Source organism: Malus sylvestris, chromosome 9 (assembly GCF_916048215.2).
Source record: "Malus sylvestris chromosome 9, drMalSylv7.2, whole genome shotgun sequence".
Taxonomy (NCBI): Eukaryota; Viridiplantae; Streptophyta; class Magnoliopsida; order Rosales; family Rosaceae; genus Malus; species Malus sylvestris.
In genome coordinates, this window is record NC_062268.1 from 23354323 (window position 1) to 23426411 (window position 72089).

The 72089-nt window shown below is 37.7% G+C and overlaps 2 protein-coding genes and 1 long non-coding RNA gene across 6 annotated transcripts in view; 2 read left to right on the plus strand and 1 right to left on the minus strand.

The window, feature by feature from the left end:
* The window catches only part of LOC126583117 (uncharacterized), a 10245-nt gene extending 9626 nt beyond the window's left edge, over positions 1 to 619 (plus strand). For both annotated transcript variants that reach the window (XM_050247415.1, XM_050247414.1), the window contains 3 exons: positions 1 to 22; positions 232 to 289; positions 387 to 619. The exon at positions 1 to 22 is cut by the window's left edge and continues 66 nt beyond it. In XM_050247415.1, the coding sequence (XP_050103372.1) occupies positions 1 to 22; positions 232 to 289; positions 387 to 437 (131 nt within the window). In that variant the 3' untranslated portion in view covers positions 438 to 619. The remainder of the gene's footprint in view (positions 23 to 231; positions 290 to 386) is intronic.
* A 17940-nt stretch (positions 620 to 18559) lies between these two features.
* On the plus strand, positions 18560 to 22821 carry LOC126582697 (pentatricopeptide repeat-containing protein At1g80150, mitochondrial-like). 3 transcript variants are annotated; one of them, XM_050246870.1, is made up of 4 exons: positions 18560 to 19367; positions 19491 to 20443; positions 21976 to 22027; positions 22238 to 22821. In XM_050246870.1, exons 1-2 carry the CDS (start codon positions 19022 to 19024, stop codon positions 20237 to 20239), a joined length of 1095 nt encoding a protein of 364 aa, XP_050102827.1. In that variant the 5' UTR covers positions 18560 to 19021; the 3' UTR covers positions 20240 to 20443; positions 21976 to 22027; positions 22238 to 22821. The 3 variants fall into 3 exon arrangements, with proteins under 3 accessions (XP_050102827.1, XP_050102825.1, XP_050102824.1); XM_050246868.1 differs by adding an exon at positions 21748 to 21862 and having other exon boundaries at positions 18561 to 20443; XM_050246867.1 differs by having other exon boundaries at positions 18561 to 18840; positions 18970 to 20443.
* Positions 22822 to 32462: 9641 nt separating this feature from the next.
* LOC126582698 (uncharacterized) lies at positions 32463 to 43703 on the minus strand. The gene is made up of 3 exons (XR_007609565.1): positions 43633 to 43703; positions 43210 to 43268; positions 32463 to 32658 (listed from the first exon to the last, which is right to left on the minus strand). It is a non-coding gene; the product is annotated as an uncharacterized LOC126582698 (long non-coding RNA).
* Between the last annotated feature and the right edge of the window lie 28386 nt (positions 43704 to 72089).

Below are 72089 nucleotides of genomic sequence, written 5' to 3' on the forward strand. Positions count from 1 at the left end.
ATATCATGGGCAGAGCTGTAGGGTAAGAACTTTTTGCATCCGTGTTATGGAACATGGATAAACTATCATATTTTGCTGCTGGAAGTCAATCTTGAAGCTTAATTGCTTCGTTCACTGTTATCACAATAAACCATACCTATTCTTTTTTCCTCTCTTAAAAGGAAAATAGAAGTCAAGTGATTATCATTTTCATGCTAATCCCAATTTTATTCAAATTGTTATCATTTTCAGGTTTTTACCTTATGTTGGCTGGGTGACAATTATCATGACTGAAAAACCTATTATTAAGGTTTGTTTTCTCCTTCGAAAATGGTCTTATTAAACATGCAGAGACATGAATGATGTTATTTAATTTACGAACTAATCCTATCTGTTTCTTTGTTCAGTATATTCTAATTGGCGCGTTGGGGTTGCTTGTTATAACATCAAAGGACTAAATGAAGTAAACTCCGGGGGTGGTCGATCTTCGGAATTGTTCGCTGCCAGAAGCTCTGATCCTCCCCCATGAATCTGCTAAATTTCTTAATTGTATGAGACAATTTGACTTGATGGATTACAGCAGAATAGTTGGTTAATGTTCTTAACATCTATTTTAAGTTTCTCCTTTCCTGAACTAAAATTTGACTTCGCGTAATTTTTCGGTAAAATTGTAGCGTCATCAAGTGATGTTACTAATCCACAATGGTTAAAGACATGCAATTTTAGTACTATCACGTGACAGTGTTCTAATTTTCCAATCTATTTTATAACATATACATTGCTATCAAGTATTCACTTGTCCTCCAACCTAAATTGGAAGGGTAAATTGCCAAAATGGTTCCTAAGATTTGCATAACTCATCACTTTGGTCCATGAGATTCCAAATCGATAAAAGTGGTACTTGAGATTGTTTACCATCCATTATTTTGGTCCTTCCGTTAAAAACTCCTTTTAAGTGTCCCGGAGCTCTTGGCCAAAAGTTTGGGCAATTTTCAAAGCTTCGTAACTCAATCGTTTGTTAACCAAATTCGACCCATAATATATCAAAATGAAGATAGGAAAGTATAGAATAATATTATACCTATTTCAAAGCCCAATAGTTGCCGGAGATTGCCGGAAAATAACCTCAAAGTTGATTGGTCTGAGTGAAAACTTGAAAACTTGCCGGAAACTGGGTAAACTTTAAACATTGATAACTTCTTTAATACTCAACGAAATCAAGTGATTCAAAAACGAAAATCATACTTCTCGACGAGACGAATAGAATGGTAACATTTTCAAAGGCTAACTCATCGTGGTTTGGCCAAAAAATAGCTCGAACGTGGCTGTCTCTACTTCAGTCTTTGTTTACAATTTGTAGATTTGTATTGATTTGAATTTGTAAATTACAATCTTTGTTTACAATTTTCCTCTACTTCAGTCTTTAAATTTGATGTAGATGCATAGGTTGTCGATCCAAGGGTCGCAATAACTTGATCTCGGACGAAAAATTGAACGATTGCTTCAAGTTTTGAGCTTGAAACAATTTGTGGATGGCCTTCACCTTAGGTTTAGGGTTGCAGCAAAGGTGATGCTGATGTAGTATTTCATTGATTCATGGGTCTTGGCGACTTGATCTTGAAACAAACGTCGTTGCAAGTTTTGAGCTTGCAATAAAGTCTTGAAGGAATCGGCACAAGTGCTTGTTAATTGTTCAAGGGAATGCTTGGGATTTTGTGGAAAGAAAGCTTCGGCTTTGGTTGTGCGTTTTTTGAAGAGAGCTTTGGCAATGTATTAGTGTTCAAAGATTTAGCAGAGGTTCTCCTTTTGTGAGAATTTCGGCCTTGAATGTAGAAATTGTTGACCTTATGCTTGTCTTGGGACCTTATATTTATAGACTTCTCAAAGCTTGCCTTTGGATGGATTTGGCTTTAATTTGTGTCTTGATTTGTCCATGGGAGAATTTAAGCATGTTTTGTGTCTTAATTTCAACCACTTTCCCTTGCTCAACCGAATTATAAGGCTTTCTTGTTTATTTTGTGAGCAATCTTCAATTCTTGCTTGTTTTGTGAAGATGCTTTAGCTTTCTTTCTGATTTTGGGAGCAATTTGGGCCCCTTGCCGATTTTAAAGGATTTCTTCCCCCTTTTGCCAAATTATGGGGAAATTTTGAGCTTCCTTTACTTGATTTGTGCCACATGTCATTGATGACTTGTCAATTTGTGATGAGTCATATGCCACATGGAGCTTTGTCATGCATTATTTGTATGCAATGAAATTTACATGTCTACAAATGCCCTCACTTCAAGGTGTGTTGTAGGCATGTGCTTGTCACATGTAGGAAACGTGTTTTGAAGTTCTGCAATGTGAATGTTCTAACTCAAGGGTCGTTGAGACTTGATCTTGAATTAGTTTGCTTCTTCAAGGGCTATAGAGGCGTATTTCTTGAACGAAACATTTCTTCAAGGGCCGTTGAGGCGTATTTCTTGAATTGAAATAATGAATTTCGTCAAGTGCCATTGAGGCGTATTTCTTAGACAAAACATTTCTTCAAGGGTAGTTGAGGCTTGGTCTTGAATGAAATGAAAATTGGAAATTTTCTTCAAGGGCCGTAGAGGCTTGATCTTGAATGAAATGAAAATTTAGTTTAAGGGCCGTAGAGGCTTGATCTTGAATGAAATGAAACTTTTTCTTCAAGGCCCATAGATCTTGAAAGAAATTAAATTTTTCCTTGAAGGGTCGTAGAGGTTTGATCTTGAAAGACATGAAATTTTTCTTCAAGGGCTATAGAGTTTTGATCTTGAATAAAAATGAAATTTATTCAAGGGCTAAAAAGGCTTGATCTTGACTGAAAATTTTGAAAATGGATAAATCGGCACATACTTATTGTGCGTACTGATTTTCCATAATTTTGACAAAATACATTTGGTGTATTTGAATTTTTCCTTGTGGTTGTAGGAAAAAATGCTTTTCCTTAGGTAGGAATCTCCTTCAATTTTGCTAATGAGGCTAACTTCCTTCAAAGTGTTGGAAAGCTTTGGTGATTTCCTTCAAGGTTTTGGAAAGCTTTGATGTTTGTCCTTGGGTAAGTAGGATTTCCATTTTTTTTCCTTTTCCCTTTCTATTTTTTCGGCCAAAGAGGGTGTTTCCCTTTTGGTTTAGGAAACTTGAAGGCTTGTCCTTGCTTTGGGAAACATGTCATCTGAATTGCATGCCAAGTGAGGTTGATTTCTCTTCTGGAAAATTCTGTAAAAATATGGGAAACAAATCTCTATCTCTTATATTTTCAGGTATATATCGCACACCACTAGGAAAAATCAGAAAAGCCTTCAACTCGTTATTTTCCCACAGCTGTGCAGTTCTGACTGGAAAACAACTTTTGTGGGATTAACTTTGAAAACTGGAACGTTTGGCTTAAGGAAAAATTATGAAATTTGGATACAACGATCATCGGCCTCTTAGCTTCCTTCTCCAATTGGCCTTGCATCAAAACTCCTTCGGAAAGTTGAATTATCACCAAAAACGTCCTGCTTATGCAGATTGGCTGAAACTTGCCCTTTTTTGCTGGGAATTTGCTTCCTTCTTTTGGTTGGAATGTGCTTCCTTGTTTTGATTTTCCTTTTTCTATTTGGTATGTACTCTCCCTTATAACATTAGGAAGCAATTGACCCCTATTTATAGGACAATTGGGTGTGTTGTTTTTTCACAATTCCTTGCCATGCATTGTCTTTGCTGTTGTGCCATGTGTGTTGCTGCTGTTGCTGCCGTGGGCTGGTTGCTTGGAGCTTGTTGTAGTGCACCATTTTTTATGACATGGTGCTGTGCAAAAGACTGTAGTGGTGTTACACTATGTAGTGTCTTTTGGTCACAGTTTTCCCTCGATGGTGACGTTGCTGTGCAGTGCAAGAAACAGCTTGCGTAATCGATGTGGGGCTGCGTAGTGTGATTGTGTATTTGGTTTTCTTTGCTACTATAGCATGCTTTGAAGGACAGTCTTGTAGCTGCCCTCTTTACAGTGCTTCTCAAGCTTTTGTGGCTGATTTTATTTTGTCGTTGTGACTTTGTCATCATCACCCTTCAATGCGCATGAGGTTTGTCTCGCAAGTCTTTTGCTTTAGTGAAGTAATCTGTTTTTTTTTCTTACCATCCCACCTTATGCTTATGTTGCCTTTTCTTTTCTTTTTTTCGTTGCAGCCATGATATTTTTTAAGTGCTTTAAGAGCAACACCATCACTATTCTTGTGAAGGAATGCAATTTGCAAGATAGAGGAATGACGTTGAAACTTTATGCACCATTGACTGGCCCTAAGGCACTTGTTCTTCCTGCAAAAGATAACTCGATGCATATCAAGTCGTAGTTTTCTGACGTATCTTGGAAGGTGATGGATTTTGGTCTTCCGAATACGAAGAAAAAGGCGTGCACGTCGAGGATTCTTATTTTGAATCCTTCGCACCATGTTCGTGACAATCCGCCGGCTTTGTTTGAACTTCTTGGCGATGGCATCCATAGCGGAGCTATAACTTGGAATAACACCTTGTCGACTACTAGAGAAGTCGTCTATGTTTTTTGCTCATTTTGTAGTACGACATTGTAGCCGAATTCTTCCTTCAAAGAAATAAAGTATTCACATTCTTGAATTTGCTCTTTATTCTTCGAAGTGTTTGTGTCTTTGTTGATGATGTGACTGTCCTTGAAGTTTTGAAGTTTCAAGTTGCCTACGTACCCTCAGTTGAGGAGGGATCAAGTCATGATGTAGTTCAAAGGAATGAAAGATTGCTGATGGTGATTTTGGTTTTTGTTTTGTCGTACACAATTTATGCTCTTGCGGGCCAGGAGCGTTCGATGTCGCCTTTTAAGCTCATGCGAACAAGGAGCATTGTGCTATATACAGTTTAGGCTTATGCAGGCGAGGAGCATTGTGCCGTATGCAGCATGCGAGTAGCATTGGGTGTTGCCTTTTAAGCTTGTGCGAACAATGAGCATTGGGTGTCGCCTTTTAAGCTCATGTGAACAAAGAGCATTGTGCCGTGTGTAGTTTAGGCTCGTGCAGGCGAGGAACATTGTGCCGTGTGCAGTTTAGGCTTCTGCAGGAAAAAAGCATTGTGCCGTGTGCAGTTTAGTCTCATGCAGGCGATGAACATTGTGCCATGTGCTATTTAGGCTCCTACAAGCGAAGACCTTTGTGCCATGTGCAGTTTAGGCTTATGCAAGCGAGAAGCATTATGCCGTGTGCAGTTTAGGCTCGTACAGGCGAGGAGTTTTGTGTTGGAGATATGCCCTAAAAGTCAATCTTTGGAAGAAACCTTTCAGGACAATATATGTATGTATAGATAACTCTAATACAACAAAAGGAAAAGTCACTTATTAGGACTATCTCAATAAATGATATACGTCCAAAATAGTGAATCCATGGACAATGGATCGGTGGAAGAAGTAGTCTAATGTTGTTAGACTACAAAGACCTTCTTCACATAACCATAGATGTCCAAAAAGGTTCCTAGTCATAGGATTGTTAAAGGGACACTGACAATACATAGACCAGTACCTACTATGTCCCCTTCAAATGGGAAGGATGGAAAGTCTCATGCCATTCGTGTAGTGATAGTAAAACAAGTATGCAAGTGCTCATTAAAGGAATGAGTTCACTGAACACAATCAAACAAGAGTACTTACATGGAGGTTTACTCACATGTCAAGCAAGTAAATCAGCTGGTTGGAATAATGTAAGTAATCCTTTGACCTGAGACATCATAGTTGTCTTGGGGATACGTTGTTGATCATTTGATAATGAGACGTGACCACATCTCATCTTGGATGTATTTGATGCATTGTTAGGGTCAGTGATTTGTTTTCAGAGGCATGTGAATGATCAACAAGGGATCTCTAATCCTCGTTATGAGAGGAAGAATACTCTTAGATATGATTTGGGAATCTTCGGCCGAAGTATCGAGCGTAATGATGGAAGGCGTTCCTATATGACTCCATTGAATCATATAACTTGGTATAATCACGTTAAGGGTTTGACATTAAGTATCCATACCCTAGTAATATGATTGTGAGTATTGTATTAGAGAATGATGGAATTACATTGTAATTCCAACTGAATAGGTTCTTCGACCAAATTCTACATTAGCTTGGGTAGCCATGATATATGGTTAGATGTCACTCATGGCTTGTGGGTTCCTCTAGATGATTAAATAAGTAGTCATCAAAGAAGAATGAGAATTAAAAGTAAGTTTTAATTCACTGAGTGATTGGATAAATACTAATCAATTGGATTGGTACCACCAATCACCTCACTGCCTCGCTAATTAGAACGTAAAATGATTGTACATCGATACACTCTTGTGGTGAGACAACTAAAAGATGATGGAATTAATTAATCGGATTAATGAAGTGTTATGATTAATTAGAAAGTCTAAAGAAATCATAGAAGCGATGAAAGATCATTTTCGGCTTAAAGAAAAGTTTGGGTTCATTCGGGCCCATTGGGCTTTTTATTCAAGCATAGGATGACTTGAAATGATAAAAACCCAAAGTCCAAACCTACACTAAGGGGCCGGCCAAAGATGAGGAAAGAAGAGAGAGAAAGAGTCAATTAGTTGACTTACTTCTTTTACCTCTATAAAGAGAGTTTAATGAAAAAGTTTCATTAGGGCTTTTTGTGTGAACTTTTCAACAAGAGAAAAACAAGTCTCTCTCTCTCTCTCTCTCTCTCTCTCTCTCTCTCTCTACACACATACATAGTTGGCCACCAAAGGGGGATATAGCTAATCATCTCTTCTCCTTTTGGTTATTCCAACATCCATCTCACTACACTAGTGGGTGTGGATCTTTAGAGGTCTTCTACTTTGGAGACTAGAGGAGAATCAAAGGAGTTCCAAATCTATCAAGGTGGAGGAAGCAAGGAAGAAGGCTAGACTCAAGGAGTTCCAAGAACAAAGTGCTTGGAGGTGGTCCATCCTTGGTCTAAAGTCTAGATTAAGAGGTATAAAACTCAACCTTCACTTTGTTCTTCAATATTTTGTTTGATGCATCATATATGAACCTATGCTTCTTGAAGGGGATTTGCATGACTATAGCTTTGATAATATCTGATAATATACTTCCATTGCTTATGTATATAAATTTAGAATTGTATATGAATGCTAGTCACTAGAAATCCCACTATAAATCTCATTATTTCCTTTCACTTTGTGCCGTGTGCAGTTTAGGCTCATGCAAGTGAGGAGTTTTGTGCGTTGTCTTTTAAGCTCGTGTGAACAAGGAGCATTATTTGTTTGGTTTATGGGTAGTAACGCTTCAAGAATCTGCCATTGATTGGGCCAATCTTTAAGCTGTCTTCAGCCATGATTAAGTAAGCGTCATTGGTGTAGATCTCTTGTATTGCGTAAGGTCCATCCCACTTTGATGTGAACTTGCTTTTTGTCTTGTGAGTTGTGATGATAGGCCTCCATAATGCCAAGACAAGATCTCCAATTTGGAAAAAACCTTGGGTGGATCTTCTTGTTGAATGCCTTGGATAGACGTGCTTGGTATCATTCCAAGTGTTGTTGAGCTTCGAGCCTCATTTCGTCAAGTGCTTCCAACTCTTGAAGTCGTTGCTTTGTATTTTCCTCTTCAGTTAAGCCTTCTTGTATAGCAATCCTTAGTAAAGGGATTTGACTTTCAAGTGGCAGAACAGCTTCCACACTGTTGGAAATGTGCCCTAAAACCAATCATGTGATGATACTTTATGGACATTTCACATGTTAAACTAATCTAGTTTAATATCAAGGGCAAAGATTATTGTTTTAAGCCGTCTCATATAAATGTTATATGCTTAAACGATAAGTCCAAGGAATATGTAATTAGGAGAATGTAATTTAAACAAGTTAGATTTATGAGACCATTCTCTTTCGTATACATATCCTAAACGATCCTGATCATAGGATTGCCAATTGGGCATTGACAGTCCGTTAAGATCAGTACGTGTTGTGTCTTCTCTCATGGAGAGTGACTGGTCTCAAGTCATTGGTGTGATTGACACCAAGACAAGCATGTAGGTGCTCAATAGCGAATGAGTCCACTGAACACGATCAACGAGGAGTTCTCATACTCATGTCACATGAGAACTCATGGTTGGGATAATGCAAAGTAGTCCTTTGACCTGAGGCATCATAGTTGTCTTGTGGTTAAGTCCTTGATCTTTGACTATGTCAAAGTCACTCCATCAGAGGGTGTCCACGGCATAGTTGGGGTTAAGCCACTTAGCCATGGAGGCAAGTGAATGCGCAACAAGGGATCTCTAACCTTCAAACCGTTTAAAGGAGAATACTCTATGATATGATTAAGAATCTCTGGCCAGAGTATGCATGAGATTTAGGAAGTCATTCCAAATCACATTCAAGGTAATCATATAAGTAAATGAATCACATTGGATAGTAGACATGAATAAACTATCAATCCAAACAATGTGGTCAAAAGTATTGTATTAGCGAAAGACCGTATTGCATTGTAATCCTAAACTGAATAGGTTCTCCACCTCTTCTGATTAGCTTGGGTAACCATGACACACTGCTAGGTGTCACTCATGGTTTGTGGAAGCCCTAAACGTGTATAATCACTAGAGGGAGAATTGAAAGTAAGTTTCAATTCACAATCGATTTGAAAGAGTTCTAATCGCCCACTGCCTCGCTAAAAGGAACTTAATGGATCGTACACCGTGTAAGGTAAAGATTGAAGAAACAACGGAGATGAGTAAGAATAATTAAATGGTTTAATTATTTATGGCAAGGATTAATTAATATGTTAATTAATCAAACGAATAAAGTTCTTTAAAAGACCTAGGGTTAGTTTTGGGCCTTAAGGCCCAATGGGCTTCGAACGTCAAGCCCATTGACTTAAGTTGTATGACAACTTAATGACTAAATATTCACAAAGGCCCAAACAACCCAATAACACCCTATGGCCGGCCATATTGATAATGGAGTGGGTTTTGGACTTATTACAAATTTGCCACTCCAATGAAGGTAGGTATAAATATGACTTTATAGCTTTTTCTTCATTAGGGTTTCTTTTTGGAGAAAAGATGAGAACACAAGCTCTCTTTTCTCTCTAAGAGGCCGGCCACCCTAGAGGAACATAGCTAGCAATCTTACTTCCTCTAGGTCACTCATTTCTTCATCAATCTTTCCTTGGTGTGGAGACTTAGAGGTTCTCAACTTTGAGAACTTGGAGAAACCAATTCTTCCATCCAAATCCATGGAGCTAAGAAGCAAGGAATGAAGGCCCTATCTCTTGGGTGATTATCCTTTGCTTATGCAAAGAGGAATTAACAAAGGTATAAATTTCTCAACTCACTTTGTTTTGAGTTGAGTCTTGGTTCACCTAACTACTAGGCTTTGAATTTCATGGGTAATGTTTTGTTTTTGAGTGCATGCAAGCATGATTCCGCCTTTAATTTGTTAATTGCATGCTATAGATGTTGCTCAAATGAACATGTTTTTCACAAAATTTCCTTCAAGTGGTATCAGAGCCTAGGTCTAGTAGTTGGTGAATCCTTTTGGATTTTGTAGTTCATAGTCTTTGATTTGAATGTTGTAATTGTTACAAGCTTTATTCTTGCTTCTTTGAATGTAAATTTTGTTAGAAAATTTGCCATCTCAAATGTTGTAGATGTAGTTCATATGAGCATGAATTTTGGAGCTAAAATTTGGTGCCATGTTTTTGGGGAAATTCGGCCAAATCGAAAGGGTGGATTTTTGGGTTCTTGTTTGTCTTCTTAAAAGTGTTTTAAGGTGACTTTTGGAACCCCTAAGTACCCTAGGATGTTAACCCCATTTTGAGTAGTGAAAATTTGAGTTTTATTGAGTGAAAATGTTCATGGAACTCTTATGGGTTTTCATGAATGTTCTTCATTGTTCTTGAGGTTCTTACCAAGAACAAAAAGTTTGGTGTTTTGATTCAAAGTTTTGGTTGATTTCATAAAGTCTTTGTTTTGTGTTGGTTGGTGTGACTTTTCTATCAACAAGACATTTATTTAAAAGGTGATTGAAATGTTGATAGAGTGTTTGAATTAATTCTTACACACTTATTTCACACCAACCCATTTCCACTTGCATGGCTTTATGACTTTGTTGAAAAAAATTTCAAAAGTTTTGTGGCTTTAAACTCTCCAAAACCGGCCACCCTACAAGTAGGGTTCTTTTGGGGCTTTTATGCAATTACATAAAGTTTTGATACTTTTGTGTATTTGTAGTTTGACCCAAAAGTTTACGTTATTACGTAAAGGCCCAAAATCACTAAAGGACAAATTGTTTTGTTCCTTTAATGAAGTTTTTTTTTGGATTTGTTGAAATTTTTGGGTTCTAGTTGTAATTACATGAAGTAGTGGACTTTTGTGTTTTTACAAAGTGACCTCAAAAGTTTATGTTTTGCAATATAGCCCAAAAGTTGAGGTTATTGCATTTTGGCCCAAATTAGGTTGAGAACAAAATGGTTTTGTCTCTTTAAATGAGAATTGGATTTTCATTTCATCTAGCTCCATTTAAATCAATTCTATGGATACAAAAACCAAATGACAATGTTGCATTCAAGTTTAATTAGTTAAAGCGTTAATTAATTAAAGAAAGGCTGATTATGAACCTAAGCCTACGATAATTGAGCTATGTGAAAGGCCGTCTCAAATTTGTTTGAACCATGGGAATGTGTAGATTAGATTTTGGTTGTAATTTGATATGATCAAATGTTGTAAAAGAGCATAAGCTCTTCTTTACTTTGAAGTACTCATTTTCTTGTTTTTATTTGATATGCATGAAATTGGAGTAGTTGGGTCCAACGCCCAATAGGAAAAACACGCCTTAATATGATTAAACGCGTAACTAAAATCAATCACCATCCCTAGACAAAGATTCAACACTAAGCTCGTGTTGGATCTAATCAAAGGTTCATAGTCATCCTAAGGCCCTAAGGCAACTATATAGTCCATCAATGAATGCAAACCTTATGTTAGTAGTACCATATACTCTTGCTTTAAAAACTGTTTTACAAGCTTAGTGGGAGTATTATATACTACTAAATCAATCATATGGACCAATAGTTGTAATAGGACCAAATTGTTTTAATAAGATTAAAATGTATGTTTATATATATGATGAGACCTAAAACCCTCAACAAACCATTATTAAGTTGATAAGCGTGAGAGTGCTTTGAACACTCTTTCGTGGCCTTCCACTGTGGTAGGCTCCGATCGTTTGTGACTCGTACACCGACTTCACCCTATCATGGGGGAGTACAAAGTGCGTGCTTACACTCAGGAGGAATCCTATACGCATACACGATGTTGTGAAGGTAGGCAACGAGAATGATCAACATCATATCATTGTGAGGTTGTTCTTGAACCCCTACCCGAACTTGCATGGTGGGAATGACTTAACAAAGTGCAATGGAGCCAACATCATATCATTATGAGGCTTCATTCTCTAGAGGCCAAATAAGATGGGTACTTGCAAGAGATGCAAATGAGTAAATGTACTCTCATTATTATTGATGCTAGCCAACATCATATCATTGTGAGGTGGGCTTGGTAATGATGAGTCTCCCATACCCTACTAAGAGTTTCCTCTAAAACTCTCGAATTCCGATGAGGGATATGGAATTTGCCAAAAATAGTGGGTGGTGCTATTTGATTTAAAGACCCGAATCAAAAGGCTTAAAATCAATCAATTTATATTCGTTATGTATTTGTTTACCAACATATTTGCAAACGCTATCCAAAACTTGACAAAGAAAAGCCGAATGCTTTAGTTTTCGGACTTGGTACCACAATCCCAAAGATTGTCTTAAATGGATTGTATATGTACCTAAGTAGTCTAATCCTCACAATCTTCCTATTGATAATGTATCATTGGAAGAACATGTTAGATAAGTCTATCATAAAGAGGACAACACTTTTAATGTCATAGTTCTTCACTTACAAATCGTTGTATGAAGTGTTGGAAATATGCCCTGAAAGTCAATCTTTGGAAGAAACCTTTCAGGACAATATATGGATGTATAGATGACTCATATACATCAAATGGCAAAGATACTATTTAGGACTATCTCTATAAACGATATATGTCCTAAATGGTGAATCCATGGACAATGGATCGATTGAAGAAGTAATCTAATGAAGTTAGACTACAGAGACCTTCTTCACATAACCATCATGTCCAAAAGGTTCCTGGTCATAAGATTGTCGGAGGGATACTAACAATGCATAGACCGGTACATACTATGTCCGCTTCAATTAGAAGGATGGAAAGTCTCATCCCATTCGTGTAGTGACACTAAGACAAGTATGTAGGTGCTCATTAAGGGAATGAGTTCACTGAACACAATCGAACGAGAGTACTTGCATGGAGGTCTACTCACATGTCAAGCAAGTAACTCTAATAGTTGGAATAATGTAAGTAGTCCTTTGACCTGAGGCATCGTCGTTGTCTTGTGGTTAAGTACTTGATCTTTGATTATGTTAAAGTCACTCCATCCGCGGGTGTCCACGGCATAGTTGGGGTTAAGCCACTTAGTCATGAAGGCAAGTGAATGCGCAACAAGGAATCTCTAATCCTCGTTAAGAGAGGATGAATACTCTAAGATATGATTCTAGAATCTTCGGCCGAAGTATCGAGCGTAATAAAGGAAAGCGTTCCTATACGACTCAATTGAATCATATAAGAAGGAATAATCACATTAGGGGTTTGAAATAATATATCCATACCCTAGTGATGTGATTGAGAGTATTGTTTTAGAGAAGGATCGAATTACATTGTAATTCCAACTGAATAGGTTCTCCGAACAACTTCTACATTAGCTTGGGTAGCCATGATATATGGTTAGATGTCACTCATGGTTTGTGAGTTCTTCTAGATGATTAAATGTAGTCGTCAAAGAAGAAGGTGAATTAAAAGTAAGTTTTAATTCACTAAGTGATTGGATTAAATATAATCAATTGGATTGGTGCCAATCACCTCACTGCCTTGCTAATTAGAACCTAAAACGATTGTTCACCAATACACTCTTGTAGTGAGTAACTAATGGATGATGGAAATAATTAATTGGATTAATTAAGTGTTGTGATTAATTAGAAAGTCTAAAGAAATCATAAAAGCGATATAAGATCGTTTTGGGCTTAAAGAAACGTTCGGGTTTAATTGGGCCCATTGGGCCTAAACCCATTGGGCTTTTATTCAAGCATTGGATGACTTGAAATAAATAAAAGCCCAAAGCCCAAACAACACAAAGGGGCCTGCCAAAGGAGGGAGAGAAAGGTCAAATATTGATTTGTTTCTTTTTGGCTATAAAAGGAACTTTATAGCAAATGTTTCATTAGGGTTTTTTTTGAAGTGTTAAAAGAACAAAAGAGAAAAAGAAAAATATCTCTCTAACACTCAAAGGGCCGGCCACCATAGGGGGATTTAGCTAATCATCTTTTCACCCCTTTTGGTTATTTCTTCATCCTTCTCACTACACTAGTGGGTGAGGATCTTTAGAGGTTTTCAATTTTGAAAACTTGAAGAGAACCTAGGAGCACTCATTCTAAACAAAGTGGAGGAGGCAAGGAAGGAGGCTAGGCTCAAGGAGTTCAAGGAGCAAAGGGCTTGGAGGTGGTCCATCCTTGGTCTAAGATCTAGATCAAGAGGTATAAAACTACTCCTAAACTTTGTTCTTATATAAATTTGTTTTTGATGCATCTTACATAAACCTATGCATCTTGAAGGGGATTTACATGACTATAGCTTTGATAATATATGTTGATATGCTTCCGTTGCTTTCATATATAAATTTTGAATTGTATATGCATGCTAGTCACTAGAAATCCCACATGAAATCTCATTATTTCCCTTTAGATGGAAGGCTAGCTAGGAGGTTCTTCTCCACACATATCACACTTGCATACAAAACGATTTCCAATTGCTTTTCAATAAACCATGAATTCTCAACGCCCCAGATTAACCGTGAATTGCACTAATTAACCCTCAGATTTTCCTAAAGTTATTGAATTGGATGATTGCATACGACAACCCAAAGTATTCCCCACAAGTTCCCTACATGAATTGCATAATATAGATACAAGCAAGAATCATTAAATTCTATGAAAATCATAAGCATTGACGAGGCACTTGTTACTATGAATTGCATGAAACTTATGCCAAGAATTTACGTAACGCGATTGTGATTAACAACCTTTACTACTTGTGAATATAAGTTCATAATGATTAGGTAAAACTCCCTTATATCCTAGCATTAGATTTATGCATGAAAATTAAGCGTGCACTCTTAACCAACACACACAAATCAGTTTTAATTCATATAGATAAGTAAATTGAATTCACAACTTATGAAACACAATTAGAAGTAATCAAATCATATTGCAAGCATAAACATGGTTTCGAATTCCCCCCTAGCTAAGGGGAGTTTAGTTTCTCATACTTACAAAGCAAAGATAAACAAATTTAGACATTGAAAACAAAAGAAAGAAAACACCTAAACGCTCCAACGATCCTAACTTGAATGGCATGCACGTCCAAGGCTTCTCCTCCTTCCTCTTTGATGTGGCACAAGGTTTTGGGGACATGTTTGGATGGTATTTGTACGGAGGAATGGATGAGAGATGGTATGGTGGTGTTTAGGATGGATGGGGGGTGTGGCAAAAGAGAGAAAGATGGCTGAAAATGTGTTTGTGACGTAGTGTATGAATGTGTAGATAGGTTTGGCTAAAAGAATGGATGGAGAATGGGTGGTGTGGCTGATTGTGTTTTTGATGTAGTGTAATGTGTAGTGTTCTTCCCTTCACTTCCTATTTATAGAAGGTCCAAAGCAAAGAATCACTCAAGTGGTTTCAATAAACAATACAAACAAAGACCAAAATGATGCAAAAACAACTAGTTTACATGCTCTTTTATCATTGTGTCTTGCCTTTAACAAAAGGCAATCATTCCTCTCTTGCTAATTCAACTCCTTTGTAGCTGTCCATGTGCCTTCATTCTTCAATTTCTGATGCATTTGCCTTGTATTCCATCCTTTTTCCACATGTACTAGCTGTTAGACAACTTTCACACACATGTTTTGCATCATTTCATCTTGCAAACATCAACTTTCGGCCACTTTACACCTCTACACACATGCTATGCATCATTTCAGCTTGCAATTATGTTTGTAGTTGCTGAAAATGTGAATACATCTTGTAAAGCAATCCAACAAATGGCATCTTTCACTTCTTTTCCTTTCAAATTGTTCCTTAAGTGTATGTATCTGCACACTTCTACACTTCAACTTCATTATTCAGATTTTTGCATGTGTTGAAACCCTTTTTTAAAACACAAAAAACGTCCATCCCACTTGCTCCATATGCATGCAATCCATTTTGGCCCAAAATTACTCCAAATTGCACCAAAATGCACTTTCTTTCCAACTTTGTTATTAGGACCTACAAACACACGAAAATAGCTTAAAACACTCTTATAAGCAATAACTAACTAAGTAAATGCAAGAAAACATGTTAACTAAGTCGCATAAATATGCTCCTATCAATTCTCTCCCCCCCCCCCCCGAGATACATAACTATCAATATAGTAGCCCTGCTTCAGGACCATCAACTCATCCTAAATCTACCTCTTTCCTTGGCAGGGAAATTTTTCCCATATAATTTAGAGGCATTCACCAAAATGATCTGCTAAAACGTCGACAAGTCGACAAACTGCCCAAACTTAGGAAAACTAACACATTTTTCGTATTCGATGAGGTGGTAGGATTTGGAAATCAAGTTCAAGAATCAAGAATGCTTACGTCATGTGTGTGATGAACGCAATACTACCCAACTTATACTCTGATACCAAACTGACAAATCCCGACCCGGGTTGTCCACTAGGACTCCGAATTGAGATGTGATGGCCGACACTTGGAAGGTGACTATGCCATAAAGTGTGGTGATGTGGAATATATGAATAAATTTAAACCTAAAAATGCCTAAACACGAGGGTGCGCTTTGAGCGGGAATGACCCCATTTCACACGTGATGTCAGAGCATAAGTAAAGTACAGTAGAGTAGATTGAAAATCATACCGTCGAAGGTAATCTTCAATACTAAGACTTGTCACGAATCCTCGTCGATACGAAAACTCTGCTAATAGAACCTGGAGGGATAAAAACAAGAGTGAGTGGGCCTGAATATAAAACTTTAATAAAGACATTTTGAACGATATAACCCCTCGCTATAATACCTGTATAGGTTCCAGAAAATCATACTACATATAAGTATGAAATCAAATGTAAATCAATAGTAAATCCGATAATATTCCAAATCACCACATATCAGCAACAACAATATAAATCAAGTGCTCATCAATCTATGGTAACCCACAAGCCGGAGTTGCCTAACACAACCTGTACAACTCATAAATCAATCCATGATAACACCTGAGTCGGAGTTGCCTAATGCTACCTGTACGACTCATAAACCAGTCCATGATAACACCTGAGTCGGAGTTGCTTAATGCAACATGTACGACTCATAAGCAACCAGTACGACAGTGTCGGAGTTGCCTATCATTGCAACATGTACGACAGGGTCGGAGTTGCCTATCATTGCAACTTGTATGACAGTGTCGGAGTTGCACAAAACACTAATATAGTCATGCCCTAACTCAATCATTTCAAATAATACTATAAACCTGAACTTACCTGTACGTCCTACGTTCACCTTAGCACTTCAAGGCATTCACAACAATTATATGTAGGTAATATGCATATGGTTATACCATAATGCAATCTAAAACTCAACCATATCGTAGTATTTTAGAATATACAAATATATATATATATGACATGGCATAAAACGCATAAATCAATTTAAAAGCGTTTTGTGGAACTACCAATGATATACATACGATAAAAGGAAAATGCCCATTCACTTGAGGTATGCGCTACGACTCTCTAGCACAAATATCGAGACGTCACAAACGATCCTCACCTCTGACCAAGTCCAATTTGGCCAAAAAAAGGCTCCAATTTCACTCAAACCCGCCGGAACCCTAAAATGGGTGAACTTCGATTCTCCTTCCTCGGTGTTCCAACGTCTCTACCATTGGTTGGGTCTTGTTCCTGGGTTCATAGAGTGCACGGGAAGAGGGGATCCTCCCTCTTGATTGGCTGCCCTCCTCTTCATCTAATTGGTCCCTTGCCCTTTTGTCTGATTGGTCCACTCCTTCCTCCCTAATTTCTAATTGGTTACAATTCCCACATGGTGGGATTTATTTTCCTTTAAATCTATAATTTAGCGAAATAACTTCAAATGTTTGTAACTATACCGTTATAATCCGGACTCACGAATGGCTTTCGTCTATGTGTTCGTACCAACGAGTATTACACAAATATGCCAAAAGAATAGGTCATACGTTCCTCTAGACGATGGTCAACATAAGTCAAAATCCTTGCCTCTACGGCATTTTCGTCAATTCCCTCGATTAAAATAAATAAAGACAAAATTTTAGGGACGGGTTGTCACATATTTGGCTTTGATTTGTGTCTTGACCATGGGAGAATTTAGCAATGTTTTGTGTCTTAATTTCAGCCATTTTCCCTTGCTTGGCCAAATTATAGGGCTTTTTTGCCTATTTTGTGAGCAAGCTTCAATTCTTGCTTGTTTTGTGAAGATGCTTTAACTTTCTTTCCGGCTTTTGGTGCAATTTGGGCCCTTTGCCGATTTTAAAGGATTTCTTCCCCCTTTTGCCGAATTTTGGGGAAGTTTTCAGCTTCCTTTGCTTGATTTGTGTCACGTGTCATTGATGACTTGTTCATTTGTGATGAGTCATATATCACATGGAGCTTTGTGATGCATTATTTATATGCAACGAAATTTACATGTCTACAATGCAATCTTTGCATCACTTCGATGCCAAGAAAGTATCTTATTTTTATCTCATTTTTCCAAGATCAGTCGTATCAAACTCAACCATCATGAATTATTGGAACTCATTAAACATTTTTTCTTCATTTCCAGTAAATATGAGATCATCAACATAGAGATAAACAATTAAGATTTACCTTAGGATCTTTTAAATGACGACAACAAAGTCATTAAAGATTTGAGATCAATGAGTGATCAATAGCATGGATGAACAATGCCTTTATAAACAAGCTTTTCCCCATTTATGAACAATTTATATTTTCATGTGGATACTCATGTTTAATTTTTAAGGATTCTTTATTTTTTATTTTTATGTTTATTGAACTGGGAATGACAATAATGACTTACTTTTCAAAAGCTTAAGGTCGTGCTTAATGTGACCCCATGATAAGTTGATAATAAATCTCTCACTCTTTTTAACTTTCCTTCCGCATAACCAAAATTTTTTAAGTATAGTGTTAATTTACAAGTTCACGCTTCAAAATTCTACGCTTAACGATATTAAACATGGAAAAATCTCATTTTTCTATGTCCCGGTTAATGATTTGCTGTCCCAGCAATCAATCACCTAAAACGTGTACTTGAGCAGTCCACGCACCCTTACCCTGGACCCGCGCGCTGTACCATCACAGTCCAGAAGCACAACACAGAAGAAAAACCAACCTAGAGAAAAACCTAAACCGCCAGGAGGGCCAAACCCCCCCCCCCCCCCCCCACCCAGAGAGTCCCGGCCAACTCTAATCACTTAACCAAATGTCCTCTCCCTCAAATCCCCAATGCTAAAACCTCCTATCTCTCTCTCTCGATTTTATCCAAGCCTTCTGGTAATTTGATTTGATTAGAGAATATACGATTCGTTGATGGTGTTTGCGTTTCTGGGTTTCTGTTTTTTGCACACGGGCATTGAAGCTCCTCTCGGGTGTGTGCCTAAAACCTTCGATTTCAGCAAATGGGTATGTTCCAGTTTCTGAAAATTTGAACAATATATGATAAAGTCTGCGATTTCTGGTTCTTTTGGGCGTTCATATTTCTGGGTTCTTCGAATTTTGAATTGGGTTTTCGATTCATAATGGTTTGTGTAGAATGCTGATGTCGATGGATGGGTGTGCATTAATCTTGGGAAAGTCCTGAAACATGCTCTTTCTGCGAACCAGTCGCAGATTCTATAATGCCGCCATTGCCATAACCTCGAATGATTTCCCTGCAGCTGTGTCCAATCGAGTTTTGAATACGAAACCATTAGAAGAGCCTACACTCGTTAAGCTTAAAGCCGAGAGAGACCCCGAAAAACTGTTTCATTTGTTTAAGGCGAACGCGCACAATAGACTTGTCATTGAGAACCGCTTTGCATTTGAAGACACTGTGTCTCGGCTTGCTGGAGCTTGCCGGTTTGATTACATTGAACATTTGCTTGAGCATCAGAAGAGTCTTCCACAAGGTCGGCGAGAAGGGTTTATTATGAGGATTATAACATTGTATGGTAAGGCTGGGATGACTAAGCATGCTATTGATAGTTTTTGTGATATGCATTTGTATGGTTGTTCTAGGACTGTTAAATCTTTCAATGCTGCACTCAAGGTTCTGACTCAAACCCGTGATTTAGGAGCTGTTGAGGCATTTCTGAGGGAAATTCCGGAGAAGTTTGACATTGAAGTGGATATATATTCGTTGAACATTGTTATCAAGGCTTTTTGCGAAATGGGTATTTTGGTTAAAGCATATCTGTTCATGGTACATATGGAGAAGTTGGGAATAAAACCAGACGTCATTACATACACAACACTGATGTCAGCATTTTATAAGGACAACCGGTGGGAAATTGGTAATGGTTTATGGAATCTTATGATACTGAAGGGGTGTTTGCCTAATCTTGCGACTTTCAATGTTAGAATCCAGTTTCTGGTACATAGGAGACGAGCCTGGGAAGCTAATAGATTGATGGGTTTGATGCAGAATATTGAGATGACACCTGATGAGGTTACATATAATTTGGTCATCAAAGGTTTTTGTCAGGCAGGGTATCTTGAAATGGCCAAAAGGGTGTATTCTGCTCTACATGTGAAGGGATACAACCCTAATGTCAAAATATATCAGACTATGATTCATTATCTTTGTAAAGGAGGGGATTTTGATTTGGCGTATACTATGTGTAAAGATTGCATGCAAAAGAATTGGTTTCCGAATGTGGATACCATTCATACATTGCTTGAAGGCCTAAAGAAGGCAAACCAGCTTGGTAAGGCTAAGGCAATCATGATGTTGGTTCAAAAAAGGGTGCCTCCATTTTCATCAAAACAATTGGGTGCTTTGCAAACCATACTGACCAAGAGTCGAAATAAGATGAAGGACTAGAAAACTGAAATGCAGTTGATTATGTAACTGCACGGCTCAACAAGGGCTAGTATTCTTTCTCGCCTACTCATTTGTAAATATGCAGAGCAATTTACATGAATTTTGTTTATTTGTACAAAAAAGCCATCCTGGTTCTTCAATAATTTGTATTACCACCTCAGTTGAATGGAGCTTTGAATGAGACAGCTGTCACTCAAAATTGTTGTAAGTTCATTGTTCATTGTGCAATGGTTTTCCTATAATGCTGCAGTTAGCCGTTTTTGCAAATTCTTGGGCAATTAGCTTCTATGATTTTGATTGTTTATACAATGCTTGCATGGGTAATTTGAAATATTTAAATGTTTGAAGAAATAAGTACTTTAATAATTAAAATTACATATATCATCAGATGCCGTTGATTATAATTGAGGCCGTATAACTTATGCAGCTTCGAAGTAACACATAAGGATATAAGATTGCCATGAATAATTTATTTAGTTATGTGCTAAACATTAGTATCATAACTAGAATCTTTGGTGGTTTGAACTACTAACTTCTGGAAAATTTTAAATGGTATTCTTATGTCCCAAACTTGCCACATCTTCTCGGCCATTTTCTCAAGCTCTTAATTAACGACAAGATCAGAAACATATAGGGTTTATAGATAATCCAGTTTCTCATTCTCATGCCATCTGTACCGATAGGTAATAGGGTAATAGGTATGTGATTCATGTATATGATAATCGTACACTAATGAAAAAATGCTAGATCAAATGTTGCTTAGCCATTTATGGACATCCGCATGGTGATTTAAATGTTGTGTATGTTTACGTTGAAATAAATCTGCATATCCTTGTTAGCAATTTTGATGCATCGTTTTCATAGTGTGAGTTCACCTTACAGCTAGTGTTTTCCTTTACGTGTTTCTTTTCTTTTCTTGGACCGATAGCGTTTGCCTTAACTCGAGTACAACATGTTTGCAACACCGATATTTCCCTAAGCCCTCTTGGTCCTGTATATATTTCTTGTTAGATGGAATGAAACCTGGACTGTGACAAGGTCTAGATTCAATTCCAGGATAAGATATGAAGAAAATATATTTTGATTCAGTTTCAGTAACTACTTAAAATTTAGTTGATGTGTAGGTTGTAAAACAAAGAAATGTAATAGGGAGTGATTTTATTTAAACCCTAAGTTTACTCTCTAAACCACTATTTTCGAAACAGAGTATGAAATGTGAACAAAAACCTTTTTCTCTTCCTTCCCTGCTGTAGAAGGTCATTGCCATGTACGGACCTGGCACCTAGACGTCACCCCAAAACATTTAAAGATCAATTGAAATTCCGATTTTTGTGGTGAGAACCCTTTACTATAGTGCACCTTGTATAATGTGGATTAGCTGGACATGAAATATGACTTGTGTAGTTTGCATAATGTATAACAGATATACGGTGAATCTCAACCCAAGAGTGCTTTGTTAATCTCATTATGCTTGGGTGGAAAGTGAGTGCGTGTTTTTTTTTTTTCAGTGGAGGGGTGGAGGAACCTGATGAAGCAAAACTGGTTCCAAAAAGAATTTGAAAATCTTTTTATAAAAAAGAGAATCGAAAATAACTCACATGGCTTATTGGCTAGATTTTTCTTGTAAAATTAATTCTAATTTGTTACCATCATTTTACTGTCTCTCTCTCTCTCTCTCTCTCTCTCTCTTCCAAAATATAATCAGATTATTTATTTGCTGTGGTTTCATTCTACAGAATTCCAATCATCGTCTACCCTGCCCCTCAAGGTGCATCACAGTTCCTTCGGGTAAGGATACCAAATCTGTCAGTGTGCCCAACACATGAATCTTCTTTCATAATAGATAGCCTGACTATGCCTCTAATGTATAGGTTATTTTATTTTTTATTTATTTTTATTTGGTAGTGAGTGTACGAGTGCGTGCGCTTTCGTTTGTTGTGTGTATGTCCTTGATTGAGTGGGTCATTTAATTGAGAATTGGTGTTACATGTGTAACAGTTATTCAACAGCGAAGTGATTGGTAGATGAGTTTTTCATATTCTGGGTAGAGTGAATCTCAGCAGGAGGCAAGGGGGAGGGGAGCGCAGCAGGCTGGGAGTCGATTCATTACACTTGATTTTGTGCATTCAGAGGGGAAAAGATAGAAGTTGAAAATCTGAAGAAGGTGAGGAGTTGCTGCATCATGAGTCAGAGCTTGTCCTTCCTAAGTTAACTACGCACGTACGCAGCTTCACATGAAATCGCACATCTTTCTTCATCTCTTGGAATTTGAGAGTCGGAGAATATTGTTTGATTGCTCTGCAGTTTCAGATGGTTTGAACATTAAACTCCCTCCGACAGGTGAGAATTCGCTGCTATTGACAGCTCCCTATTCTTATAAATTATATCGCTTGGTCTGGAAGTTGAGTAGAAATTTGATAACTACTCTCCGATGTAACACGGGCTGCACCCCGTTTCTTTAGTGCCATTCAATTCAATTCAATTCAATTGTTCTAAAAAACTACTGATATCTGACTATTGAGAACGTGATACGAAAACATTATTTTCATTGGAGACAATTTATACATCTGAGCTTTTCTTCACTTGATCTATGTTTTGCGAGCGAGCCAGTGACGAATTATTTGACTTGTAGAGAAAGGTTTGTATCAAAATATCACACTGAATTCTCACCATCCAAAAATTTTCTATTTATATCCTCTTCTGTTTGGTTCGTGGAATGAATTCTTTGAGAATGTAATTCCTAATTTCCAATACAAATTTTCACACAACTGATCAAAAAGCAATGCTTGTTGAGTGTTTAGAAAAGCCATGGTTCAGAGTTACAAGGGGCTTGCTTGGAATTATATTTCATAGTCAAAATCATTTAATAATTAATTAAAAAATAATTTAAAGTTGTCAATTTTGGTAGCAAAGGTTATGGCAATCCATGCCATGCCACATCTTTACTGTTGGAAATACTGTTGCTGTCATTTTTTAGGGTTAATGCTGATTTGATTTTTTTTACATCTAGCTCTTTCTTTTGCTCTCAAAGCATCTCCAAAGGACATGCTAAATTTTAAGGAGCCTTACCTATAGAGACAAAAACATATAACATATTTCACACAACTTCACTAGTTTTTAAACATTTCAAAAAGAGACAACACCTGACACACCCCAACCGAGATCAAGGCATGCTGGTCATCACGTGAGGGTGACGTAGCCATGTGCATAATGCAGAAGCAATAAGGATAAGAAATATATGAATAATTAAAAACCGAAACTAGTAGAGTGCACTAGTAAACATGAAGTGTTAGGAGTAAGATACAAAAAGTAAATACTCATAATCAGAGCATAACAAGTCTAGGTGCAGTCCAGTAGGACAAGTACTAGTTATACAGTACCATAAGATGTCATACAATTATTTTATTATGTCAGAACCGTCGAAGTCCTCAAGGCCACCAACAACAAGCTTACCTAAAACCTAGAGAGGCGCAAAACATAAAACGTGAGTGAGTGGGCAAAAACAAATGTTTTACAAAACCAATTCATTTTTCAACATTTCTAATCCCTCGCTATAAAACATATATAATTTTTCCCAAAAACAGAATATAAGCATATACATAAATATATATGTAAATATATCAATTCAAATCATGTTTCACATAATCATATTCATATGTATGCCATGCCAAGATATAACAGAGTAAGTAATTCAGGTGAGAATAACTTCATAGAAGTATGAAATATTAGCCGGAACACCTGTGGTAGTCTGTACGGCTGAATTCATAGCTCAAAAGTCAATCTAGCCGAAGTCACTACGATGACCTATACGACACTCAACTGCACAAGAGTCGGAACCAAATGAAAAGGTCTGTACGACAATACTGGGTGTAATATAATTATGCTTAATACTACTCTCACATAATAGCTGGGCGATAAATTGCTAGTCACCTACGAGTCGAAACCATAGTAAAGGTCTATACGATAAGACTGTGCACCTAAATTGGATCCAATATGAGCATATGGTGAGGGAGGTGACATTATAAATAGGCCTGTGCCATATCTCTAGCTAACTCACAATCACCCTAAGTACAGTTTTATGAGCTCAATGTTATTCAATCACATATCACATCATCGATAATTCACATAACCAAACATAACTCACCTGAGCTTACCTGAGCGTCCACAGCACCACAATTATATATAATGCATCATATACCAATTCGTATACGAAATAAAAATTCATATGCATGGCATTCAAGGCATAATCTCATTTAAACATATTTTTCTGGGAAAATATCAAGTATATAAATATATACTGAAAACCAAAAGCCCACTCACTGGTATGTTGAAGGATTGTAGCCCCCAAGTCGCCCTTGAACGCACTCGTCCTCGAGATAAGTCTCACCTATATGCCAATTAACTATACAAACGTTATTTAAAGCAAATAGACAAAACTAGCTAATAACTTCTCATACAATGCTCAAATGGGGTTTTTGAATATACCAATGTGATCTACACAACTCCACGAACATCCCCATATTTTTAGAAAAATTTTCCGACCACCCACACGCCGCCACGCACCAGCCAAGGCATGGCCAGACACGCCACCAACGCGCGGGCACGTGCCTAGCACACTGACGGTGGCAGTAACGGCATTAGGGAATATTCCATTAAATTCTTGAATATTATGTCTAAAAACTAACCGCGTCACCTTACACCATTAGCATATTCTGTCAAAACTGACGGAATATACTCCTTCTTTCCTAACGAGTCACCGGACGTCGGCGACTGTTCGCCGATTTCTGGAAAAACTTCAAATCCTTATTTCTCCCTCATTTCAACACCAAACTTAATGAAATTTGAATCATTTTAAAGATCTCACCAAGATGAATCGAACCATAGCTGAGTCGAGCCCTGAAACCGTCGGAAAGCGGTCGGAAAAAGCCTCAATATTTCGACCAAACTTAAACCTCGTCGTTCTTGCTATTCCGACGTCCAAAATCTTCCAATGAACCACTCTTAGCCTTGTGAGGACCTCCTTAAGCTACCTATAAGCTTGAAATCCTAAAAAACATGAGATTTTATGTTTACATGAATAGTACCTCAAATCAGAGGTTATGGTTTCTTGAGTTTTTCACGGTTTCAAGTCCTAAAAATGACATATATGAACTCAGGAGCTTGTAGGGAACAAGAATATCACCTTAAGAACGTCGATCCGTGCGTGGAGTGTGAGTTTGGTGCTTGTCCGTATGTGAGGAAAGGAGAGAGAGTGAGTCCGAGGGAGAGAGCACGAGAGAGGAGAGAGAGAGGAGTTTTTTTTTTGTGTGTGTGAGTTCCACGTGGTCACCCACCAAAACCAACGACCAAGTCCTTTTTAGTTCCAAATAATAAGGACTTAAAGAATTAGTTCACTCCCAAACTTAAATTACACAATAGCACAACACGTCCAAGGGCAACATAGTCATTTCACATCGCTAAAACTGAATATTTCGGGACGGCATGCTGACCGTCCCGAAGGAGGGCATGCTGGCCGTCACGTGAGAGTGACGTAACCATTTACACAGTTCGGAAGCTTTAAAAATACAATTACTAAGATGAAACACCCGAGGGTGAGTCCAACTTTTATGAATTCTATCAGAACACCGTTGGATTCCTCGTGGCCACCAAAGCTCTGCTATCTAGAACCTGGAGGGGCGCAAAACAAAATTGAGTGGGTCAGTAAAACAAAGTTTTTCGAAAACCTTTCATTTAAAACATTTCTAACCCCTCGCTGTAAAACCTGTATACTTCCCCAGAAAAATAGTATATAAACATATATATATCATCAAAAGCTCAAATTACAATCCTTCAACGCTTTTCAGAAAGAATATGCCATGCCATATGCCAAAATATAATATGAATGCATCAATATAAATCAGGTGAAATAATAAATCAACCGGAGACCCTACAGTGGTCCTGTACGGCTGATTCTATAGCTCAATATCCCATCCAGCCGGAGTCACCAACTGTGACCTGTACGGCCCTGCTGGAGTCACCAACTGTGACCTGTACGGCACTACACTGCACGTAAGTCGGAACTACCTATAGTAGTCTGTACGACTAAGATGGTGAAATAATACGCTCTAGTGCTTCTCATCAATCATCGGTGCGCATAATCTAAGGTCACCTACCAGTCGGAACCCCTCTAATGGTCTGTACGACTGGCATGTCGGAACCACCTCTAGTGGTCTGTACGACATCCACCTACTTGGATCCAAGGCGAGCGTGCGGTGTGGTGAATAATATAAGCACTAACACCATGATTGCAGGTTATGAGCTATCAACATAATATACATCATCAATGATTCACATGAATAACATAAAACTCACCTGATACTTACATGTGCGTCCACAACACCAATTCACATATATATACATATATACATCAATATCAATTCATATAATTATAATATGCATCATGGCAATTGAAAACATACTTTCATATAAATTCAATTTCTTGGGCAATTAATAGTATATAGGTAATACGAAAAAAACAAAAACTGCCCACTCACCTGGAGTTCGCCCTACAACTCCCTAGCACAATACATCAAGGCGTCATGACGATCGGCGCCTAAAAAAATAATCAAATCCAACCTCAGAAATCATATCGATAGAATATATAACTTATATAAAACACGTCACTACGCAGTTCGATCCAGAAGATCTGCAACTCAGATTTCAAATCCATAACTTCCAGAGGTCTACAATATACCTCTAGGACAACATCCTAAAATTTCATTACCATCCAACGGTCGGATCTCCGTCAATTTCCAAAACCAAGTGATGGTTAACATTCTATTTTATGAACTTACAACTCCAATTCCGGAAGATCCGTAACTTGGATTCCCAATCCGTAAGTTCCTATAATCCTCAAATATTACTTATTACAACGTATCAAAGTTTGGTGACGATCCAACGGTTAGATAGTCAATTCACATTTTCACCTAACCACGAATCGTAACCAACTTAGGTTCAATTACTCAATTTACGTCCATCAATTATCAAAACTGAACCTAGAACCTTAAACACATGCTAAGAATGATATTGGCGGGCCATTGGCCACGCGCCGCCGCGGTGAATACTATATGAACGTTATTTAAAGCATATAACCAACAATTCTCAATAACTTCTCATACAGTGCTCAATTTGGGTATATGAATATACCACAATGACCTACTCGACGTCACGGACGTCGACAAATTTTTAAAATAAGTTTTGGGCTTGTCACGCTCCCCCACGCGCCAAGAAGGGCACGGGTTCACGCGCCCCCACGCGCGTCTCCTACCTTGGTTCGCCGGACTGGTTCGCCGGTTTCTGGGCAGTTTTTCAAATCGCTATAACTTTGTCATTTCTTCACCATTTTCAACGTTCTTTATATCAAAATGAATATCTTGACGATGAACACATACATACCTGCCTCGACCCCCAACTCTTCGGGGATTCACTGGAAAAAGCCTCGAAAGCCGTCGGACTCGTCGGAAATTGGGTAAGTTTCAAATGAGTATAACTTCTTTAATACTAAACGAAATTGGGTGAAAAAAACGAAAGTTGTAGTTCTCGAAGAGACGAAGAGAATGGTACCTCGCATGACTATAACTCTCCGTGGTTTGGCCGGAAAACGCCTCGAAAGGCACGGGTCAAACTTGAACTTTTCGATCTCGATATTCTTACGTCCAAAAACCTCCAACGAACTACCCTAAGCCTCCTAAGGACCTCACGAAGCTTCCTACAAGCTTGAAAACTCCTAAAAATCAACCAATACAAAGTTGATGAATAGTGTCAAACTCGGTGCTTGTGATTTCGACGTGAAAACGTTGAAGTTTTTACCTGAAATGGGTATGGATGAACTCGTATCGACGAGATGAAGACGATAGTGGTCTTTGTTTCCTCGATCTGTAAATATTTGAAGGTCAATGGGTGTCGTTCGTACGAGTTGCAGAGAGAGAGAAAAGCTGAGAGAGAAGAGAGAGAGGGTGCGGGGAAGGAGAGAGAGAAGAGGGTGGTTTGTGTGGGTGTGTACGTGTCCCGTATGTGATCCATCCAAATCAAACCATAACCCAACTTTCTTTAAGTCTCTAGTTCACTTAGGTCCAACTTTAGTAAAATCATCCAAAAATCAACTTAATTAAGTAACACATACACATACTTGACGACCAAGGGTAATTTCGTAACTTCACGTCCTCGGAAATGAAATTCCGGAACGGGCTGTGACAATCTCCCCTCCTTATAGAATTTCGTCCTCGAAATTCATACAACTAATCAAGCCACTTAATACACATAAAACAACCTCGGATACATTTCTCTCATGCGATCTTTTGTTTCCCAGGTAGCTTCTTTCACTGAGTGGTTCCTCCACAATACTTTTACCAAGCTCACTTTCTTATTCCTTAGAACCTTGTCTTTCCAATCCAAGATAGTGACTGGTTCCTCATCATACGTCAAATCCAGATTAATCTCCAAAGGTTGAGGAGGAATCACATGCGAAGGATCTGAAACATAATGTCGAAGCATCAAGACATGAAACACATTATGAACCTTAGATAACTCCAGAGGCAATTCCAATCTGTAAGCAACTTCACCAATCCTCTCAGTGATCTCATAAGGTCCTATATATCTAGGACTTAGCTTGTCTATCTTTCCAAACCGTATTACACCTCTCCAAGGTGACAATTTCAAGAATACCAACTTACTCACATCATAAACTCGATCAGAAATAAAATTCACTGGAACTCTATGATACCTCACAATCTTTGTGATGAACAACTTAGCCAATTTATTCAGAGGATACTTCTCCCTCACTGGAATGAAGTGTGCTAACTTGGTAAGCTGATCTACAATCATCCAAACGCCATCAAATCCATTCTGAGTACGTGGGAGCTTATACGCAAAATCCATAGTTATATTTTCCCATTTCCACTGAGGAACGGGAAGTGGCTGCATCCACCCAAAAGGCTTCTTTCTTTCAGCTTTGACTTGCTGACAAACAATACACCTACTTACATACTCTGCAATTTCCCTCTTCGTACCCGGCCAATAATAAAATGGTCGAATGGTATGGTACATCTTGGTACCTCCAGGATGCATTGTATAAGTTGAACAGTACGCAAATTCCAAAATTGCTTCCTTTAATTCCATAACATTAGGTATAAACACCTTGTTTTGTTGCATAAGCTTGCCATCTGATTCTCTAACTCTGAGGTCTTCCTTTTTCCCGTTATTCCTTGCTTTAAATAAATTCTTGAATTTCTTCGTCAAACGCTTGAGTCTCGAGTACGACCTACCGAATAGGCCTAACTTGAAAATTGGCAAGTACATTTTCTTTTGGATCTTCCATTCCCCACTTTACTCCAGTAGGTCTCAAATCCACAAGAAGACGAACATGGCAATCGTACCAAGCATTAATTCTCGCTGGGGTCTTCCTACTAAAAGCATTGGCCATAACATTTGCACGATCACCCTGGTCGTGCAGTCATAATCACTAAGCAACTCAATCCACCTTCGTTGCCTAAGATTAAGATACCTCTGAATAAACAGATATTGGAAACTCTTTTGATTCGTAAAAATCTTGCACTTTTCTTCCCATAAAGACAATGTCTCCAAATCTTCAAAGCAAATGTGGTAACTGCTAACTCCAAAACATGAGTAGGGTAATTCATTTCGTATGGTTTCAATTGTCGTGAAGCATAGGCAATCACCTTATCCGATTACATCAACACGCATCCAAGACCACTCAAAGAGGCATCATCTAGACCTCATAATTTCCGCTATCATCTGAGACTGTTAACACAGGTGTAGGAGTGAGGACATACTTCAATTGCTAATAACTTTGCTCAAAATTATCATCCCACTCACTTAACCTCTTTTCTCGTCAATCTCGTCAATGGCAAGGTAACGACTGAACAATCCTTAACAAACCATCTGTAATAACCTGTTAAGCTAAGAAAACTCCGAACCTCAGTCACGGTTCGTGGTTGTTCCAAATTCTTAACCGCTGCTACCTTTTAAGAATCCTCTTGAATACCTTAAGCGGATATAACATGTCCCATAAATGTCACTTAATTCGTCCAAAATTGGCATTTGTCAAACTTGCATACAACTGATGTTCCCTCAAACATTGCAACACCAACTCAAACTGACTAGCATGCTTTACTTTCACTTAAAAGTATATCAGACTTCAACTCTTTCCTAGAAAACACATAGGCACCTCTAAGCTGATCAAACAATCATCAATGCGCGGCAATGGATAACGGTTCTCAATCGTTACCCGATTCAATTGACTATAATCGATGTATAACCTTAACGTCCACTTTCTTTCTCATAAATGAACTCCCCGATGACATACTAGGTTGAATAGAGCCTTTATCAACCAATTCTTGCAATTGGATTTTCAATTCTCTTAACTCAGCGGAGTCATTCTATATGGAAATAAAGATATAAGATCTGTACCTGGAAGCAAATCAATAGTAAACTTCACATCTCTGTCTGGAGGCAATCCAGGTAAATCATCTGAAACACATCTGGAAAATGTCTACCACTCGTACGTCATCCACAATACTAGGAGTACGATCCTACAACACCACATGAGCTAGGTATCCTTGGCAACCTTTTGATAATAGTTTCTTTACTCTCACCACATAAATAACGGCATGCCTCACTACACTTTGCTCACTCACAAAAGTGCCTCCGATATTCCAAGACAATGGAAAGTAACTGATTTCCCGTAGTAATCCATATTGGCACGATTATAATGCAACCAATCTGTGCCTAAAATCATATCAAAATCCACAATGTCTAACGGGATAAGACTCGTTGGCATAACTACTTCTTCCACCATCACTGGACACCCTGAATAATCATAACCGACATAGAATGACCTACATGTTTACCTGCTTAATGAATCCAACAAATAAGTTATGGATATTACGGTCTGTAGCCCGCAATAACGATAACTCATTGTCGTCTCGATAAGTAAGCAACAATTCTTAAGGGTGAAATATTATCATTTTACTCCTCACAGGGAAAATACATATATACGCCTCGATCGTGCTCATTCACTACTTCATTGGACAACATCGTCAATAATAAGAATTATATCAGCGGGAGTCAGCTAGAATGACCTGTACGGCTGAGTCTACAGCTCGACCATCCATGTTAGCACATAATTCGGAGTCACATATAGTGACCTGTACGACTTACTCATCAATTTTCCAAGTGATATGTCAAGGAAGACTGTTGGGTAACAACTGATCCCAGGGGCGATTCATACCTCTATGTCTCATCTAACCACATGAACACATTCACAACTTCCCACACTCTCCATTGTACCTACGGTACAATGATACATTTCCTCTACCAGTCACCTTGCCGCAGGAATCTGGGATCACTAGTAAATCTATCACTTCGCCTCTGACCAGTGGCACAAAAACCTCAGCTGGGAAAATTAGCTTTAGTTTCACTTATTTTGAAGCTCTGAGTCTTCCGGGGTCTTTGATATGACGGATCTTTAACTTTATCGTCTTTATTCTGATTCTCATTCTTTTCTTATTCCTCTTTACTCTCGCTGATCATGTTCTCAGAGTCCTCAATGCTCAACAACATCTTGTAAACTCCTGGTAAAAAGTACAATGAATAGTGGTCGCCAAAGAAAGCCACTTCTTCATATTATCCAGCCAGCCAAAAACGACATAACACCTCGACCGGATTAGCAACAACATCCGAATGGAAACAAGGCAAGTCTTTAAACTCTCTATAATAATATGCCGGAGGAATTAACTTTTCCTTAAACAATTCTTTAAACACCTTCCAAACAGCTGTTCTTCCGATAACATCGGATAACATTCCTATCTCCATCAGAATGCAGATTCAACACTCAGAAACTAGGTAGTCATCTCGACCCACCTGTCGGGAGGAAGATTCTCTTAACTTTGCATAATCCGAAACGCCTTTTTCCCAAATGATTAAGCCATCAATCTGATCCCTTAGGTTCTTCATTTCCCTAAAGTGATTCAAATTTAACTTATAACCAGTCTCAAAGGTTCCTTTAGATAATAGACTGAATCACAATGGCAATAGTTTCCCCCCACACTACTATATCAGGGAATTTAAGCCCATCCGAACTACGTGGCTCGCTACGAGGCGGTATAGTTCTGACAAAAGACACTAGGAAATTCTCAAGATGTCCAAAATTGCAACCTAGGCTCTGATACCAACTGACACACCCCGTCCTGAAGGAGGGCATGCTGGCCGTCACGTGAGAGTGACGTAACCATTTACACAGTTCAGAAGCTTTAAAAATACAATTACTAAGATGAAACACCCGAGGGTGAGTCCTACTTTTATGAATTCTATCAGAACACCGTTGGATTCCTCGTGGCCACCAAAGCTCTGCTATCTAGAACCTGGAGGGGCGCAAAACAAAATTGAGTGGGTCAGTAAAACAAAGTTTTTCGAAAACTTTTCATTTAAAACATTTCTAACCCCTCGCTGTAAAACTTGTATACTTCCCCAGAAAAATAGTATATAAACATATATATATCATCAAAAGCTCAAATTACAATCCTTCAACGCTTTTCAGAAAGAATATGCCATGCCATATGCCAAAATATAATATGAATGCTGTTGGAAATGTGCCCTAAAGCCAATCATGTGATGATACTTTACGGACATTTCACATGTTAAACTAATCTAGTTTTACATATAAAGGGCAAAGATTATTGTTTGAGCCGTCTCATATAAATGTTATATGCTTAAACGATAAAGTCCAAGGAATATGTGATTGGGAGAATGTAATCTAATGAAGTTAGATTCATGAGACCATTCTTTCGTAGACACATCCTAAACGTTCCTGATCATAGGATTGCCAATTGGGCATTGACAGTCCGTTAAGATCAGTACGTACTATGTCTTCTCTCAGGGAGAGAGTGATTAGTCTCGAGTCATTGGTCTGTGTGACATCAAGACAAGTACGGTAGGTGCTCAATAGAGAATGAGTTCACTGAACGCGATCAACGAAGGGTTCTCATATTCCATGTCACATGAGAACTCATGGTTGGGATAATGCAAAGTAGTCCTTTGACCTGAGGCATCATAGTTGTCTTGTGGTTAAGACCTTGATCTTTGATTATGTCAAAGTCACTCCATCAGGAGGGTGTCCACGGCATCGTTGGGGTCAAGTGACTTAGCTATAGAGACAAGTGAATGCGCAACAAGGGATCTCTAACCTTCAAACCGTTTGAGGGAGAATACTCTATGATATGATTTAAATCTCTGATCAGAGTATGAATGAGATTAGGGAATGCGTTCCGAATCACATTCATGGTAATCATATAAGCACAAGACACACATTGGATAGTAGACATGAGAAAATAAACTATCAAACCAAACAATGTGGTCAAGAGTATTAGATTAGAGAAAGACCGTATTGCATTTGTAATCCCGAACTGAATAGGTTCTCTAACCTCTTCTGATTAGCTTGGGTAACCATGACATGCTGCTAGGCGTCAACCATGGTTTGTGGAAGCCCTAAACGTGTGTAATCACTAAAGGGAGAATTGAAAATAGTTTCAATTCACAATCGATGTAAAATGGTTTTAATCGCCCACTACCTCGCTAAAAGGAACCTAAAGGATCGCACACCGTGTAAGGTGGAGATTGGAGATTAAACGGAGATGAGTAAGAATGATTAAATGGTTTAATCATTTATTTATGGCAAGGATTAATTAATATGTTAATTAATCAAACGAAAAAGTTCGTTAAAGACTTCGGGATAGTTTTGGACCTTAAGGCCCAATGGGCTTCGAACGTCAAGCCCATTAACTTAAGTTGTATGACAATTTAATGAATAAAGATTCATTAAAGCCCAAAAGCCCAAACATCCCTAAATGGCCAGCCATGATGAAATGAATTAGGGTTTTGGTTGTTTAGGTCACTTAAAGAAGTGACTATATAAATGACTTTATAACTAAAATTCATTAAGGAAAGATTAAGGGTTTATTTTGGGGGAAAATTGGTGAGAACTGTCTCTCCATTTTCTCTCTAAATAGGCCAACACCTTGGAGGGTACATCTAGCAATCCTACTACTCCAAGGTCACTCATTTCTTCTACAATCGAACCTTGGTGTCGAGAATTAGAGGTTCTCAATTTTGGGAACTTGGAGAACCTATTCTTCCATCCAAATCCATGGATCTAAGAAGCAAGGAATGAAGGCCCCTATCTCTTTGGGTGATTAGCCTTTGCTTATGCAAAGAGGAATCTACAAAGGTATTAATTTCAACTCACTTTGTTTTTTGAGTTGATTATTGGTTCACCAATCTACTAGGCTTTGAATTTCATGGGTAAATGTTTTGTATTTGAGTGCATGTAAGCATGATTCCGCCTTTAATTGTTAATTGCATGCTATATGATGTTGCTCAAATGAACATGTTTTTCAAAATAAATCCTTCAAGTGGTATCAGAGCCTAGGTCTAGTAGTTGGTGAATCCTTTTGGGTTTTGTAGTTCATAAGTTTGTGATTTAAAAGTTGTAATTGTTACAAGCTTTATTCTTGCTTCTTTGAAAGTAAATTTTGTTGGAAAATTTGCTATTTCAAATGTTGTAGATGTTGTTCATATAAGCATGAATATTGGAGCTAAAATTTGGTGCCATGCTTTTGGGAAAATTCGGCCAAAACCAAAGGGTGAATTTTTGGGTTCTTGTTTGACTTGTTAAAAGTGTTTTAATGTGTTCTTTGGAACCCCTAAGTACCCTAGTTTGGTTAGATGTTATTTCCCTTAAGTAAGAATGGTTTTGGAATGTTTTTGGGTGAAAAATGTTCATGGAAAAATTTGGGTTTTTCATGGATGTTCTTCATTGTTCTTGATGTTCTTGCCAAGAACAAAAAGGTTTGGTGTTTTGATTCAAAGTTTTGATTTATTTCATAAAGTATATGTGATATGTTTTTAAATGATTTATTATGTATTTAAAGTGTTAGATATTTGTATAAATGATGATTGAAATAATTGTGATTGAATTATTTCATAAACTTATCTTACATACACTTGCATGTTTTTGACAAAACTCACAAATCAACACACACACCAACCTTATCCCTCCCTAAAACCAGCCACTCCCTCAAAGGGAGTACTTTTGGGGCTTTTATGCAATTACATAAAGTTTTGATACTTTTGTGTATTTGCACTTTGGCCCAAAAGTTTACGTTTTTACGTTTAGGTCCAAAAACGCTAAAGGACAAATTGTTTTGTTCCTTTAATGAAGTTTTTGCATTATTAAAAGTTTGGGTTCTAGTTGTATTTACATGAAGTAGTGACTTTTGTGTATTATACAAGTGACCCCAAAAGTTTTTGTATTTGCAATATGGCCCAAAAGTTGAGGTTAATTGCATGATGGCCCAAATAGGATGAGAACAAAATTGTTTTGTCTCTTTAAATGAGAATTGGATTTTCATTTTGTTTAGCTCCATTTAAATCAATCTTATGGATACAAAAACCAAATGAAAATGTTGCATTCATTTAATTAGTTAAAGTGTTAATTAATTAAAGGGTGATTATGAACCTAAGCCTAATATAATTGAGCTATGTGAAAGGCGTTTCAAATTTGTTTGAACCATGGGAATGTGTAGATTAGATTTTGGTTGTAATTTGATTTGATCAAATGTTGTAAAAGGGCTTAAGCTCTTCTTTACTTTAAAGTAATTTGTTATATGCAAATGTTGTAATGAGCATAAGCTCACCTTTACTTTGAAGTACTTCTTTCTTGCTTTATATGATATGCATGAAAATGAAGTAGTTGGGTCCAACGCCCCTAAGACAACACGCCTTAATGTGATTAAACGCGTAACTAAAATCAATCTTCATTCCTAGACCGAGATTCAACACAAGGCTCGTGTTGAATCTAAACAAAGGTTCATAATCATCCTTAGGCCCTAAGGCAACTATATATAGTCCATCAAATGAATGCAAAGTTTATGTTAGTAGTATCATATACTCTTGCTTTAAAAATCGTTTTAAAAGCATAGTGGGAGTATTATGTACAACTAAAACAATAAGATGGACCAATAGTTGTAATAGGACCAAAATTGTTTTAATAGAGATTAAAATGTATGTTTATATGTGATGAGACCAAAAACCCTCAACCAAATCATTATTAAGTTGATAAGCGTGAGAGTGCTTTGAACACTCTTTCGTGGCCTTCCACCGTGGTAGGCTTCAATCGTGTGTGACTCGTACAATGTATTCGTCCAGTTCTGGGGTTGCAAAGTATGTGCTTACATTCAGGAGAAGCCTATACACATATGATGAAGTGAAAGGTAGGCAACAAGTGTGGCCAATATGGAGTTCTTCTGAGGTCATTCTTGAACCCCTACTTGAACTAGCATGGTGGGAATGACTTAACTAAGTGCAATGGTGCCAATATGGAGTTCTTCTGAGGCATCATTCTCTAGAGGCCAAACGAGATGGGTACTTGCATTAGTTGCAAATGAGTAAGCGTACTCTCTCATTATTATTGTTGCTAGCCAATATGGAGTTCTTCTGAGGTGGGCTTGGTAATAGTGAGCCTCCCATAACCTACTAAGAGTTTCATCTAAAACTCTCGAATTCCAATGAGGGATATGGAATTTGCCAAAAATAGTGGGTGATGCTATTTGATTTAAAGACCCGAATCAAATGGCTTAAAATCAATCAATTTATATTCGTTATGTATTTGATTAACAATATATTTGCAAACGCTATACAACACTTGACAAATAAAAACCGAATGTTTTAGTTTCCGTACTTAGGTACCACAATCCCAAAGAATGTCTTAAAAGGATTGCATATGTATCTAAGTAGTCTCTTCCTCACAATCTTACTATTGATAATGTATCATTAGAAGAATATGTTAGAAAAGGTCTATCATAAAGAGGACAACACTTTTAAATGTCATAATTCTTCAATTACAATTTGTTGTATGAAGAAATAGGAGTTGCTTTGAACAACTCTTAGTCAATGCAAACACTTAGTGCTTGTTTCTTTGTTAAGTGAACAAAGAACTTGAGAAGAAATCACAAAGGCATGAACACTTTATGTGCCATGTTTCTTCACTTACAAATTGTTGTATGAAGAAATGAGAGTTGCCTTGTACAACTCTTGAAGGTTTGTAATTATGTTTAGAACATAATGGTTGGTTGACAAAAATAGTCCATTAACATGGACTTATGATGATTTTGAATCATTGAGTGTTGAAGTGATAAACCACTTAACGAGACGGAAACTAGGCAAGGACTTCACCTTTGTTTCCCTATCCTAAACGTTCACTAAGTTTATTGTAAACTATGTAGTGAACAATAACCACACACTCTCCAAAATTGTTTGATGTGTATAACACAATTGAAACAAGTTTCAAGAGAGATAGTGGGAGTTTAGGGACCATGACTATTGTAGTCAAAGGAGAAGTCAAATAAAGAAGATAAATAACTCCAAGGGAACAAACTTTCTTTATGAAAGGATGGACATTGGAAGGGGTATTTGCAAGAAATGTCTTGCAAGTGTCAAGAACACACCTTTCGAAGGTATTGAAAAATGTTCTTGAATAGTTCAAAACAGTTGGTTCTTCTACTTGAATGCATGATTCCGTATTAGTAACTATGTTTTACAATCGTTGTAAAAGTGTGACTAATAAGAAGTAGAAGATATATGAGTGAAGAAAAGGTGCTTCACATTCGGAAAGTGAATCAAATGAAGATCTCTGTGAAAGCAGATGGTACTTACTTCCTCATATGAACTACCAAAGAGATTGGAAAAACATAGATTGTCTTTATATTCCAATTTTAAGGAACTAAATTCCGTCACTATGTGAAATGGATAAATGTTTTGTTTGACAAAACAATGTTCTTTATTAATCAATGATTAGATTATGGTAATCTAATTAATTGTCTCTATAGTAGAGATAATATGGTAGTGTTAACTGTTTAGAAAATAATGATGCTTAAAACCCAAAAGGTTGCAAGGAAGTGACTAATCCCAACTAAGTTGTGATTCCTCTAAAAACATAAGTTATGAGTTGGTGAAAGATGGATGCTTTGGATCGTTAGATCCGGATCCAATACCTTCTTGTTAAAATTGTATAGAGGCGAAATGTTCGAATCTTTATTCTTTTGGAAAGAAGAAAGAATCACAAAGTTGTTGAGGTTAATTCACTTAGATGTTAGTGGCACATGTCCACAAACATAATACTACTCATGTTGGATAACATTCACCAAAGATTACTCTCGGTTGGACTATAGTTTATTTTGAATAAACACAAGTCCGAATACTTTGCAAATGTTTCAAAGAATTCAAGTAATGTAAGTTGATGAGTAAGACGTCTAAAGTATTTACCTCCTTAGATTTGATCCAAGGAAAGGTAACACTTTAGATGAGTTTCCTTGAAAGATATCAAGGAAAATAGCATCATAAGATAATGTATTTCTCCATTAGGAGAAGAACGAACTCGAATAAGATTTAGTTCGTTAGATGTTATCTATTACCCATATATAGGATAATACTTCTAAAACAATATGATTGTCAATGAGAAGATCTTCCAATATTTTCATAACTCCATAAGATGTAGTTTGAAAAGAAAGACAAATCTTAAGCATGTTAAGATTTGGGGTTGTGTGCTAATAAGCAATATTTGTTTGATAACAATCTTGCAGGATATCCTTAAATAACTTTTGGATATCGCTTCTATAAACCAACTAACAAATGTTGTTTTGTTTGGTAGTTCATTGTAATTCTACAATGTGATTTGCCTAAAAGCAAATGAACGAGAGATAGAACTCAAAGAATGGGTTCTTTGAAAGACAAGAAAGTAATCAACAAATATAACAACCTAGTTCCTATACCTCAAGCTCCAAGGTAGTCGATAAGGATTTATAAACCGTCTCAGTTGAATGGTTTTGAACTTTATGACTATGTCATAGAGTTGCACCTCTTAATTCGAAAGAAATAAGAATGAAAATCCTTATGACTACATTGAGTGCATATACGATATATACTCAAGGAAATGGTAAAGTACCATTTGACTCGAAATAATGAAACCTTCAAAGCTAATTGGTAGCTTAAGGTGACTACAATCAAATAGAATGGTTGACTTTAAAGGAACCATTTTTGACGTAGTCTTAGTTTCAATAAATTCGAAGATTGCTAGCTACAACTAAATGGTGATTCAATGTTTGGACATAATATGGGTTTCCGAAACCATTATTAAGATAGTCTTGATAATATATGTCTAAAACTATAAATCACAAGACATGTAAGTTGTAGAGATCCATCCATCATGGATCTTAGCAAGTTAGTGGGAGCTATTTGCATTTTATGAGAAAACGGATCAAATCGTTTGATTTCTCATAAAGATGTAAATGAATCTTTTGTTTACTAGTTTTACAAAAGATTAGTGGGAGTTAATCATGTTCCTAAAAATTTAAATATATATGATATATTAATTTTGGAAATGAAAAGAATACTTCTTCGTTAAAGTTATGACTTTAATACATTATATGAAGATAGAATGTATATGGGAGATATAGTCTATATACATGGGAAGGAAATCTATAATGATATATTTCATGATATAATTGGATTATATCAATCCCTAATAATAGACAATGGATGCTAGGAAGTTTCTCATATGATGATAAACTTCAATAAGAAGGACGATTCTAGTGAGATTAGCAAGTTGCCCTTCTCAAAGGGAATGTGCCCCTTTGACTCCCAAAGAAATAATGCGTAAATTGAATCATTTATGCATACGCAGAAAGGTGATTTATGTATTTCATATTGTATGAAAAACATTGATATGAGTTGTACCTAGAACGGTACAAGATGATATCAGTGCAAGCCTAGGATCAGAACCATGGCAACTGTCAAGTGAGTCCTTAAGTATTTGAGAAATACTAAAGGATAAATTCCTCAACGATCGAGGAAGAATCAAAGTGACGTAATGGAAGCGTAAATGTATTAGATTATGAATCTAATCCATCATTGGATGTTTCTTCATTATGAATGAAGAGATAAACAGATATCTCTTTATTATGACTAAAGAGATATTTGGATGGAAACATTAAAGTAATGACTTTAGTGTGTTCCATTATGAATGCAAGATATATTGCCATATAGAAGTTTATAACAATGTTGTTTGGATGGGAAAGTTCATTTATGAACTCTCTATTCGATTCCAACCAGAAAGTGTATGACACTAATGGGGCGATAGCTCAAGCCTGGGAATCAAGGTCTCATCAAGATCCGAACACAAATGAGAGACTGAACCACATGATTGGGAATCATGTATAATGGTGACGTCGTTATTCTCAAGGTTGCTTCTGTGGATAACACATATAGATGTCCACTGTCTAGGCCTCCTATTCAGCCATTTATGAAATGACTACAGAAGAGGTATCGTCAAGATGACCAAGCTGATTGGCTCTAGTGCAAGTGGGAGATTGTTGGAAATGTGCCCTAAAGCCAATCATGTGATGATACTTTACGGACATTTCACATGTTAAACTAATCTAGTTTTACATATAAAGGGCAAAGATTATTGTTTGAGCCGTCTCATATAAATGTTATATGCTTAAACGATAAAGTCCAAGGAATATGTGATTGGGAGAATGTAATCTAATGAAGTTAGATTCATGAGACCATTCTTTCGTAGACACATCCTAAACGTTCCTGATCATAGGATTGCCAATTGGGCATTGACAGTCCGTTAAGATCAGTACGTACTATGTCTTCTCTCAGGGAGAGAGTGATTAGTCTCGAGTCATTGGTCTGTGTGACATCAAGACAAGTACGGTAGGTGCTCAATAGAGAATGAGTTCACTGAACGCGATCAACGAAGGGTTCTCATATTCCATGTCACATGAGAACTCATGGTTGGGATAATGCAAAGTAGTCCTTTGACCTGAGGCATCATAGTTGTCTTGTGGTTAAGACCTTGATCTTTGATTATGTCAAAGTCACTCCATCAGGAGGGTGTCCACGGCATCGTTGGGGTCAAGTGACTTAGCTATAGAGACAAGTGAATGCGCAACAAGGGATCTCTAACCTTCAAACCGTTTGAGGGAGAATACTCTATGATATGATTTAAATCTCTGATCAGAGTATGAATGAGATTAGGGAATGCGTTCCGAATCACATTCATGGTAATCATATAAGCACAAGACACACATTGGATAGTAGACATGAGAAAATAAACTATCAAACCAAACAATGTGGTCAAGAGTATTAGATTAGAGAAAGACCGTATTGCATTTGTAATCCCGAACTGAATAGGTTCTCTAACCTCTTCTGATTAGCTTGGGTAACCATGACATGCTGCTAGGCGTCAACCATGGTTTGTGGAAGCCCTAAACGTGTGTAATCACTAAAGGGAGAATTGAAAATAGTTTCAATTCACAATCGATGTAAAATGGTTTTAATCGCCCACTACCTCGCTAAAAGGAACCTAAAGGATCGCACACCGTGTAAGGTGGAGATTGGAGATTAAACGGAGATGAGTAAGAATGATTAAATGGTTTAATCATTTATTTATGGCAAGGATTAATTAATATGTTAATTAATCAAACGAAAAAGTTCGTTAAAGACTTCGGGATAGTTTTGGACCTTAAGGCCCAATGGGCTTCGAACGTCAAGCCCATTAACTTAAGTTGTATGACAATTTAATGAATAAAGATTCATTAAAGCCCAAAAGCCCAAACATCCCTAAATGGCCAGCCATGATGAAATGAATTAGGGTTTTGGTTGTTTAGGTCACTTAAAGAAGTGACTATATAAATGACTTTATAACTAAAATTCATTAAGGAAAGATTAAGGGTTTATTTTGGGGGAAAATTGGTGAGAATTGTCTCTCCATTTTCTCTCTAAATAGGCCAACACCTTGGAGGGTACATCTAGCAATCCTACTACTCCAAGGTCACTCATTTCTTCTACAATCGAACCTTGGTGTCGAGAATTAGAGGTTCTCAATTTTGGGAACTTGGAGAACCTATTCTTCCATCCAAATCCATGGATCTAAGAAGCAAGGAATGAAGGCCCCTATCTCTTTGGGTGATTAGCCTTTGCTTATGCAAAGAGGAATCTACAAAGGTATTAATTTCAACTCACTTTGTTTTTTGAGTTGATTATTGGTTCACCAATCTACTAGGCTTTGAATTTCATGGGTAAATGTTTTGTATTTGAGTGCATGTAAGCATGATTCCGCCTTTAATTGTTAATTGCATGCTATATGATGTTGCTCAAATGAACATGTTTTTCAAAATAAATCCTTCAAATGCATCAATATAAATCAGGTGAAATAATAAATCAACCGGAGACCCTACAGTGGCCCTGTACGGCTGATTCTATAGCTCAATATCCCATCCAGCCGGAGTCACCAACTGTGACCTGTACGGCCCTGCTGGAGTCACCAACTGTGACCTGTACGGCACTACACTGCACGTAAGTCGGAACTACCTATAGTAGTCTGTACGACTAAGATGGTGAAATAATACGCTCTAGTGCTTCTCATCAATCATCGGCGCGCATAATCTAAGGTCACCTACCAGTCGGAACCCTTCTAATGGTCTGTACGACTGGCATGTCGGAACCACCTCTAGTGGTCTGTACGACATCCACCTACTTGGATCCAAGGCGAGCATGCGGTGTGGTGAATAATATAAGCACTAACACCATGATTGCAGGTTATGAGCTATCAACATAATATACATCATCAATGATTCACATGAATAACATAAAACTCACCTGATACTTACATGTGCGTCCACAGCACCAATTCACATATATATATATATATATATACATATATACATCAATATCAATTCATATAATTATAATATGCATCATGGCAATTGAAAACATACTTTCATATAAATTCAATTTCTTGGGCAATTAATAGTATATAGGTAATACGAAAAAAACAAAAACTGCCCACTCACCTGGAGTTCGCCCTACAACTCCCTAGCACAATACATCAAGGCGTCATGACGATCGGCGCCTAAAAAAATAATTAAATCCAACCTCAGAAATCATATCGATAGAATATATAACTTATATAAAACACGTCACTACGCTGTTCGATCCGGAAGATCTGCAACTCAGATTTCAAATCCCTAACTTCCAGAGGTACACAATATACCTCTAGGACAACATCCTAAAATTTCATTTCCATCCAACGGTCGGATCTCCGTAAATTTCCAAAACCAAGTGACGGTTAACATTCTATTTTATAAACCAATCGCCGGACTGGTTCGCCAGTTTCTGGGCAGTTTTTCAAATCGCTATAACTTTGTCATTTCTTCACCATTTTCAACGTTCTTTATTTCAAAATGAATATCTTGACGAGATGAACACATACATACCTGTCTCGACCCCCAACTCTCCGGGGATTCACCGGAAAAAGCCTCGAAAGCCGTCGGACTCGTCGGAAACTGGGTAAGTTTCAAATGAGTATAACTTCTTTAATACTCAACGAAATTGGATGAAAATAAAACGAAAGTTGTAGTTCTCGAAGAGACGAAGAGAATGGTACCTCACATGACTCTAACTCTCTGTGGTTTGGCCGAAAAACGCCTCGAAAGGCACGGGTCAAACTTGAACTTTTCGATCTCGATATTCTTACGTCCAAAAACGTCCAACGAACTACCCGAAGCCTCCTAAGGACCTCACGAAGCTTCCTACAAGCTTGAAAACTCCTAAAAATCAACCAATACAAAGATGATGAATAGTGTCAAACTCGGTGCTTGTGATTTCGACGTGAAAACGTTGAAGTTCTTACTTGAAATGGGTATGGATGAACTCGTATCGACGAGATGAAGATGATAGTGGTCTTTGTTTCCTCGATTTGAAAATATTTGAAGGTCAATGGGTGTCGTTCGTACGAGTTGCAGAGAGAGAGAAAAGCTGAGAGAGAAGAGAGAGAGGGTGCGGGGAAGGAGAGAGAGAAGAGGGTGGTTTGTGTGGGTGTGTACGTGTCCCGTATGTGATCCATCCAAATCAAACCATAACCCAACTTTCTTTAAGTCTCTAGTTCACTTAGGTCCAACTTTAGTAAAATCATCCAAAAATCAACTTAATTAAGTCACATATACACACAACCCCACTTGACGACCAAGTGTAATTTCGTAACGTCACGTCCTCGGAAATGAAATTTCGAAACGGGCTGTGACAGACAACCCATCCCAAATTTTACGTTTTTATTAATTTTAAAAGCGTGAAATTAAGAAAATGCCCTAGAGGCAAGGACTTTGATTTGATGAACCCCAACGATATAGTTAGCGGTAGAAAGTTTAGAGAAGGTGGCAGTGTTTTGGTTGGGGAGAAAGGAAGAAGATGATGTCGTTTAGGGAGTAAAATTTATTTTTGTAATGTGGACGGCAAGGGAAGGGAAAAAGGAGAGAAACATTAGATCTAAGGAAAACCTAAATGAATGTTACATGTAGTATTATAACTCATTGTATTAATGTGCAAACAATATAACAATATATAGGGTTATTTAGGGTTCCTACCTTGACCCAGGATGTCCACTAGGACTCCGAATCGAGCTATGCTGGCCGACACCTGAAAGATGACGAAGCCATAAAGTGTGATGATATGGAATAATGTGAATAAATGTAAACCTAAGAGCGCCTAAGAACCAGAGTGCACTGGTAAGAGGGAATGAATCCACTTCACACGAAGTAAGTACCGTAGAGTGGGTTGAGAATCATACCATCGCAAGAAATCTCCAATACTACGATTTTCCATGAATCCTCATCGATAAGAAAGCTCAACTAATAAACCTGGAGGGTGAAAATAAAACAAGGGTGAGTGGCCCTGGAAATACAATTTTAATAGACACCTTCTAAACTATATTACCCCTCGCTACCACACCTATATAGTTTCCAGAAAATCATACCACGTATCCATGTGAAATAAAAAATATATCAACAATAATTCCATAAATATACCACGACACAACATCTCATCAGCAATTTACATAATCATGTACTCAATAATCTATATTAGCATGCAAGTCGGAGTCACTTAATGTGACCTGTAAGACTGCACCCATAACTCATCAATCAATGCTAGCACATGAGTCGAAGTCACCTATAGTGACCTGTACAACTTACCCATATCTCATCAATCAATGCTAGCACGTAAATCGGAGTCACCTATAGTGACTTGTACAATTTACCCATATCTCATCAATCAATGCTAGCACGTACAACTTACCCATGTCTCATCAATCAATGCTAGCACGTAAGTCAGAGTCACCTATAGTGACCTGTACGACTTACCCATATCTCATCAATCAATGCTAGTACATAAGTCGGAGTCACCTATATAGCTCATCTACCAATTCTTGAACACAAGTCGGAACCACCTAAAGTGGTTTGTACAATAGGCTAGGTGTAAATAAATACGCTCAAGTGCTACGATCATGTGAGGGTTGTGCGAAGTATCGCAAGTCATCTACGAGTCGGAACCACCTAATGTGGTATGTACGATAGGCTAGCACCTACCTTGGATCCAAGGTGAGCGTGTGGTGCGGGAGGTGAACGATCACGTGAAGGCTAGGCCTTGTTCTCAGGCAGAGCACTAACATCGAGGTGTAGGATAATGAGCATCAGATGCATATAAACATAACCATACACACTGCAATCACTATCATCAACATGTACTCACCTGAAGCTTACTTGGCGTCCGCAACATCATTTGGCCTAACCACTTTAATGTCCCAACATTCTTAATCGGAACTATACCTAGTGATAGGCCAGAATAAAATCAAGGCTAATCTCTACGCTGTTAACCATCATAACTTCTTTCTTTAAAGAAATCAAGTACCATGTTAAATTCAGATTATTTTATGGCTGCATCTAACTGTCTTGCTAGATTGCCTACGTACCCTCAAACGGGATCAAGCCATTTGTAGTTCAACTTAGTACTTCAAAGCATTCACAGCAATTATGTGTATATATGCATATAGAAATGCTATAATGTAATCTAAAATTTAGCCATTACATGGAATTTTAGAATATATAAATATATATGACAAGGCATAAAATGCATAAATCAATTTAAAAGCATTTATGGAGTTATCAATCACATAGATATATATATATATATATATATATATATATATATATATATATATATATATATACATGATAAAAGGAAAAGACCCACTCACCTGAGGTCCGCGCTACAACTCCCTAGCACGAACATCAAGATGTCACGAACGATCCTCACCTAGAACAATAATCAAATCACGTCTCAGAGTTTTTATTGATAGAACATGTAACTTACATAAAACATATCCTCAACGGCATTCTAGATGATGTAACTCATTGACCAGAAGTCATCCGTCGATCAAAGGTTGAAGGTAGAGTCCATAACCCTACATAACTCGATCTGGGTGATCCGCACCTCAGATTTCCGATACTTAACTTCCACAGATTCACATTATACTTCTAAAACATTATACTAAAGTTTCATTACAATCCAACGGTTGGATCTCCGCCAATTACCAATTCAAGTGGCGGTCAACGTTTTATTTTACGAACTTACAAATCCAATTTGGGAAGATCCGTACTTCAGATTCCCAATCCGTGAGTTTCTAATATCCTTAAATATTGCATACTATAATGTATTAAAGTTTGGTGACGGTAAAACGGTTGGATCTTCAATTCACATAATGTTCAAGTAGCGGTTTTTATCAAAACTATGTTCAAACGATGTGATTTCATCAATCGGACTTCACCTATGGAATTGGGGTGTCAAACTTAGCTTAGAAAGGTCAGGGGGTGACTCAGCTCACGAGTCGCCACACACGGCAGTCGGCCGCCCCGACTCGCTGGAAAATCCAACTATTTCTAAAAATTCTCAAACTTCACAGAATTGAAGATCTCAAAGAGAGGAATAACTTTCATACCTTCCATGAAGTCCAAAAGTGGACGGAACGTGGTCAATTTTGTCAACAAAGCCGGCGGGTGCCTAAAGCTTCCCGGTGTCGATTTGTTGTCTACAGTGGTCCAACGGGGTCAAGGTTGGTTGGGATTTTCTCCTGGGATGATGGGCTACAAAGCTCAAGTGGTGGTATCGGCCATTGCTTTGCCGATTCGCTAAAAAATTGAAAATGGTGGTTGGAGCACCTCGAGAACCGTCAACTTTCGTGGCCTCAAACCGCCTCATATAGTGATTAATCAAGGTGGTTCTTGGTTGGGTTTTGTAGAGGGGAATAAGAGCTTCAAGATGGAGGTGGTGGTGTCGAAAATCTCCACCGAAATTGGCCAAAACCGGCCTTGGAAAATGGGAGGTCACGGAGGTGGTTTTGGGTTGTGCACGGGTTGAAAGGTTGACGGGAAAGGAGGGGAGAAATTCCTCTTTTTCCTGATTGGCTACTGCCTTCTTTCTCAAATTCTGATTGGTCATCCTTTGCTTTAATTGATTGGTCCCTTTTTCTTCCCTTAAAACTGATTGGTAACCATTCCCACAATGGTGGGAGTTTTAATTAATTTATAATTAAATTTTGAATAATCAATTTCAAACATCCGTTACTATACCGTTATAATCCGGACTCGCAAACGGCTTTCGCCTATGCATTCGTACCATCAAGTACTACGCAAATACGCCAAAAGAATAAGTCATACGTTCCTCTAGACGATAGTCAACGAAAATCAAAGTCCTTACCTCTAGGGCATTTTCTTAATTTCACGCTTTTAAAATTAATAAAAACGTAAAATTTGGGACGGGTTGTCACAATCTACCCCCTTAAGAAAATTTCGTCCCCGAAATTTAAAATCATTTGTTACACAACTCTCAAAGATAGGAAAGAATAAAATATATGTACTAACGAAAAAGTTAAGTCAGAGTGGTTTTACAAAAAGGGAAAATGCCGCTCCGTCTCGATTTAGAGTGCATTATTCCTTTTTCATGCCTCCAATTCATACTCACTTTCTTCTTTAGTACAACACTATAATATAAAAGTTTTTTCAAAAACAAAATGTCGAAAATATTTATATGTACTAACGTCCCATCGAAAATACATATATCTAACAACATAAGGTTTAAAGTAGTTGTACTGATAGTAAAACTGAACATAGCATTTTCAACTACGCAATCGAAAGTTACGTACTTCAAAAGTAAGTACATAGTATCCTTGGGTCGAGCCCAAGTAATAAGCAGGTGGAAGCAATGAAAACTATTCACATTATTCCATATCATCACACTTTATGGCTTCGTCATCTTCCAGGTGTTGGCCAACACAGCTCGATTCGAAGTCCTAGTGGACATCTCAGGTCGGGGCGTGTCAATTTGGTATTAGAGCCAATCCATGTCCGGAAGTGTGCCGACGAGGACGTTGGGCCCCTAAGGGGGGTGGATTGTAACATCCCACATCACCCAAGGGAGTGGATCATGTAAGCCTTACATGTATATTTCCATCTCTACCTAGAACGAGGCATTTTGGGAGCTCACTGGCTTCGGGTTCCATCGGAACTCCGAAGTTAAGCGAGTTCATGCGAGAGCAATCCCATGATGGGTGATCCACTGAGAAGTTCTCATGTGAGTTCCCAAAAACAAAACCGTGAGGGCATGGTCGAGGTCCAAAGCGGACAATATCGTGCTACGGTGGAGTCGAGCCCGGGATGTGATGGGGGCCCGGGCCGAGATGTGACAGATCATATGTTAAATGAAATTGTGTAAGATTAATTTCAGATATTATGTTTTTAGTTCATTTTGCAAGATCTAATTCAGACTTTTTGCAAGATTAGTTTCAGATTTTTGCATGCTCAATTTCATATTTTTGCAAGAGCACTTTCATTTCTCGATGATCAGTTTGTGTTAGACTATCCATATGTAAAATCAAATTGTGTAAGATTAGTTTCAGATTTTATTTTTTAATTCATTTTTCGCAAAAATTAGTTTTCAGATTTTTTGGCATGATTAGTTTCAGATTTTTTGCATGCTCAGTTTCATATTATTTGAAAGATCAGTTCATCTTCTTATTTCATTCATGTAATATCAGTTTCATTCATTCAACAATTTCATATTTGTTGCAAGATCAGTTTATGTTCTTAGTTCATACTTGTAATATCAGTTTTATTGAATCAATTTACCAACTTTTTGTTTTTTTTAGGAAGATTTCACCAACAGTTAAACACTACAACAACAACAACAACAAAGCCTTTTCCCACTACGTAAGTAAAAAAAAAACCAATCCAGACGCTAGTGCTAGTAAAAGATGGGGAAGACCAAAATCCGAGGAGCATCAAACATCATATGAAGAATATGCACAAATGAAAGTCAACGTGATGGCTTTCAGAGAGAAAATTGAAGAACTCAAGCCAAAATTTGTAAAAAAAACCCAATAGTACTCAAGAAAGGGTATAGTCAAATAACCACTGATGGTGTATAACACATCTATGGAATACCAAACAAAGGGAAACAAGTCTCATAGTCGACAAAAGACCTAGAAATCCCAAAGTTGGTGAAAACAACTTTATTGAGTGTCAAAAGAATCAACATAAAATTTCTCTTTGATTATTGCATTTGCTGCTAGTATAGGAAAAGGGGATGAACAACCAGCATGTTTGATAATTTTGTATTTGTTGTTCATCATACTCCTCTAAAGTTTAGTAGCAAGACTACCCTGAAATTTTGTCAAAAGTTGGGCCACAATTGAAAACATCAATCAATTCAATTGAGCCAAAAAAATTGCAAGGTACTTGATTGAAGGCATAGACAGAGCACAAAGCAGAAAAAAGGATAAGCAGTCAGTGTTCTGTTTTTTATCCATAGTATTGGGCAAGTGATTGTATAAACATCATCAACAAAAAAAATTTGCTAGGTACTTATCAAAATCTGTTTTTTTTATCCGTAATATTGGGTATGTGATTTTATAAACATCATCAAACCAAAAGCAGGAACGGAGACAAGTACACCAACAACAGTCAAGTGAGATTTAACAACACTCCAACAAAAAAATCATAAAGACACAAATGAAAAACTGGAAGTAAAATCACTTAATTATCAGTTTCTATAATATCTTCATATGTCAGCCATAGTCTATAAGTTTTGTAAATTAATTCTGCAAATTTTTTTTATAAGCTGACTCTGTAGTAATTAATAAATGTTAATAATGATGAAATTCATAGCTATTAGGAGGGGAAGACAAACTGATTCTGCATAAATCATTTTTTGTAAAACTAACTATGTAATAAGTAATAAACTGACTATACATATATGTTATTGGTGGGGGGATAAATTGATTCTGCATATATCTTTTTCAGAAAACTAATTATGCACATATCTTTTTGTGTAAACTGATTCTGCATTATTTTCAAAAGTATCAAATTCTAATTCTTAATTTTCATATATGGATAATAAAAAACAAATGGATGTTGATCCACTTACGAATGATGACCCTAACAACCTAGAGATTGAACAAGTTCAGAATGATGAACTTAACAACATTGATAGAAGCATATTTATGCGACTGAGTTAGCTTGTTCTCATGCATTTATGTTGTTATTTCTTAGTTAATTATGTATTTTAAGCTATTTTCGTGTGTTTGTAGGTCCATAGGCCTTATAAAGCAATAAGGTGCATTTTGGTGCATTTTGGAGCAGTTTTGGGCTTGGAATGGATAGCATATGCATGGAGCAAGGTGGATGGACGAAATTGAAAACTAAAGAGGCTAGGAATGTGTTAAAGAGAAAGAAGAATTAATGTAAAAAGGACAAAGAGCTCAGCAACCAAAGAAGAAACATGAGTCAAGATTACCTTATTTTGATTTAACCTTTCTTAAACCTAATTCAACTAAGTTCCAGCCACAAAGAGGGTTCCCAAAGATAGTAGGACACTAAATAACGATTCTAGAAGCCTTAATCTCAGCCATAAAGGGGTGTCACTCCACCATTCACCTTCCATGTTGTGCCATCATCATTGTCCATTCCTTGCACTCATTTGACGCACCACTCCTTCACCTTTCCATCAATGCCGTGCACCACCATTGTCCCCTCCATTAATCTAGATTTCATGCATCATTGCACTCCCTTTGGATTCCTATGCCGTGCATCATCATCCATGTTCCCTCCATTAACTCATTTGTTGCATCATTCCACTTCCTTTCCTTTGTCTACCATGTGCACAATATTCTTGTCCACTCCATGCAATCATTGCTGCACCATTCCTTGTTCCCTCCATCATTTCAGATTTCATGCATCATTTCATCACTTTAACCACCACTTCATGCACTTATTGTTGCACCATCACTCCATTTTACCCCCCATGCTTTGCATCATCACTTCACTTTCACCTTTGAATCATTGCACACACCACTCCATGTTCCCCTCCATTGCCGTTGATGCGAAAATTAACTTAACACACAAATTAAACCCTCTTGTTGTCAAATTGTAATATAAATGCAAGTAGGGATCGTTCTAAACCGGGGATTAGGAGGGCTTGCTAAAACCTCTAAACTGACTTAAAAACATATAAACAAAGTTAAAAACACTAAATTAGACTCAAAGAACTTAAAACAAACTCAAAGAACTCAAAACAAGCTAAAAACGCTCAAATCTGCCTAAAAACACAAACTGGGCAGATTTGGACTCTAACACACTTTTGGGACACCTAAAAACACAAATCAAAACAAATTTTGACTAATAAAACACTTTAAAGTAAAGGGGGTTTTGGTTTTGACGAATTTGAAAATAAAACAAGTAAATTAAAGAACTAATGAAATCTGCACGAATTTGAGTAAATTGAATGGATGGAATGCTAGCTAGGAGGTTCTTCTCCACACATGACATACTTTCACATAAACCAATTTTTAGTTGTTCTTTCGATCAATCATGAAACTCAACACCCCAGGTTAATTAAATCCGCTTAAATTAACCTTCAAGTTCTCCTTAAGTTATTGAATTGGATGGGAAAGCGCATACAACAATTCAAGCATTCTTCAAAAGTTCTTTACGTGAACAGCACAATAAAGATACAACCAAAGATCATTAAGCATTATGAAAACTATAAGTATTGACGAGGCATTCGTTACTATGATGAGCATGAAACTCCTGCCAAGAATTTATTTAACGCGATCATTTATAAGCGACCTCCACTACTTGTGAATATAAGTTTGTAACTATTACGTGAAACTCCTTTATACTCTAGCATCATATTCATGCATGCAAACTAAGTGTGCACTCTTAATAAACATACGTGAATTCACAACTGAAGGTAATCAAATCATATTGCAAGCATGAACATGGTTTTGAATTCCCCCCTAGCTAATGGGGGTTTAGTTCCTCATACTCACAAAGTAAAGATAAACAAATTTAGACATTGAAAACAAAAGAATGAAAACACCTAAAAACGCTCTAACAATCCAACTTGAATGGCAAGCACGTCCAAGGGTCGTCCTTCTTCTCTTTGTTGCGGCACAAGGTGTGGTTTGATGGATGAGTGGTAAATTATGGTGGTGGATGGATATAGGTGAGTTATGGTGAAGGGTGGATGGGTGGATTGTGTTCTCCCTTGTTATGGTGAAGGGTGGATGTATTTATAGGCTAGGGAGAGGACCACCATCTAATTAAGGTGGTAGTGATGAGTGTTGTGGTAATGAGTGGATGTAATGGGTGTGGTGGATGAATGTTTGGTAATGAGTGGGTGTAATGGGTGTAGTGGGTGGATGTTTGGTAATGAGTGGATGTAATGGGTGTAGTGGATGAGTGTTTGGTAATGAGTAGTGTTTGGTAATGAGTGGATGTAATTGTTGTAGTGGGTGAGTGTTTAGTAATGAGTGGATGTAATGGGTGTAGTGGATGGATGTTTGGTAATGAGTGGATGTAATGGGTGTAGTGGATGGATGTTTGGAGTTGTAGGTCAACACACTTGCACACACACATGCTGATTTCTAGCCTTCAAATCTTCAAAAACGTCCATCCTCATGTCTCCATGCTTGCACTATCCAATCTTGGCCCAAAAATGCTCCAAAAGGCTCCAAATAGCACTTTGTTGCTAACTTTGTTATTTGAACGTACAAACACACAAAAATAGCTTAAAGTACTAAAATAACTAGAAGTAAACTAAGTAAATGCCAAGAAACAAGCTAACTAAGTTGCATAAATATGCTCCTATCAAATTCCCCCACACCTAGCTTTTGCTAGTCCTCGAGCAAAACAAAAGAAACAAAATGAAACAAAACAAGAAAACACAACCTAACCTTCCAACATTTGCCTCAAGGATTTCCAATGCACATGACATGTTAAAAATCATCATTCCCACAGATTTTGGTTATCTTCACACTTGAGCACAAACTTAATCACAATCACTACTTACTAGTTCACAATTAACCAATTAAAACAATGTTTTGAATGTAGTAACATGACTTAGAGAATTTGCTCAATTCCTTACAAGATACTCTCTATTTTCTCACACATTTTCTGACTACACACCCTATACTAGGTATATGTGAGAAGATTGATGTAAACATGAAAGACTAGGACTCATATATGTTATAACAAAGAAAGCAATTTTCTAGAGTTATTAAGCATGTTTAGATATGATCTCATGAATGGAATGCTACTACTTAGATGTGAGAATCAGTGACACCATATGCTCATACCAATTTCGAACTCCACAAATTGAAATACACAACACTCAAGATTGAAGTCAAGGGTTGTAACAGGACTTGGGGGTAATGGCTAATAAAGAAAGGATAGGAATAACAAACGTTCTTAAAGCAATAGCAAGCAAAGCAATGAAATAGACACTTGGAATTCACTTTAGAATGCATAATCAACTTTTAAATACAAAGGGAAGATTCATACAACACTTAGGGACGAATTCAATGTTTTGGACCCTTTTTTAACGAACTTTTTTTCTTTTCACTCTTTTTTTATTTTATTTTATTTTATTATTTTATTTTATTTTTTTTTCTACTCGTGCCTTATTGGACTTTGGCGCGCACACACACACACACACAAGAATCACTTTCCCCACACTTGCTTTCTGCAATACATTGATAAAAAAGGAGTTCATTTTAAGTCATGCTTTACTATGCTTCAAGAACAAGGGTATGGATGGTCCTAAAACTAGGCTAGGTAAGGATAGTGTGGTTTAGCAAAGAACATAGGCTTAACAAGGCTCAACGGGGTTAAACTTAAACACATAATGAAATAGGGGCATGACAATTTGGCTTTGGTGGTCACTACACAACTTCATCTTGAAAATGTGTTATGCAAATCAATAGCATGCTTTGAATGAAATAGGCATGAGTTCTAGCATTTGGAACTAGATGATGAAACGCCTTCTAAGTAGCAACCAAGCAAAGAATAATGAGATCATGCAACGACTTTAGAAAACAATGATGCACAGATTATTAACTCTCCAAATAAACGTTTAGGCTCAAGTCTCACAAGGTTGTAGTGTACACTCACACAAAAAACAAGCAAACAAACAAACAACAAATAAACATGACAAGTATGGTAAAGTAAAAACTAGACATAGTAGAGTTTAAGAACGCAAATCTGGTTTTGGAGATAGATGATCTTGTTGTCTTTCCACAGCTTTGATCTCGAACTGGTTTGGAATTCTGGGCGAGGAATATGAGAGTTCCTTGGTTTCAAATCAGACTCCTTCTACTGGGTTGATTTGATTGTGCAGTCTGCATTCTTCTCTGCTTGTTTCTTCTACACGGCAGGCAGGCAAGAGGTAGAGGTGTTGGTCTGTTTCTTTCTTCAATCTTTCCAAGTGCCCACCTCTTGCTTTCTTTCTCATTGTCCCTAGCTGAGGATGAATTGGCAAATTGTCTCCATATGCTTCAAGGTATCATTTTCACTTCCCTTATCTGTTCCCCAAGCAAATGTGGTAGATGAAGAGGAAGCATAAGATGATGAAGATGAGTACTCGAGAGCAAGGCTAGGTAAGCAATCAGGAAGGGGTTCCAGGCAGTCGGTTCTAGATCGGAAGATTGATACCAAGTGCTGGCTGATTGCTCTATTTCTCCTTGTCCCAAAACAACGACAAGGAGAAGGACAGGGAGAAAGCATGATATGAGATACTTTTGCTTTCAACCTTCATGATATGAAATACTTTTTCTTTGGATGAGTAGTTTGCAGAGGTACCCTAAGGAATAAGGAACATTGAGTGACTCGAGATGGTTTGTTGGAAAGGCATTCTTGGAGAAGAAGAAGGGTTATGTATGTCTACCTTGCAATTGAGGGTGAAGGGTAACATTTATAGGAATTAATAACCGGTATTATTCTTTCACTTTTGTCAGCAATCGTTGGATGATTTAATAGTAAACTTCACGTGCTTTCTACTTCACAATAGATCTTCGACAGATTGCCCATAATTTCTGCAAGGCTGAGTGTGCATGTGACAAGCGCTGACACGTCTGGAAAAGCAAGTGCCTCTTCGATATCTGGAATCGGCCTTCGATAAACTACCCGTGATTTTCGCAAAGCTGACTTTGCATGTGAAAGATGCTAACACGTCTGGAAAAACAGATGCCTCTCCGATATCTGGAATCGACGCTTCGACAAACTGCCCGTGATTTTCACAAAGCTGACTCTGCATGTGACAGATGCTGACACGTTTGGAAAAGCAAATGCCTCTCCGATATCTGACCTTGCCTTTTCAATCTCTGAAATCCCGTCGAGTGCAGAGGTTGTATGTGACAAGTGCGGACAAATCTGGAAATGAAGATTGGCTGTGGTTTCTGAGCAAGCCCAGCTTTTGAGAAAGCTAGCGCCTCTTCGATTTTTAAGTTGGCCTCTTCGATTTCTGAGCTCGTCTCTTCGATCTCTGAAATCCCGTCGAGTGCTGATTTTTATAGAGGTACGCAGACCGTTCAAAGCACACTTGAATTTCTGCTTGTAGAAACTCCCTTCTTGCACTTCTACGATCTTGACTTGTCCGACCTCTTCTTTCTTTAACACCTCTGAAAATGTCTGGCCCCTCCGACCATCGTTTTGACTTGAACCTTGGTGAAGAGGTCGTCCCGCCTTCTCAAGACAACATATGGCGCCCATCCTTCATATCCCCTATTGGTCCCCTTACCGTTGGGGATTCGGTGATGAAGAATGATATGACAGCTGCGGTGGTGGCCAGGAACCTTGTGACTCCCAAAGATAACAGACTACTTGCCAAACGGTCTGATAAGTTGGCTGTTAAGATTCTCTGGCTCTCAATGTGCAGTGCGCAGGTTCCGTGTCTAATATGGCCCAACGCCTATTTGCTCGAACTCGTCAAATTGAATCATTGGAGGCGAAAGTGATGAGTCTCAAACAGGAGATTAGAGGGCTTAAACATGAGAATAAACAGTTGCACAGGCTCGCACATAACTATGCTACAAACATGAAGAGGAAGATTGACCAGATGCAGGAATCTGATGGTCAGATTTTACTTGATCATCAGAGGTTTGTGGGTTTGTTCCAACAACATTTGCCTTCGTCTTCTGGGGCTGTACCGTGTAATGAAGCTCCAAATGATCAACTTCTGATGCTTGCTCCTTCTGGGCTCCGCCGATTACTGAGACTTCTCCTAAGCAACCTTTGTGAAGGCTCCCTCTTGTAGCTTTTTTCTGCTTAATGTTCCTTTTTTTTTTATGAAAATGAATGTAAAAAATACCTTGCATAACTGTCAGTGTTTTAAAAATAAACCCACACCAAAAACAATTAAACAAGTAACAAATAAAAATGACAATCATGGCAAAATAAAAGTACAGAAAAAGGAAGGTTTTTAGGAATGCAAAACCAATCGTGGAGCAATTCAAAAATCTTTCTTATTTGAATACATAGGTTGCCTCCCAAGAAGCGCTTGCTTTAACGTCTTCCAGTCGGATGAAACTTCCTTCTAAACTTGGATAGGGCCCATAGCATGGAATTGATCCTTGAATGGATGGTGATATTTGACGTGATCTGGCAATGGTTTAAATTCTAGTGTAGGTGCTTGAATCATCAAAATCATCAAGTTAGTATATAATAAAATCGAAGTTGGAGAAGATGGCTTACTTGCTTGCTCCAACACAAACTCAATTACGAACACCACATCTTTGAAGGTTACAGGGATATGAGACTTGGCCATATTTGGTGTTTTGAGAGTTATGACTTGTCCCGTGTCATAAAATCCAACTTCTTTGGGAATTTTCGTCTCAAGTGTATCTTCTTTGATGAATTCTAGACATTCCCCATCCACTTCTTACTCTTGATTCGTTGGAAAGGTTTCGAAGATGCCTTTCTCACCCTCTTCTTCCTTGGATTGCATGATCTTGCAAGGAATAAGGACATTTGGTGAAACCGGGTCAGGACAAATTGAATTTAGATTTACCTTGGTTGTAGTGGACGACATAGAGGGCATATGGGGTTGCGGCAAAGGTGGTTCTTCCCTTGCCGTGGCCTTGTTATTCTCCTCTTCTTCGAGCAGCAGTTTTTCATCCATGTTTTGGCTTGGTTTGGATGTGTTGGGTTCACCTCCAACCTCCATAGCACTTCCCAAAGTGATAGCATCATGGATTTCAAAATCTTCCTTCAAATTTTCAATAGTTGAGTTGGAGAGTTCACTTTGCTCTTGAATTTGTGCCATGAACTCCATAATCTGCCCAATTTGCTTCTCCAATTCACCCGTCTTCTTGGCTTGATTTTGCATCTCTTTGTTTCCATTTTCTACTTCCTGGTTCAAAGAGGTGAGTAACTTATTAAACATATCATTATCCAAAGATGTACCTGAATTGAATTGGGTAGATTGTTGTGGTGGTTGCATAGGTCTTGAATAGAACTCCTCTTCTTGCTGCCAATACCTATCTTGTTGGAATTGTTGAGGTTTCCCCCACATGTAATCTGAATAATCTCTCCAATCCGAATTGTAAGCGTTGGAAAACATGTTGTCCCATGATTGGCTATGGCCTTGATAACCCCAAGCATCTTCATTCGCAGCGAATTGAGAACATTGATGAGTTGGATATCCTTGCCCATAGGACACACCATATGTAGGGACACTTTGCATTGTGGTCCCTTCGGCATATTGTGAGAATTAAGAAGTAAGTTTCGCCAATTTAGCTTGAATGGTAGCAAAATCCATGTCTTACTTCTCTTGTACCTGAAATCAAGGAAACAAAACTAAAACAAATATCATAAGTAAAAATAAAAAACATAAATAGAAACAAAGTCAGTAACTAAAACAAAAGACATGAAAAAGAAACAACGGGGGATTAGCAAAGTTGCTAATCCCCGGCAACAGCGCCAAAAATTTGATGCGAAAATTAACTTAACACACAAATTAAATCCTCTTGTTGTCAAATTGTAGTATATATGCAAGTAGGGATCGTTCTAAACCGGGGATTATGAGGGTTTCCTAAAACCTCTAAACTGACTTAAAAACATATAAACAAAGTTAAAAAAACTAAACTAGACTCAAAGAACTTAAAACAAACTCAAAGGACTCAAAACAAGATAAAAACGCTCAAATCTGCCTAAAAACACAAACTGGGCAGATTTGGACTCTAACACACTTTTGGGACACCTAACAACACAAATCAAAATAGATTTTGACTAATAAAACACTTTACATTAAAGGGGGTTTTGGTTTTGACGAATTTGAAAACAAAACAATAAATTAAAGAACTAATGAAATCTGCACGAATTTGAGTAAATTGAATGGATGGAATGCTAGCTAGGAGGTTCTTCTCCACACATGACATACTTGCACATAAACCAATTTTCAGTTGTTCTTTCGATCAATCATGAAACTCAACACCCCAGGTTAATTAAGTCCGCTTAAATTAACCTTCAAGTTCTCCTTCAGTTATTGAATTGGATGGGAAAGCGCATACAACAATTCAAGCATTCTTCAAAAGTTCTTTACGTGACCAGCACAATAAAGATACAATCAAAGATCATTAAGCATTATGAAAACTATAAGTATTGACGAGGCATTCATTACTATGATGAGCATGAAACTCCACTACTTGTGAATATAAGTTTGTAACTATTACGTGAAACTCCCTTATACTCTAGCATCATATTCATGCATGCAAACTAAGTGTGCACTCTTAATAAACATACACGAATAAGTTATCAATCAAGCAGTTAAACAAATTGAATTCACAACTTATGAAATCACAACTGAAGGTAATCAAATCATATTGCAAGCATGAACATGGTTTCGAATTCCCCCTAGCTAACGGGGGTTTAGTTCCTCATACTCACAAAGCAAAGATAAACAAATATAGACATTGAAAACAAAAGAATGAAAACACCTAAAAACGCTCCAACAATCCAACTTGAATGGCAAACACGTCCAAGGGTCCTCCTTCTTTTCTTTGTTGCAGCACAAGGTGTGGTTTGATGGATGAGTGGTAAATTATGATGGTGGATGGATATAGGTGAGTTATGGTGAAGGGTGGATGGGTGAATTGTGTTCTCCCTTGGTATGGTGAAGGGTGGATGTATTTATAGGCTAGGGAGAGGACCACCATCTAATTAAGGTGGTAGTGATGAGTGTTGTGGTAATGAGTGGATGTAATGGGTATGGTGGATGAATGTTTGGTAATGAGTGGGTGTAATGGGTGTAGTGGGTGGATGTTTAGGAATGAGTGGATGTAATGGGTGTAGTGGATGAGTGTTTGGTAATGAGTAGTGTTTGGTAATGAGTAGATGTAATGGGTGTAGTGGGTGAGTGTTTGGTAATGAGTGGATGTAATGGGTGTAGTGGATGGATGTTTAGAGTTATAGGTCGACACACTTGTACACACACATGCTGATTTCTAGCCTTCAAATCTTCAAAAAACGTCCATCCTCATGTCTCCATGGTTGCACTATCCAATCTTGGCCCAAAAATGCTCCAAAATGCTCTAAATAGCACTTTGTTGCTAACTTTGTTATTTGAACGTACAAACACACGAAAATAGCTTAAAGTACTAAAATAACTAGAATTAAACTAAGTAAATGCGAAGAAACAAGCTAACTAAGTTGCATAAATATGCTCCTATCAGCCATGCACTCCTTCTATAAAAGGAGTGTGTGTAACAGCCATAGGGGCAGATTTTGTTAAAGCATTCACCACCATTTCAACACAACCTTCATCCAAACACATCCATTCATCTTCACATCCATTCCTCCATATAAACAAACCTTCAAACACTTACCAACACATTGTGCCGTAGCAAAGGAAGGGAAGGAAAGTGTTTGGACGTGATTGTTGTTCAACTTGGATCGTTGGAGCGTTTAGGTGTTTTCTTTCTTTTGTTTCCAATGTTTAAATTCATTTTCTTTCATTTTGTTGTGAACATGAGTGGCTAAACCCCTCTTGGCTAGGGGTGATTTCAAAGCCATGATTATGTGTGCAATATGATTTGAAAAATTCCAGTTATGAATTCTTGAATCGTGAATGCAATTGGCTTAACTATTTGATTGATAACAGATAAGAACATATTTATGCGACTTAGTAAGCTTGTTCTTGTGCATTTGTGTTGTTATTTCTTAGTTAATTATGTATTTTAAGCTATTTTCGTGTGTTTGTAGGTCATAATAACAAAGTTTGCAAGAAAGTGCATTTTGGAGCATTTTAGAGCATTTTTGAGCCAAGATTGGATAGTGCAAGCATGGAGACATGAGGATGGACGTTTTTGAAGATTTGAAGGCTAGAAATCAACATGTGTGTGTGCAAGTGTGTTGACCTACAACTCCAAACATCCATCCACTACACCCATTACATCCACTCATTACCAAACTACACCCATTACATCCACTCATTACCAAACACTCATCCACTACACCCATTACATCCACTCATTACCAAACATCCACCCACTACACCCATTACATCCACTCATTACCACAACACTCACCCACTACACCCATTACATCAACTCATTACAACTCCATACACTCCTCTCCCTAGCCTATAAATACATCCACCCTTCACCATAATTTAGGGGCCATCATCCAAAGACACTACATTTCACATCTCATAACTTCATTCACAAACAAAATTTCCTTGCCATGACCTCCATCCATTCATCTAGCCATACTACATCTCACCAATCCATACACTTTCATCTCTTAGCCGTGCAAATCCATTCCATCCCTATATCCATACACATCCTAGACACTTGTGCTACAACAAGGTGGTGAAAACAAAGGTCCTTGGCGTTTCAAGCTTGGAACTTTGTAGCGTTTTAGGTGTACTTCATTCTTGCTTTCAATGTCTACTTTGTTATTTTCTAATTTTGTTGCAATTATGAGTGGCTAAACCCTTATTTAGTTAGGGGGAAGTTTGAAGCCATGAACATGCTTGAGATATGAATTGATTTCTTCCAATTGTGATTTGATAAGTTGTGATTGCAATTCAATTATCTATTTTATTCATAACTGATTCTTGTATGTTTATTAAGGATGCATACTTAGTTTTCATGCATGAATTAGACGCTAGAATATAAATGAGTTTCACCTAATCGTTACAAGTTTATATTCATGAGTAGTGAAGGTTGTCTATCACAATCGCGGTAATTGAATTCTTGACAAATGTATCATGCATTCATAGTTATAATTGCCTCGTCAACACTTATGATTTTCATTGAACGTAATGATCTTTGATTGTATCTCTATTATGCATTCATATAGGGGACTTTTAGAGAATGATTTGGGTTGTCGCATGCATTCATCCAATTCAATGAGTAAAGGAAAATCTGAGGGTTAATTTGAAGGATGATTTTGTGAAAACATGTTCATTTAAACAACATCTATAGCATGCTATTAACAATTAAAAGGCGGAATCATGCTTGCATGCACTTAAAAACAAAACATTAACCATGAAATTCAAAGCCTAGTAGATTGGTGAACCAAGACTCAACTCAAATCAAAGTGAGTTGAGAAATTTATACCTTTGTAGATTCCTCTTTGCATAAGAAAAGGCTAATCACCCAAAGAAAGGGCCTGCATTCCTTGCATCTTAAATCTATGGATTTGGATGGATGAAAAGTTTTCTCCAAGTTCTCAAAATAGAGAACCTCTAAGTCTCTACACCAAGGTTAGATTGGAGAAGAAATGAGTGACCTTGGAGGAGTGGGATTGCTAGCTAATCCCTCCAAGGGGGCCGGCCTCCTAGAGAGAAAAGGAGAGACATGTTCTCTCCAATTTTCTCCAAAAGAACCTTTAATGAATTTAGGCTATAAAGTCCTTTATATAGTCCCTTCAAATAAGTGACCTAAAGAACCAAAAAGCCATTCTTCTAACATGGCCGGCCACTTTAAGGGATTTGGGCTTTTGGGCCCTAGTGAATCTTTATTCATTAAGTTGTCATACAACTTAAGTCCATGGGCTTTGACGTTCGAAGCCCATTGGGCCTTAAGGTCCAAAACTATCCCGAGGTCTTTAACGAACTTATTCGTTTGATTAATTAACATATTAATTAATCCTTGCCATAAATAATTAAACCATTTAATTATTCTTACTCATCTCCATTGTTTCTTCAATCTTCACCTTACACGGTGTACGATCCATTAGGTTCCTTTTAGCGAGGCAGTGGGCGATTAGAACTCTTTCAAATCGATTGTGAATTGAAACTTACTTTCAATTCTCCCTTTAGTGATTATACACATTTAGGGCTTCCACAAACCATGAGTGACACCTAGCAGCATATCATGGTTACCCAAGCTAATCAGAAGAGGTGGAGAACCTATTCAGTTTAGGATTACAAATGCAATACGATCTTTCTCTAATACAATACTCTTGACCACATTGTTTGGTTTGATAGTTTATTCATGTCTACTATCCAATGTGATTCGTTTACTTATATGATTACCTTGAATGTGATTTGGAACACCTTCCTAAATCTCATTCATATTCTGATCAGAGATTTTCAATCATATCATAGAGTATTCTCCCCAAAACGGTTTGAAGGTTAGAGATCCCTTGTTGTGCATTCAATTGCCTCCATGGCTAAGTGGCTTAACCCCAACGATGCCGTGGACACCCGCGGATGGGGTGACTTTGACATAATCAAAGATCAAGGACTTAACCACAAGACAACTGTGATGCCTCAGGTCAAAGGACTACTTTGCATTATCCCAACCATGAGTTCTCATGTGACATGAATATGAGAAATCTTCGTTGATCGTGTTCAGTGAACTCATTCTCTATTGAGCACCTACTTACTTGTCTTGATGTCACACACACCAATGACTCGAGACTAGTCACTCTCCCTGAGAGAAGACATAGCACGTACTGATCTTAACGGACTGTCAATGCCCAATTGGCAATCCTATGATCAGGAACGTTTAGGATGTGTCTACGAAAGAATGGTCTCATGAATCTAACTTCTTTAGATTGCATCTCCCAATCACATATTCCTTGGACTTATCGTTTAAGCATATAACATTCATATGAGACGGCTCAAACAATAATCTTTGCCCTTTATATTTAAACTACTTTAGTTTAACTTTGTGAAATGTCCGTAAAGTATCATCATATGATTGGTTTTAGGGCACATTTCCAACATAATTTGTGCATCACGGTTAATCTGGGGTGTTGAGCATCATAGTTTATTGAAAAGCAATTGGAAATCGATTCATGTACAAGTGTGTCATGTGTGAAGAACGGACCTCTAACTAATCCATCCATCATCTCATTTCTTAAATTCACTTTACAATCTGTCTAATTTTATAAGTTGTTTGTTTGTTTCGAATTCGTCAAAACCAAAATCCCCCTTTTACTTTATTGTTTCAAAGTATTAAATTTCTATTTCGTTAGTGTTTTTAAGTTGTTTTGCGTCTTTAGAATCTGTTTTGAGTCCTTTGAGTCTATTCAAACGTTTTTAACGTTGTTTTTATGTTTTTGAGTTAGTTTAGAGGTTTTAGCAAGCCCTCATAATCCCCAGTTTAGAATGATCCCTACTTGCATTTTTACTACAATTTGACAACCAGAGGGTTTAATTTGAGTGTTTAACTTTCATCGCATCAAATTTTGGCGCCGTTGTCGGGGATTAGCAATTTTGCTAATCCCTTGTTATTTCTTTTTGTTTATTTTCATGTTTTTTGTTTTAGTTACTGACTTTGTTTCTATTTGCGTCTCTTATTTTTACTTATGATATTTGATTTAGTTTTGTTTCCTTGATTTCAAGTACTAGAGAAGTTAGACATGGATTTTGCTACTATTCAAGCTCAATTGGCGAAACTTATTTCTCAATTGTCACAATATGCCGAAAGGACCACAATGCAAAGTGTCCCGACAGATGGTGTGTCCTATGGGCAAGGATATCCAACTCATCAATGTTCTCAATTCGCTGCGAATGAAGATGCTTGGGTCATCAAGGCCATAGCCAATCAGGGGACAACATGTTTTCCAACGCTTACAATTCGGATTGGAGAGATTATTTAGATTACATGTGTGGAGAACCGCAACAGTTCCAACAAAATGGATATTGGCAGCAAGAAGAGGAGTTCTATCACTGGCCATATGAACCATCATAGCCACCACAACAATCTGCCCAATTCAATTAAGGTACATCTTTGAATAATGATATGTTTAATAAGTTACTCACCTCTTTGAACCAGGATGTAGAAAACTGAAACAAAGAGGTGCAAAATCAAGCCAAGAAGACAGGCGAATTGGAAAAGCAATTTGGGCAAATTATGGAGTTCACGGCACAAATTCAAGAGCAAAGTGAATTCTCCAACTCAACTGTTGAAAATTTGAAAGAAGATTTTGAAATCCATGATGCTATCACTTTGGGAAGTGCTATGGAGGTTGGAAGTGAACCGAAGACATCCAAACCAAGCCAAAACATGGATGAACAACTGCTGCTTGAAGAAGAGGAGAATAACAAGGCCACGGCAAGGGAAGAATCACCTTTGCCGCAGCCTCATATGCCTTCTACGCCGTCCACTACAACCAAGGTAAGCCTAAATTCAATTTGTCCTGAACCCGTTTCACCAAATGTCCTTATTCCTTGCAAGATCATACAATCCAAGAAAGAAGAGGGTGAGAAAGACATCTTCAAAACCTTTCCAAAGAATCAAGAGCAAGAAGTGGATGGGGAATGTCTAGAATCCATCAAAGAAGATACATTTGAGATGAAAATTCCCTAAGAAGTTGGATTTTATGACACAGGACAAGTCATAACTCTCAAAACATCAAATCTGGCCAAGTCCCATATCCCTGCAACCTTCAAAGATGTGGTGTTTGTACTTGAGTTTGTGTTGGAGCAAGCAAGTAAGCCATCTTCTCCAATTTCGATTTTATTATATACTAACTTGCTGATTTTGATGATTCAGTCACCTACACTAGAATTTAAACCATTGCCGGATCACGTCAAGTATCACCGTCCATTCAAGAATCAATTCCATGCTATGGGCCCTATCCAACTTTAGAAGAAAGTTTCGTCTGGCTGGAAGACGTTAAAGCAAGCGCTTCTTGGTAAGCAACCTATGTATTCAAATAAGGAAGATTTTTGAATCGCTCCACAATCAGTTTTGCGTTTCTAAAAACCTTCCCTTTTCTGCAGTTTTATTTTGCCATGATTGTCATTTTTTTTTGTTGCTTGTTTAATTGTTTTTTGGTGTGGGTTTATTTTTGAAACACTAATAGATATGCAAGGTATTTTTACATTCATTTTCATGAAAAAAAAGGAACATTAAGCAGAAAAATACAAGAGGGGGCCTTCACAAAGGCTGCTTAGGAGAAGTCTCAGTAGTCGGCGGAGCCTTAGCAGTCGGCAGAGCCCCAGAAGGAGGAAGCATCGGAGGTTGATCATTTGGAGCTTCATTATGCGGTACAGCCCCAGAAGACGAAGGCAAATGCTGTTGGAACAAACCCACAAACCTCTGATGATCAAGTAAAATCTGTCTATTACAATCCTGCATCTGGTCAATCTTCCTCTTCATGTTTGTAGCATAATTATGTGTGAGCCTGTGCAACTGTTTATTCTCATGCTTGAGCCCTTTAATCTCCTGTTTGAGACTCATAACTTCAGCCACCAATGATTCAACTTAACGGGTTCGGGCAAATAGGCGTTGGGCCATATTAGACACGGAACCTGCGCACTGAACACTGAGAGCCAGAGAATCCTTAACAGCCAACTCATCAGACCGTTTGGCAAGTAGTCTGTTATCTTTGGGAGTGACAAGGTTCCTGGCCACCACCGCAGCTGTCATATCATTCTTCATCACCGAATCCCCAACGGTTAGGGGAACAGTAGGGGATATGAAGGATGGGCGCCATATGTTGTCTGGAGAATGAGGGACTGCCTTTTCACCAAAGTTCAAGTCAAAACGATGGTCAGAGGGGCCAGACATTTTCAGAGGTGTTAAAGAAAGAAGAGGTCAGACAAGTCAAGATCATAGAAGTGCAAGAAGGGAGTTTTAATAGGTAGAAATTCAAGTGTGCTTTGAACGTCCTGTGTACCTCTATAAAAATCAGCACTCGATGGGATTTCAAAGATCGAAGAGGCGAGCTCAGAAATCGAAGAGGCAAACTCAAAAATCAAAGAGGTGCTAGCTTTCTCAAAAGCTGGGCTTGCTCAGAAACCACGGCCAATCTTCTTTTCCAGATTTGTCCGCACTTGTCACATGCAACCTCTGCACTTGACGGGATTTCAGAGATCGAAGAGGCATGCTCAGAAATCAGAGAGGCATCTGCTTTTCCCGACGTGTCAGCATCTGTCACATGTAGAGTCAGCTTTGCGGAAATCACAGGCAGTTTGTCGAAGCGCTGATTCCAGATATCGAAAAGGCACTTGTTTTTCCAGATTTGTCCGCACTTGTCACATGCACACTCAGCCATGCGAAAATTATGGGCAATTTGTCAAAGATCTCTTGTGAAGTAAAAAGCACGTGAAGTTTATTATTAAATAATCCAACGGTTGCTGACAAGAGTGATGCAATGAAAGTTAAGCACTCAAATTAAACCCCCTTTTGACAATTGTAGTATATGTATAAGTAGGGATCGTTCTTAAACCGGGGATTAGGAGGGCTTGCTAAAACCTCTAAACTTACTCAAAAACATAAAAATAAATTAAAAATGTTTGAATAGACTCAAGGGACTCAAAACAGATTCTAAAGACTCAAAACAACTTAAAAACACTCAAAACTGCCTAAAAACAAAGACTAGGCAGTTTCTGACTCTAACACAACTTTGGACGAAATTTGGTTTTTGACTTGACTCAAAACACTCTAAAACACAAACAAAACAGATTTTAACACTTCGAAACAAGAAAGTAAAAGTGGGGTTTTAGTTTTGATGAATTTGAAACAAACAAACAAACAACTTATAAAATTAGACAGATTGTAAAACGAATTTAAGAAATGAGATGATGGATGGATTAGTTAGAGGTCTGTTCTTCACACATGACACACTTGTATATGAATCGATTTCCAATTGCTTTTCAATTAACTATGATGCTCAACACCCCAAATTAACCGTGATGCACAAATTAACCCTCAGCTTTTCCTTTACTCATTGAGTTGGATGAATGCGTGCAACAACCAAAATCATTCTCTAAAAGTCTCCTATATGAATGCATAATAGAGATACAATCAGAGATCATTACGTTCAATGAAAATCATAAGTGTTGACGTGGCAATTATAACTATGAATGCATGATACATTTGCCAAGAATTCAATTAACGCGATTGTGATAAACAACCTTCACTACTCATGAATATAAACTTGTAACGATTAGGTGAAACTCATTTATATTCTAGCATCTAATTCATGCATGAAAACTAAGTATGCATCCTTAATAAACATACAAGAATTAGTTATGAATAAAATAGATAATTGAATTGCAATCACAACTTATCAAATCACAATTGGAGGAAATCAATTCAAATCTCAAGCATGTTCATGGCTTCAACTTCCCCCTAACTAAATAGGGGTTTAGCCACTCATAATTGCAACAAAATTAGAAAGTAATAAAGTAGACATTGAAAGCAAGAACGAAGTACACCTAAAACGCTCCAAAGTTCCAAGCTTGAAACGCCAAGGACCTTTGTTTTCACCACCTTGTTGTAGCACAAGTGTCTAGGATGTGTATGGATATATGGATGGAATGGATTTGCACAGCTAAGAGATGAAAGTGTATGGATTGGTGAGATGTAGTATGGCTAGATGAATGGATGGAGGTCACTACAAGGAAATTGTGTTTGTGAATGAAATGAAGCTCTTTTGATGGATCAAGATTGTACCCCTTAGGAAAAGGGGTGGTGGATGTATTTATAGGCTAGGGAGAAGATCACTCCATTTCTTTTGCATGTGCAGATTGCATGGGTGTGTGCTGTCCATGTTTCTCCTTTCCTTTTGCACACACATGCTTCATCATTTCAGCCACCAATCCACCCATTTTCTGCCCATGTTTCTCCTTTCCTTTGCATGTGGGTGTGTCTTCTCTTTCTAGCTGTGCATTTCCACTTGCTCCAAAGCCAAATGAGTGCAATCATAACCCCATTTGCTGCTGAGTGTTGATGACAAAGAAAAACACAAAACAAGTGCCTTTACTTTCTCATTTTATTAGCCAAATCTGCTTAGCCCTTTTCTGAACCTTTCAGTGTTACAATGCCCATAACTTCTTCTAGAAAAATGATATTAACAATCCGTAAATTTATCCAGAAAATAGACATCCGTAGCTTTCCAAGAATATAAGGCTCATTCTCTCATTCATTCGGAGCTGTTCGTAACATGCTTCCAAAGTCAGCTAATCTGTACAGGCAGTTTTGACGAATTTGTTGGCTGTCCATGTTTCTCTTTTGCACATGCCTTGTATAATGTTGTCTCCATGTTCTTGTGGCAGAAATGTTAAGTAATGATGAAGGGTTGCTGCTGCACAAGTGTGAAGGATGGTGCTCAAGGCCTCTTTGCATGTGTGTGTATGTCCATGTAATCATCATTTCCACATCTTCATTCTTCATTTTCTGATTTCCTGCTGCCCATGCCGTGTGTTTCCTTGCATTCCCATGTGTGTGTGCTGCCATCTAGTCATCATTTCCACATGTACAAGCTGTCACACTTGCACACACACATGCTCTTCATTATTTCAGCCACAATTCAACTCATTTCCTGCCCATGTCGTGCCTTTCTTTCCCATGTGTGTGCTGCCATGCTTTCTTCCATGTGCCGTGCCTTTCTTGCTGTTTTCTTCTTTGCATGTGTGTGTTGTCATCTTTGTTTCTCCTTTGCACATGACATGTGTTATCCATGTTTAGATCCCCTTTGCATTTGCACACACTTGCTTCAACATTTCAACCACAAACCACTATACTTTCTCTCCATGCCGTGTGTGTGTTGTCTTTGCATGTGGGTGTTGCATGTGGGTGTTGCATGTGGGTGTCTTTGCATGTACCTTGCATGATGTTGTCTCCATCACATGGCAGCTATGATGTTTGTTAGTTGTAGGTCACACACTTACACACATATGCTGAATTCTAATCTTCCCAAAACGTCCATCCTTATGTCTCCAAGTGCATGCAATCCATTTCATCCCAAAATTGCTCTAAAATGCACCAAAATGCACTTTTCTTGCCATCTTTGTTATTAGGACCTACAAACATACGAAAATGGTTTAAAACACTCTTATAAGCAATAACTAACTAAGTAAGTGTAAGAAAACATGTTAACTAAGTCGCATAAATATGCTCCTATCAAAGAGTGAAAGAATAGTACCGGTTATTAATTCCTATAAATTTCACCCTTCACCCTCCATTGCAAGGTAGACATACATAACCCTTCTTCTTCTCCGAGAATGTCTTTCCAACAAACCCTCTCGACTCACTCAGTGTTCCTTATTCCTTGGGGTACCTCTGTAAACAACTCATCCAAAGCAAAAGTATTTCATATCATGAAGATTGAAAGCAAGAGTATCTCATATCATGCTTTCTCCCTGTCCTTCTCCTTGTCATTGTTTTGGGACAAGAAGAAAGAGAGTAATCAGCCAGCACTTGGTATCAATCTTCCAATCTGGAACCGGCTGCCTGGAACCCCTTCCTGATTGCTTACCTAGCCTTGCTCTCGAGTACTCATTTTCATCATTTTATGCTTCCTCTTCATCTACCACATCTGCCTGGAGAACAGATAAGGGAAGTGAAAATGATACCTTGAAGCATGTGGAGACAATTTGCCAATTCATCCTTAGCTAGGGACAAGGAGAAAGAAAGCAAGAGGTGGGCACTTAGAAAGATTGTAGAAAGAAACAGACCAACACCTCTACCTCGTGCCTGCCTGCCGTGCAGAAGAAACAAGCAGAGAAGAATGCAGACTGCACAATCAAATCAACCCGGCAGAAGGAGTCTGATTTGAAACCAAGGAACTCTCATATTCCTTGCTCAAAATTCCAAACCAGTTCGAGATCAAAGCTGTGGAAAGATAACAAGATCATCTATCTCCAAAACCAGATTTGTGTGAGTATATGCTTGAAACATTGAGGACAATGTTTGATTTAAGTGTGAGGGGGTAACCAAGTTCTTTTGCATGAAATTCGTAGGAGTTTATCACCCATTACTTCTAGTGTTGTTCCTTGCTGTTTTTAAGTGTTTTTAAGCTGTTTTGGAGTTTTGTAGTGTGTGTTGACATAAAAATCCGAAAATCTCATAAAAATTTGAAAAATTGTTTTGAAAAAAAACCAAAAAAAAGTTGTTTTTGTGTGTTTATTTGTGTCTTAGGGTACCTTCCAACATAATGATGAGGATTTGGTTTTTAATTACATGATTGTTAAAGAGAGTTATAAACATGGATGAAAATTTGATTTACTCTTTGATGTATGCTTGGTTGTGGTTATAATTTAAGAATTCACATGCAATCATAAAAGGAAAAATCAGTTTTTTTTTTTTTGTAACATGCTTGAAAGAAGGAACTCAAACTAACGTTACATCATTGAGAGACTTGGGCCTAAACGTTTATTTGGAGAGTTATTAATCTGTGCAATTTTTTTGTTTTCTAAAGTCGTTGCATGATCTCATTATTCTTTGCTTGGTTGCTACTTAGAAGGCGTTTCATCATTTAGTTCCAAATGCTAGAACTCATGCTTATTTCATTCAAAGCATATTATTGATTTGCATAACACATATTCAAGATGAAGTTGTTTAGTGAGCCAAGAGCCAAAAAGCCTATCCCGTTCATTATGTGTTTAAGTTTAACCCCGTTGAGTCTTGTGTTGCCTATGTTCTTTATTACCCACACTATCCTCACCTAGCCTAGATTAGGACCATCCATACCCTTGTTCTTGAAGCATAGTAAAGCATAATTTAGAAGGAATTCCTTTTGTTGAACTCTTGCAGAAAAACAAGTGTGGGGGAAGTGATTCTTGTGTGTGTGTGCCAAAGTCCTTCATAAGGCACGGGTAGAAAAGGAAAAGAAGAAGAATAATTCGTGGAAAATAGAATGAAAAGAAGAAAAGTTGTGAAAAGAGTTGAAAAATTTATGAGAAAGAGCTCTAAAGTGTTGTTTGTTGAAGAAAGGGTCCAAAGCATTGAATTCGACCCTAAGTGTTGCATGAATCTTCCCTTTGTGTTTAAAAGTTGATTTTTGCATTCTAAAGTAAATTTCAAGTGTCGATTCCATTACTTTGCTTGCTATCGCTTTAAGAACGTTTGTTATTCCTATCCTTTCTTTGTTAGCCATTACCCCCAAGCCCTGTTACAACCCTTGACTTCAATCTTGAGTGTTGTGTGTTTCAATTTGTGGAGTTTGAAATTGATATGAGCATATGGTGTCACTGGTTCTCGCATCTAAGTAGTAGCATTCCATTCATGAGATCATATATATACATGAATTAATAATTCCAAAAATTGCTTCTTTGTTGAAAAACATATGTGAGTATTAGTTTTCATGTTTACATCAATCTTCTC

What these genes read in the sequence shown, in the direction of transcription:
- LOC126582697 (XM_050246868.1), top strand. Translation starts at nt 19,022, where the DNA reads ATGCTCTTTCTGCGAACCAGTCGCAGATTCTATAATGCCGCCATTGCC.